Here is a 72,089-nt window from a genome sequence, read left to right on the forward strand (position 1 = left end):
AGGGGATATCTGCGAAATAGAACCAGTCAGACCTTGGTGAGATTTATTTTAGTTGCTTTGAGAAAACAATGATCAAAATCTGTGTCTAAAATAGCTTTGATATTTTTGTTCTGTAAATAGAAAATTAATAAACAGTGTTTGCAAAAGGACTTTGAGCTGTGATTTTTGTGATTATGGTTTAAACAGTAAGAAAAATCTAGGTTAGAGTAGAACAAGTGAATGTTGTGTTTTAAAATGCTATTTGGAAAGCAGCAAATCCTGAAACAGAGTCTCCCCAGCTCTCACTAAAAGATGGATGAAGACAAAAGAGAAAATGAGAACTCTGAAGAACACTGCAAATTTAGAGCAAACATAACCTGTACTCTGAATCTTAGATGATCCTCCTGTAATGTGAATAAAACTGGGCTAGCTTGTAACCTGTCTTGAAACAGTATCATGTTCAAAAGAGAACCAGTCAGATACACAATAAAAGAATCAAATAGCAACTTAAACGTTTACTGTTGCTCTGCAGAGAAGTGCAAAACGAAACCGCAAATCATAACTCACACAAAATGACCTAAAATCATCTTTATTCACCTGAATCTCTCTGAATCCTCACAGAAGCTGTTCATGAGTCTCTCCTATATATCTTTCATCCTCCGAAAACCTTCAGTCCACTCAGCCCAGGAAAACCTATACTCTCATTTTTACCTTCCAGACATGGTCTATCTGACTGCCCTTAGATTTGGGGCTGATTCAAATTCAATCTGGTCTCTCTTGGTATTTTAAAGTTTGTCCTCTGCCTAATAACCTCCATTCAAGCAAGGACTAGGAATTAAACAAATAAACAGAACCATAGTTCATAGGAAGGCAGGGAGAGATATATTTCTATTCTTATACAATTTCATTGAGCATAATTGGGCTGAGAAATTTCAATGACCTGCCCACTAACCTCCTGACACAGACAAACTGCACTCACCTGCAAGGAGAAAATAAAAGCAAACAAAATATAATGTTATTTAGCAAGTAAAGCACTAAAGTCCCCCTTTCTTTTTGCATCTTCTAGAATTTTATTCATGTAAAATAATGAAGCATATCTTATGGTATACAACGTATATCTCAATAAATCATCGCCATTAGCCAAAAGTTGTAATATAGCTTTAAATTATTGATTTTGTGTGTGTGTCTCAATGAAACTACGTAAGTGAAAGGACAATGGGGTGTCATTTTTTAAATGCTGAAAGAAAAAACTCAAACCAGAATTCTATATCCAGCAAACACACATTTTAGAAATGAAAGGAGAATAGAAACTTTACAACACATCAAAATTAGAGATAATTAATACTAGTAGACTTTTATTAGAAGAATTGGTAAAAAGGTCTTGAGACTGAAGACATATGAGTACATGAATTACAATAAAAGGTGGTAAGAATAAAAGTAATTATAAAACTCACTTTTTATTGTTTTTAATCAGTCTAAAAGATAAATGGCTTTCTAAAGCAAACATAGTATTAATGTATTTTTGGTTTCCACATATAAAATAAAATATATTAAAAAATGTGTAGAAAAAATAGCACAAAGATTAGAAAGAGGAATTGGGATGATATTTTAAATTTCATGCACTATATATGAAGCACCGTGATATTATTTGAAGGTAGATTGTGATTACTTATAGATTTATAACATAAACACTAGTATAATCATTAACCTTTTTAAAGAGCAGTGTGAGAAATAAGCCATAAGTGAAGATAAAGTGGAGTAATTTTTTTAAAAATTATATGATTCTAAAGAAGGTAGAAAGGAAGAAAAGAAGAACAAATAGAAAATATTACCCAGCAACATGGCAGATTTTAATCCAAACATACTGACAATCTCATTAAATGTAAATGATTTAAATATACCAATTAAAAGGAGAGAAATAAGATTTGATAAAAAGTAAGAGGCTGCATGATCAGAGGCACTCACAAGTAGAATCGGCAACTTTGTACTGGGGGGCTTTGGGGAGAAGAAGAAAAAAGAAAAAGAAGAAGATCGGCAACAGGTGCCAGAAGAAGAGTGGCAAGAAGGTTAGCTCAGGTGCTAATTTAAAAAAAAAAAAGTAAGATGCAAATATATGTTTTTAATAAGAAACATACTTTAAGTAAATAAATACCTATTTAATATAGATAAAAATAATAGAATAGAGAAAGATATTCCATATAGACACCTAAGAAAGCTAGGTTATCTATACTAATATTAGAAAAGGTAGATTTATAATTAGCAATATTACAAAGAAGGACATTAAATAATGATAAACATGTCAACAAACATCCAATCTCCAATGCTGTATGTTTATTTATCGTTGTTTTTATCTTCTACTTATGAATGAGATCATATGGTATTTGACTTTCTCCCTCTGACTTATTTCACTCAGCATAATACCCTCAAGGTCCATCCATGTTGTCACAAATGGCCGGATTTCATCATTTCTTATGGCTGAGTGAGTAGTAGTCCATCGTGTATAAACATCTTCTTTATCCATTCGTCCCTTGACGGGCACCTGGGTTGCTTCCAAGTCTTGGCTATTGTGTATAATGCTGCAATGAACATAGGGGTGCAAGTATCTTTATGCCTTTGTGCTTTCAGGTTCTTTGGATAAATACCCAGCAGTGGGATAGCTGGATCATATGGTAGATCTATCCTTAATTTTCTGAGGACACTCCATACTGCTTTCCATAGTGGCTGCACCAGTTTGCACTCCCACCAGCAGTGAACAACGGTTCCCTTCTCTCCACATCTTTTCCAACACTTATTGTTTCCTGTCTTGTTAATTATAGCCATTCTGACCGGAGTGAGGTGATACCTCATTGTAGTTTTGATTTGCATTTCCCTGACAGCTAATGATGTTGAGCATCTTTTCATACTCCTGTTGGCCATCCGTATATCTTCTTTGGGGAAATCTCTGTTCAGATCTTTTGCCCATTTTCTAATTGGATTGTTGGTTTTTTTTGTTGTTGAGCTGTATTAGTTCTTTGTATATTTTGGATATTAACCCCTTATTTGATATATGGTTTGCAAATATCTTCTCCCAATTGTTAGGTTGTCTTTTCGTTTTGTTGATGGTTTCATTTGCTGTCATTAGCACTGTTTTAAAAGAAGCTAACCTAAACCTATTATTAGAAATGAGAGCAAACATTTATGGAATTATTTATAAAAATAAAACCTGACTATAAATAGTGAGTGAAGTAGTACCATGATTAAGATTTATTATATAGTTATCAAAATATCATGTTCACAAACATTACTTAATGTCAAAGGTTAATGTTTCTCAAAACCTGATCTGAAAACCCCTGAGGTGGGAGCAACAGACTATCAGGATACATAAAGTAGTCTTATAAATAAATAAGGAAAAGGTGGACAATCCAATAGAAAGATGGGAAAATTATTTTCATAATATATTAACGTATTTTCCTTTTCACTCTCATCCTCTCACTACTGTACAGAATACAAAATTTATTGAAACTATGATTGACTTTGCATTATTTATATATATATATATATATATATATATACATATCACAATTATCTGAAAAGGAAAGTAAAATACTACTGCCTTTTCCAAAAACATATCCGCATGAGGCCAGATTTTATTTATTATGTACGTAAACCAAAGCAACACATTGCAATACATTGAATACAGAAGCAGATATGAAAACCCAGCTGTCTTCTTTTAGGCCAAATATTAAATAAATTTGCAAAAAATGTAAAACAAAGCCCCCTTCTCACTAATATTTTGTTTTGGGAAACATAGTTAAATGTCAGAAAATATATAATTTTTTAACGTGTAATGTATTTATTGTTGTTATTTTTTAATGACTAAATACATATTTAAAATTTTTCTTAGTTTTAAATTCTAATATAGTAAAGTCAATTGCTATGTCTTACATAAATCAAAGTTCTTTTGGGACCTAATATGTTTTAATAAGGTTGTTCCAGAGACCAGAATGATTGAGAACTACTGACATAGGTGGTAAAAACATAAGAAATTAAGTAAAGACACAAATTTGCCACTTCCGTGGTAGTGAGCCAGCAAAGTTAACTTTTCTCTGACAGTTTTCATAGCTTTTAAGTGTGAAAAGTAATCATATCTATCTTGTCAGTTTATTGTGATGATGAAATGACCTTGACCTTGGCATATCATACGCCCTTATTTTGTGTCTTTAATAACAATTAATTGCTTTAACATTAGAAAATGTTTACAAGTTATTTTGCTTTATATATAAAGATCATTTTGTTAAAGTAAGAACTGTAAAAAAAACAGAGAGAGAGAAGGAGATGGAGAGAAAGATAAAGAGAGAGAGGGATTGTATTTGTCACAACTAAGAAATTAAACGCTTGGTTTCTACTCTTAAGATGATCACTAGGAATACACTAATTTATCTAATTTTGAATTGATCACCTTAATTGGAACATTTTGGTATCCTTAGAAGGAAGTCTCAGTGGGGTTTCTCTGTTGGTAATATGGAGATCCAACATAATTTTTCTTTACCCCAAATCCTACGTCATGTGACTACATTCAACCTCCAATATCACATTACTAACATAAACATCATAGTCAACTTGATACAGGTATTCTGGAAGAAATAAGGACTCTCACACAAAATGCCATGAGACAAACTTAAATACCTTAAGCAACAAAAGCAATAGTATTGTAACTGAATATCATATTTTCACCTTGATTGAAGAGTACTTTTCTCTACTCATTAATATTCTGACTGAATAAAGAGTATCCTTTCAGGTTCAAGTAGGACATTAATCAGACATCTGATTTTCATTTTACTTGGTGGTAGTCTCTAAAACTCAACTAATAATTCTCTTTTTAAAAATTTCTTCTATGCCCGAGTGCGGTCCCAGGTAATTCTTTAATACTCCTTGTTTTCCAGACCTATGATTCTTCTGCCCTGTGTTCCCTGAAATGAAAATAGATTTCTTTTTTTTTATCAACCCAAACTCTTTTGGCATCTTAGCTTTCATAACCTAATCCATTCAGCCAACATTCCTTTTCAATTATCCAATGGCTGCTAAGATGCCATGTACAATTTTTCATTTAATTTTGAAACTGCCATTGAACATATTTTATAATTATAATAAAGCAAAAACGTTATTAAAATTGAGTTGGAATTGTGTCTCCCTTGATGTGCTCCAGGTAATATTCTTTGAAACAGGCAGACTCAATAATATGTTCAAAGATAGAGTATGTCCAGTAAGCATCCTGGAAAAGTGACAGGTCTAAAACAGAGACAAGTATCCATGGGGAAGAAAAAGAAAAGAAAGGAGAGAGAGAGGAATTAAATGTGTTGTATGTTGTGGAAAGGGGAACCCAATAAGAAATTCAAATATATTCCGCCCAAATACTTTTGTGAAATGAAAATTGGTTTTGTGTGTGTTTTAAGTTTATAAGTTTATTTGCTAAGGAAAATGATGAGCAGTTTATGACAAACTGCTTTCTTCTTTGAACTTCACAGCAGCCCTGTGAGGGTCTTTGGATGGGAACTATGCGCACGTGAGGAAACAGGCAGAAAATTTAGTTAAATTGCCCTAATTCGTCCACATGGTAAATTGAGCCAGGTCTTATTTCTCTGAGTGTTATTTCCTTCCATCTCATTAGGATTTCTCCTTGTTTCCATAGGGAGAAAAAAATAAACAAGCTGTGATCCAGCCACAAGCTTGTCTGGACATACAGTAAGCTACATTTGTTGTAATTAAGTGTCCATATTATTCTTATCTGCTCAAATATATACTCCATCAGTGCTGGCATTGTAACAAAGGTAGAAATAGTTTTAGGGCTCTCTGATAAGATATTGCGCTACATTACAAAGTTTTACTGGGAAATCCTTGCACTTAGATAAGTTGGGTAAAATTTTCATATGTGATAGTTTTAAGCTTTTAGCAGTAATTTAATTTACAAATCCTCAAATTACATAAATACTTTAGATAGATGATATATATAGATATAGATATATAGCTGACACAGTGTTGTGTAATTGTGTACATTTGTATACAAGTGTAGTATGTGTGGGTTTATTCCACTTTTGTGCTGTCATTACAATAATATTTCCTGATTTCTGTTATTTTATTTTGATTTATTTGCTGAGGATGATTCGCTCTGAGCTAACATCCATGCCAATCTTCCTCTATTTTTGGGTACATGAGCTGCCAAAACAGCATGGCCGCTAACAGAGCAGTGCAGGTCCACGCCCAGGAATTGGGCCCAGGCTGCCAAAGCGAAACGCACTGAACTTAACCACTAGGCCACCAGGGCCAGCCCTGATTTGTATTATTTTTATTAATTCATACCACAGCCTGCTTCATAAAGAGTTTACCACAGATTACATAAATGCGTATGACACAACACAAAGTTATCAAACTTAAATCAGACTGATAGAGAGAGCAAGAAAGCAGGACGAAGGAACCCTGAGGGTAAGGAAGCCAAGATAAAGCTGCGGAAAATGTGTGCTGTTCTTCACCTGTCTGCGCTCTGTTCCTCCAAGTGCACCCACTGCTCCAGGCTTGCTAGGGGAGGGCTGGAAATTTGCTTTCAGATTTTGAGCGACTATAACCAAGTAAAATGAAGATCAGATGCCTGATTAACTGGTCTCTTTGTCTACACACTCACGGATAGTCAGGAGAAGCCCCATCCTGTTTAGAAGTGGAGGAGTCCCAGTCCCACACTTAGTCTTGGAGTGTTCACACCTCCTTCCATCCATGGCAGGCTTTGGGCATCAATCGTGCGCTCAAATCATCTTCCCTGCCCAGAATCAGCCCTTAAAAATAATTTCCAATATCTATTCCTAAACACTCATTTGTTCTTCGAGTCTATGTCAGCCTGCATGTCCGTTGGTGGAAAAAATGAGAAAAAGAAACAAACAATAACAGTGGCAGCAACAGTGAAACAAGCATCTGGCCAGCCCTTTCTTTTCTGTGTGTGCAGTCATTAATTTTTCTGTCACTCTTCTTATATCCAAAAGCCCAGGGAATAGCAGGATTCAGGGCTTATTTTCCATCTGCTGCTTCTTCTGCCTGTCGTGTACAGTGACTTCTCTGTCCATGTGTGAGATACATAGTTCTCGTGGTTCCACTGAGGGTGGGAGAGGAGAAAGAAGTGGATGGCAGGGGCCAGCCCGGTGTTTGTAGTGGTTGAGTGTGCTCGCTTTGCTTCAGTGGCCCCGGGTTCGCAGGTTCGGATCCCGGGCACGGACCTAGCACCGCTCATCAAGTCACTCTGTAGTCGCATCCTACATAAAATAGAGGAAGATCGTCACAGATGTTAGCTAAGTGACAATATTCCTCACACGCAAAAAAGAAGTGGATGGTAACCCCCATTGTGCTTCCCTCCAGCCCCTAGTCATGTGCGCTAAGTGAAATATTCTATGTTAACAGGAAAGGATATTTCTCTCTACCCAACTTGAACAATTTTACTCAACAATCACTAGCATCAAAAAAAAAAATCATTTTCATTTTAAAAGCATTAATAACCTGAAATTACCTGAAATTACCATGGTAACATGCTCCGAAGTAATATGCATTGCTTATATAACTGTAGAAACAGTACTAAAAAATGGAAATCACCTATAATTTATCTCAGTTTCTCACCATGACTATAATATAATGTGTATTTTCCACGAAACACATATTTTGGCTATAGTGACAATCAAGAAGTTATTCAAAAATTATTTAAAACTTTCTAAGAGGTATCCGTCACTGTTTGGTTGCTGAGAGTATTTCTTCCAAATAATTTTCTGGACATGATAACACATAACACTGAATTAAAATATAAGATTTAATACCAACTATACACAAAAAATAAAGTCTAGATCAAATTTTAAATGGCGGAAAACCAGTGACTTCTCAAAGTTACTGGCACAAAGAACACTCTGATCAACCAAAAGTTGGAAGAGTTGCCTGTGTTGACTCTAGTTATCCAGTTTCTCCTTCTTTGGATAATATTCCATTTTTCTTTTTCTCTATGTACGTTTGTAAATCTAAAGTTATGCCACATTTGTATTATGTATCCTATCAAATCAAAACTGGCCCATCAGACGACTGCCATACTTAGATGGACTGTGGGCACAGTGTGCTGGGGCCAGGTCCATGTACCTTTCTACCCAGCACCACCATTTGCAGGTCAGTGGACACTGGCAGGTTGTTCACTTTCCCTAATTCCACTGAGTCCTGAATAATATATTGGGCCTGTGAAATACCTGAATCTACCTGGTGCTTCAGGCTCAAAGCACATAAGCAGAGGGGCCAAGATATAAGTTCCCAAATGCCATCGTGGGATTCACAGCTACCCCTCCATTTATGTTGATGGTGTGGATTCTCTGATTGCTTATTTTTAGGGAGACTTTCAACAATGTCCTAGCACAAATAAAGACCCACAACCTTCCATTCAATAACATATTATTGATAATGAAATCCACTCAGCTAGTGCTTATAGATAGTAATTTTTAACACCTTCATCGAGATATCATTCACATGCTGTAAATTTCACTTACTGAAAGTATAGAATTCAATGTTTTTTAAATTTATTCACAGAGTTTTGCAACTGTGACAATATTTTAATTCTAGAACATTTTTATAGCCCTTAAAGTAAGCCCCTATCCATCAACAGTCACTAGGTATTCTTTTTTCCCACCCACGGGGTAGGCAACAACTAATCTGCTTTCTGAATTTGTATGTTGATAATTCATCACCATCCTAGTGATGAGGCAAATATGGAAAAATATTTGCAATTGGGGAATTTAAATAAATGGCGTGTGGAAGTTCTTTGAACCATTCTTGCAGCTTTTCTATAATTTCTAAACTATTTCAAAACAATGAAAAAAGCCTTTTCTTCATCCTTTCTTCTCTTCTCTTTCTTTTTCAAACGATATATTTCCAGTGACATATTATGCAACAGGGATTATTTTTAAATTTATATACATATATATATAATATACTTAATATATTATAAATAAGCCATGTAGTCATTAATAGATATTGTGGAGCAAATAAGGCCACAATTTTCTGGACAAATCCTTTTAACAGGTGGGGTCTATGTCACTGCCCATTAGATCTGGCCTGGCCTTGTGATTTGCTTTGGCCAACAGAATGAAGCAGAAGTTAAATTATGGAAATTGCAGGTCTAAGCCTCAAAAACCTTGAGGGTTTGGTCTTCAATCTCTGTTGCTGCTCCTGCTGCCATGTAAGGAAGCCTGGCCTTCACTACTGAGTAATCGCAGAGAGAGAGAGAGAAAGAGAGAGAGAGAGTTTCAGGCTACATCCAGCTCCCACAGCATGTCCCTGGATCTGAGAACCCCGTCCACAGCTCAACTGCCAGCTGATGAAGCCACATGAGTGAGCCCAGCAAGACCAGCAGAGAAATCATTGTTGTTTTGAGCCAGTATGATTTGGAGTGGTTCTTCACATAGCAGTAGAAAATGGATATACTATTGTTGTCTGCTTGTATATGTATACACATATTTCTCAGCTGGTCTTCTCACTATTCATGCTTTTTTGGACACTTACAATTTCTAGTGAACCACTGACAATACCATCATTGATTGCCTTTTCAAACCCTCTTTGTGACATCAGTCAAATGAAGAAAGAGGATCTTAGACTGGTTTTGTGACAAACAAAAACATTAGGGAAAAGCGATCCCAATTTTAACGAATACTGATATATTGTACCAAAACAGTTTTGAAAGTCTAAAAGAGGGCTATGTTTTAGCAGAGCCTGTGCCCCAAACTCACTGGTTTCTCATATTTCAGTTGGTCCTTAGGGGCAAATTTTTCCTGCAGATTTAACCCTGAAATCCATTGATCTTCAGCACCTAAATAGTCCCTGATTCATTGTAAGTTGTCGTTAAATATTTGTCAATACATGACCCCACAGCATTAGCTAAACCTTTGGATGGGTGAGACCTTCCAGATCTGAAGTCTGATTCTGAATCTGTGTCTCACCAAGGCTCTGGCTTTTAAGAGCTGGCCCTTGGGCTGTTTTTCATATATTTACATCATAATGTGTGTGTGTGTGCATATATATGTATATATATTCAAAATTAAGAAGGCTTTATATAAACCTATAAATGCAGAGAACAACATAACACTTTACCTTTAAACTTTTGTTTCAACATGATTGAACACTTTTTCTATAACAAAAATAAAAAATGCAACAAAAGACTGGAGTTGGTGTGGCACTTTGCTTATGGATTACCAATGAAGAGAGTAGACAGAGGAAAATTACACAAATAATTGCGGCAGGGGAGTGGTACCCAAATCAACTGTTCTTTCTTCTTATTGCAGGATCTGCGTGCATGCCACCTCTGCCTGCTGACAGACTACGACCAGCCCCTATTGTGTAATGAAACTGAATTGTCTGCTAATTTTAGGAACCAAAAATTTAAATATTGCATTTTCCTTTTTTTGTGTGTCAGGCTAAGTATTATACAGTTTGTCAGTTGATTTAGGCAAAAAAAACAAACAGAAAATAAATCCTTTTAACAGGCTCATTCTAGAGTTCCCCTGCTGCCCCACAGCAGTGGGTTGGGCTTGCCAGCTGCCACACTGAAACCCCAGACCACCCATGGGGATCAGGAAGCCCTCTGAGTCTCTGTTATTTTTTAGGATAAATCCTATGCAAAAATAGAGACAAAGAGAAGTTCCATCCTGCACGCATTTAATGCTCTTTATTTCTTCATAAACAAGAGCAAAGAAACAGCTCCAACTAGAAGTGGAGAAGAGGGATATTAAGAAAAAAATTAAGCACCAAGCCAGTACCCATAGTACCTGCCCTAAATACAGACTTTTCCTTTTCTGGACATAATGCTGAAATCGTTATTATAGGGCTGAAAAGGCAACACAGCCAAAAAGGATATTAAGAATGCTCTATCTTTTCCTCTAATCCCCGTACTTACCATGGTGCCAGGAAATTAAGGGATCCTCAGTAAATATTTATTGATTGAATACGTGTAGATAATTCGGTAACTTATTAAAAGAATAGAGCTTTAAGAGAGCATGCTGAATGACAATGACAGTCCCTCATATGATTGGCTAATCAATCACAATTGTTTTGTGCCATTAACTCATAAATTTTAGACAATTTCCAAAGACCCCGAAACTCAAGTATCTTCAGCCCCAGGGATTTTTTTTTTTTTTCTGAGATCCAGCCTGTGCGTCAGCCCATCTTTACATTTTGGGTTTGCATTACTGTGAGTGGTTGTTTGCCACATAACGTCAGTGAGTGCTTACTCTGCATCAATAACCGCATTCAGTGCAAATAACTGAAATAAAACACTTATTAGAAGGTTCCACAGCAGAACGGAGGAGTGCCTTAGTAGGCTTGGGCTGCAGTAACAAATACCACAGATGGGGAGGCTTAAACAACAGGAATTCATTACTCACCATTCTGGAGGATGGAAAGTCTAAGATCAAGATTCCACCTGATTTAGTTTCTTGGGAGGCCTCTCTCTACTCCTTGCAGACAGCTGCCTCCTAAATTTTCCAAATTTAATGAAACTGTAAACCCACAGTTCTGAGAGGTTAAAAAAACCCAAAGCACAAAAAGCATAAAAGAAATTCCACCAACAAACATCAGAATCCAATTGCTTAAAAGCAGCCAGATCAACCTGACATCAGATTATACATTTGTATGTTTGTTTATTATCTGACTCTGCCTCCAGTGTACAAGCGTGTGAGTTATCCATCGCTATATAGAAAAATTCCCCAAAGTCTTCGACCTTACATGGCAACATGTGTTATCTCAAGTTACAGCGTATCAGGGATCTGGTAGCAGCTTAACTAGAGCTTCTGGCTTTGGGTTTCTCACAGGCTGCAATAAAGTCTTTGGCCAATGCTGCAGCCACCTCATGCTCAGCTGGGGGAGTCCTTCGCCCACGTCCACTCATCAGCTGTTGGTCCTCCATGACCCCTTGCTGGGGACATCCGTTTCTTCCCATGTGGGATTTTGTTAGGCAGCCCATAATATGGCAGGTGTCTTCTCACACAGCAAGTGAGAGAAAGAATGAGAAAAGGCACCCCAAGTGGAAGCCACAGTCTCCTTGTACCTAATCTTGGAAGTGACATCCCATCACTTCACCAATTTCTATTTGTTAGAAAAGAGTCATTAGCTCCATTCTATGCCAAAGAAGTAGGAGATCACATAAGAACCAGAGTACCAAGAGGCGAGTATCATTAGGGACCATTTTTAGTGGCTGCTTATCCCAGTAATTTTGATGGGACTAATACTTTACCTGGTTTACTACTGAATTCCCTGTTCCTAAATGACAGCCAGCACAAAGTAGACACTGAAGCATTTGTGGGATGGGTGAACTGACAAAGGAATAGTCTGGTAACTTGGAAAACTTACCACATAGTTATGCATACTAAAACAACTACTTTGACATTATGATCCAATGTCATCACTACTGATAATCAATAACTTGGAATTAATGATACAAGTTGCTACAGTAACCTTTAATTTTCAGAAACCAAAGTTATACCAGCTGAATTAATGAGTGGATGTGCTGACTTTTATTTATTTCACTTTTTAAACAAAGTAATTAAATACATTTTTTTTTCACTAAAATCATTTACACAGTGGCTTGTGCATTTCTAAGAAAGAAACGACAGGAAAATTCCTTTCGTAAGTCCTGGAACAGGAGATTTAACTTTGATAATCCTCCAGCATTTTATAAACTGCTTGTATTTATGTAGTAATGAAAAAATATAAATCCACACATATTTCACTGCCGGGAAAATAAATGAAGCCCAGTCCTGGGAGGCCTGTCTTTAATCATGAAATGTGCAACATTTGGCTGTACTGAATTAGCCATTTGTCTCACTAATGTAAATCCTGAAGAGCATGATGGCCCAGCAGAAAAAGCCACAAGTTGCTTACATGCCCTCCTGGGGCCTGGGCATGAGTTAAGTGCAGAGACAAAAGGATTCCAGCATGTCGATCCCAGATCATATTTCTGTCAGGGAAGTCCTAGCTCGCCATGATTCTCTTTATCCCAAAAAGCTCCCATGAACATATCCATCAGAAACACTGCACATTTTCAGCCATAGAACACAATAAGCTTTCATCTTCTTATGATTCATCTTCAGATTCTGTTGGAGGCATTTCAATGGAGGCACTTTCTTGGTTTCAGAGACCCATGTGGTTCTTAGCCTGCATCTGTCTTTAGGTTTCCTCACATTGGGTGTTACTGTCTAAGACAACAGGAGAAAAAAAGAAAATAGCAGACTATTCACAAGTGCAAACAATTAAACACCCTTGGGGGTTATTTCTGTCATAAATGTTGCCATTTTGATTAACTTGGTCCACCTGTTCTTATTGCAAACTATTCATCAAAGCAGGTCAGTCCTACATAAATGCCATTAATAGCTGAGACAGCCTAGCTGAAGAGACAGCAGTAACATTAATCTTTCCAGCTGTGCGTTACTCATGCTAGTTTACTATTCTAATCTTGTAGGTCTTTAGAAAAAATCACAGCCTCCCCAGATAGCATAGTATTTTGAGATCAATTTAACCAGATTTACTCGCTGATCTCATCACCCAGCTGATACAGATAGGGGATGGTTACCGGCAGTACTAAATCCCAAGTACTTTTAATCTTGTTTCTCCAAAAGAATTGGATATCTTTCATCTGTTTTATTTACATTTCAAAATGATGCCATTATTTAAAATATCACCCCATTTAAAAAATTGCAAGAGCAGAGCCATGTTTAAAGGAATTCACTTAAGGATTTTAAGTACAATTACACAGAGATGAGAGTGTGGATTCACCCTCTTTGTTAATTTTGATATTGTAGAAATGAAAAATGATCTTAGAGTTTCACCTCATAAGAAACACTGGCATTCTAATACATTAAGTATTTGCAATAAAAAAACAAAAACCAGAGGATGAAAATAAAAGTCTAGGAGAATCTGTATCTGATCGTAAAATCAAAGTCAGTTTCCAAACTGGAATCAATAAAAAATACTAGGGAAGAAAATAAACCATAAATATGAATTTGAATTTAAAGATGTTGAAATAAGCACAAAATTAAATTAAAAAATTGCAAATGAGGAAACTATGACAAATATAACAGAGAAGGGATAATAAATTATTGTAGACAGAGCTCATGTAAGTAGATAAGAAAACCACCAAAATTTGATAGAAAAACAATACATGATTACTAAAGAAGAGGAATTAGGATGATGAACAAAACTATTAAAAATGTTCCGTGTAAGTACAAATGAAAGGCACATTAAAACAAAAATATAACTTTCTTGCTTGAGAGATTAATATAATTTTTGAGTGGTGATAGTCAATTTTGGAAAGGTTTGAGTAAAATGAGCTTTCTCATATGCTTTTTGAAATTCAGCCATTTGGAGGAATGACAATTTAGCGCTGTCTCTTTCTTAAAAAGTTCATTGCCTCTTAGGAAATAATCTAAGGAAAATTTGATGTAGGCGAAGATTGTAAGGGTTATATATAACACTAAAAGCCGAAGAACAAAGTAAAATATCCATGGGCAGTCAAATTATTAAATTATCAAATATTTACTCCATATCAAGATTACCAAATTCTGAAATATCAAAAGTACCCTAAATTATGTTTTCCAAGATTAATTACATGTGAAACTGACTACGGTATATTTAAAAAGAGCATGATAACAGTATCCATTTTTGCAGATTCATCCACATTTTATGTGTGTATATACATAACTCAATATATGTCTATAGATATAATATTTATATTACTTTATAATACACATATGTAATATTATATATTAATTTTATATGCATATGTATAAAGTTAATATGTACTGGAAAGAAATGAATTAAATTTTAACCATGATTAATAAATTTGAGAATGATTTTACATTTTATTGCTTATTTACTTTTTTAAGTTGTTCTACAATTAATAATTTTGTGTAAAAACATTAAAGAAAAAGATATATAAATTAAAAAGAAACAAGTATGCTTTACAAAGACACTAACTGTTTTCCTATATTTCCTTTGGTTTTTCATTTTATGTTTGTTTATACGGCCCCTTCTGACAACGGGGCAGGTCACATCTCTAACAATGTGGTCCGGGAGTCTGAGCCTATCACCTTAACAAAAGACAAGAGAAACTAGAAGAGGGGAATGTGCAAATGGTACTGAATTAAGGAGCTGGCTATAAGTGGTGCCAGCTCTTCCTTAAGCTTCATGCTTTCTGTATGACATTACACACTCACATACACCTCACAAACACACACACACATACATTCAAATTTTTTTAGCAGCAGCAAACCAATTTCTTTTTCAAATTGTAAGCCACTCTCAATATTCTTAGCAGCTGTCTATTGGAATGTTGCCTACAAGCTAAATGGTTTCAGATGCCATGTTTGGATCAGGGTAGACCTCATCTGTAGTACACGTCACAGAATATACCCCAGGAGGCAAGCTGCACTCAAAAATTTGAATAAAAGTAAAAGCAGTGATAATTTTTCTGAATAAATCGGGGCACTCAGGAATTGCTGCACATTGTATTTGCAAATTGGTGGCTGGGCATATGTTGCTTGGGGACAGAAAGCATTGTTTTGAAAAGTATCAGTAAGTCCTATGGATGTTGTGAGCTATTTCTAACAGAATTTTAGTTCTTCCCGTTAAATATGGACTGTCTGCCCCTTGAGTGAATGACAGTGGGCAAAAGTCACTCAGAACTTTCTGCAGGAATAGAAAATATGGTTGAATGTTTTAAGCAGCTCAAAATCTAGGAAGATAGACAAGTCAGAAGTATACCCAAATTCAAAACTCCTTTCTCTTAGCTAGGCATCCATGTCCTTATGATAGAAACCAAACAAACTGGCTAGTTGGGGCTGGAGTTATCGGCAAGAGGTGGTTAGGCTTCCCGACCTCCAGTGCCCAACTTCCTTGTGTAAATGTGCTGACTCCCACGGTGTCCTGTCAATCCTCATCTGTCTTAGGATGTTTCCAGGGAAGTAGTGATATTCAACTGCATAGACTACACTAAGGCACAGGCCCAGGTGTCCACGGAGAGATAAATACAATTTGTCAAACATTCTCTGCCTCTAAGAGTTTATAATCTTATTGGAAGAGCAGTGAAAAGTAAATAACTTTATGACTTTTACTTTATTTCTGCTTCCAGCTTGTTCTTACAAAGCAGGACATTACCTGATGCTGGATTGTTTAATGTTGCACCTGGAAGAGTAATTATTAGTAATTTTCTTGTTTCACGACAGATTTATTAATCTTATGAAGTTACTAAAGTAAATATTTTGAGACATTAAGAAGTTGCCATTTATCTACACACGTGCATGCTACTTGTACAGCTAATAACTTGAAACTTAAGTTAGACACTTAAGAAATTTCTCCAAACATGGAAACATTGATTGGAAATGTAAATATTTCTATATATCCCATTTGTAGGTAATCTAATAAATCACAGTCTTTTAAGTATTTATAATCTGCAAGAGCCAGAACAAAAAATGTTAAAATGATTTCACAAGTAAACATTAAATTTATCTTAAAATAAGTTATAAAGAATATTGATCTCATGAGATTATATTGTTACTTATTCCTATTCTTTCCTAATGTAATTTCTACACTTCCCTGAGGTCTCAGTACTCTTGCGATGCCCCAAAGAAATGAAAATAGCTTTTCGTGCCACTCTGGTTGCAAGATCTGGGTTATCAATGGAACATTTTTGGTAGGAAAATAGGACCTGCTTATGCAACCCATGCACAAGCGTGAACAACGAAAAGTTTCCGTGTCACCTCATGGAATCTCTCACAACCTTGTGCTTTTTTCCCCGGAATTTGATTTTGAGAGACTTGGCATCTTTCTCAAAGACATGTTTTACGTAAAGTGTCATTATGAACACACATTCCAATTTCACTACGATAGCAGACCTAGTCTGTTCAAGTATTTAAACACAGATTTTAATCTATTAAAATGACTTATCTATAGTTTTCATCATTTAGAATCATTTCATCATTTAGTATCATTTAGAAACATACCTTCCTACTAATAACATGACCCTCGTAGCTGATTAGATCTTCAGTCTTTTTCCAGGATTTTTGCCTTACTCAAAGTTTGCGATTTGCGTGCATGGTAGAAACAAGCAAATATCTATGTTTTGTGAGAAGATATGTAATTGTTAGGAAAAAACTACTTAGATGGCACTTTGTACTTTCAAAATTTAGTAATGATTTCAACTTATACTGTTATATTTACTTTTTCAATGTTGCGTTTATCTTTTTATTAACTTTGTATTTTGTCTTCTGAATGTAATTATAAACCTATGGCTTGATGCAGGCTCAGCTTGTCCTAATTTCCTATAACATCATCATCAATGTTTTGAAGATCAAATTATTGTGACTTAGCAAGTAGGAGCCCTTTTCACTTGGCTCCTTGTTTTTCCTTTTGATATTATTTCCAGCATTCACGAAACTTCTCTTGCTTTCTGTGTATGATCGGAAGTTTCGGAATCAGCCTGATGTTTTCCTACCCAAGATGTAGAATCAAGTATATTTAGAAGGTCCTTGCGTCCGTGAAAATTGGTAGAGGGCAAAGTTCTGTTTCTGCTTTTGTACCACTTTTAACAGGGATGGGACTGGAAAACATGCTTTGATTGGGTCAGTTTTTTACAGTGTTCTCAAACTTTTATGAAGGGAAGAATTTTCAGAGATCCTTACTCTGTCATTCCTGCTGATATCACTCCTAAATTTCCTATTGTAGATTTCACTGTCCAAGCTTTTTCTCTACACTTAAATTATGAGTGACATAAAATATATTTCTAAATATAGGGACGCTTGTATTAAGAACAAGTAAATAAATAAAATCTGATTATTACTAGAAAATGAGATGTTACATGAAGGCGCAGTGAAGCAGGTGATCAGAAGTGTTGAATGCCGTGCACAGATCTTTGGTTTTCCCCTCATTCTAAGACATTCCAATGCGTGCTTTGAATATAGTGTCATGTTCCATATCAGAAGATATTTATGTAAGGCAGTCATCATTGTAGGTTTGTCCTCCATGCTGCCTCTTTTTATCAGGGGAATCAGATTCTGTGAGGCAGGTTCTTAAGGCCTGAGGGATCCTGTAAGCTCACAATGTAGAGAAACAGTAATGTCAAGCAAGAAGTAACTATCATGACTGCAGGACAGACTAGGCACCGTCACAGATGTTCACAGGGATTGTTTCCTTTAATATAAGCTCCTAAGATTACTATCATAATCTCCTTTTAACAAACGATAAAGGTGGAGCTCAGAGCAGGTAGATAATTTGCCGAATGTCACACAGCTGGGAAGTGGACGGAGTGACTTCAAGGACTGAGAGCTTTCACTTGGCTGTTTGGGTTCTCAGGGGACGTCATTGGGTTGTATAGTTAGAAAATTTGGATTTTAAAATTATGTCTGTCACACACTAACTGCATGACCATGAAAAAAATCATTTTCTTTGACATTTTTCTCCTCAATTATGAATTACACCAGATATTACATGTATGTCTAAGGGAGATTAATAGAAATGAAGAAATGGATATGTTAGCATCTACTTCAAAGCTATTCTTGATATAAATCAATCAAACACATCTCCCAGGGGCTGTAGGGAAACCTGGGTAAAAGGCAGTATACTGGGAATTTTTCCATTTGCTACAATCATTTAAATTTACTTTGTATATGTTATAGCTCAAGATGGCGTTAATTAATGGACATAAATGTAATCACTAATATCACGAAGCAATATATTAAACTTGCTATTATATTAAAATGTTCTCAGATCATGCTACTCCCAGAATCTGAAATCTGGCTGAAGTTGAAGGTTTGTATAATTTCAGGACCTATCCCTCTGTGACTCCTAATGAGAATCTATCATTATTCTTCTCCTTAGAGTATATGTAAAATGGAAAACAACGAAAAAACACCCTCCTCTCCGCCACATACACACACACTCAGATGTCATTTTGTCAGTTCCTCCCCTGGCTTAGCCGCTCCTTCCCTCGTTTTGGCTTTGAGCAGCTCCCTGTGCTTCCTGGAGGCCTTGCTCTGGGAGGAGCTCTGACTGCCGCCTGCTCTCAGAGGCACGCCTCACCGGTCACTCTTGGATCATGATTCAGCCTGGGAGGTTAGCTCAGCCAGGGTCACCCCTGAGACTGTGGGGTCACTCCTGGAAGCATCCAAAATTAAGCAACAAGAACCCCAGCCATCTTCAATGCCTCTCCATGTGTGTCTATGTTAGAGTTCAGGCGAATATGCTGAAATGAAACTCAAAAGGTACAAACACTCTCTATTGTTGTGGAAGATAAATCCTCCATTTGTGATGCTTGGTTAGGTATTCATACTTGTCTCTGAGAACCATCTGGCCTTTTGTGGGTTTTTCCTCATCACTGTTGGAATAGTTTCGTCCTCCCCCAGCGAGTGTACTCCCCAGTCTGGCATCAGCCCTCAGGTTGGGCACTGAATTGCTGCCACTGGAGACAGAAAGGAGATGTTGGGATGAGCTTTGGACTCACACTAATGAGATGTGTGGCCTTAATCAACTCACTCAACACCCCTAACACCTCTTTATTCTCCAGACTGGGCCAACTGGACAAGATCATTGGGTTTCAGAAATCAATTAATTGAATAAAATTGCATGTGAATCTCTGATACAGGTACTGCATACTTAGCTCTGGTTAGGGGTTCCTGGCACTGAGTGCTAATTGCACTCATGAGATATAAGCTAGAGAGTGCCTGTCAATATCCCATTTTCCTCTCTCCTATTTTTCTGCTCCTCCCTTGCAGTTCAGCTGTGACAGGAGACCAGAATCTGGCCGGGTTCAGACACTCAGATGCGTTCCTCATGGAGTAAAAGCCAGAAGTGAGGGCTGCAGACAGAGGCAGCAACCACGGTCTCTGGGCACCAGGGTACCAATGGCAGAAGGCCAGTGGGGGAGAGAGATTTCCAGGCTGAGAGCAGGACAGAGGCCAGGTGGTCACAGATATCTTCAGGATGTGGCTTGCTGTCCTTGTTGGATGGCTCAGGGAACAGCAATTTTGCTGCCTGGTCCTGCCCATTTTACAATCCTGAATTTCAAGTCTTTCTTAGAATTCTGTAACCTATCCTTCCAAAAATATTATTTTCTATTTAAATCCATCAGAGTCGGGCTCTACTTCTTACCAAAAAAAGAAAAAGAAAAAAGGCATAATGAAGAGAATGTCAGTGATAGAAACATCATTCAGGACACAAGCAAACAAACATGAGGCTTGATGATTCCACTCAGGCTGCAGAAACCTCTATTCTTACTGGGGGCAAGGGGAAGGCAAGCTCTTAAACTTTCATGCTAAATGACAGCATTATAATACTCAATGCTCCTAAGGCCAATGGCTGTGTTTATGGGCAGATCACAGTCAAACTGCTCCTGTCAAAGAGACAGAAAGGGCAGGGGCAGGGCCAGCCATGAAGTGACTCTTTAGAACCCCAACTCTCCTTAAGGCACAGTTTTCAAGCCACTGAATAGTCTCTGAAGTCTATTTCAACTTCAAAATTCTATGATTCTAGACATATTTATGAGGCCTTGATCAGAAATTCTAGCATGAGCACTTAACAGCCTTAACAGAGTAGCATTGATCTCTTTCTCCTTTCCCCAGCAGTAGTGCTGTTTCCAGCCCACAAGGTAATGTTCCTAGCTATGTTGTTAATTCTTTAAGGGTCAAAACTGTGTCTTATTCTTGTCATATTTCCTTCTGTGCCTATATCAGCTTCCAAGGGCCACTGTAACAAAATGCCACAGTTTGGGGGGTTAAAACAACAGAAATGTATTCCATCACAGTGCCAGAGGTCAGAAGTCACAGATTAAGTGTTTGGCAGGGCCACATTCCCTCTGAGACTGGATGGAATCTTTTCTGGCCTTTTCCTAGCTGCTGATGGTGGCTGCAGTCTTTGGCTTACAGCTGCATCCCTCTCATCTCTGCCTCATCGTCACATGACATTCCACATCTGTGTTTTTCTGTTTCTCTTCTCCTCTTCTTTAAGGACACCAGGCATATTGTGTTAGGGCCCACCTTACCCCTGCAGGACCTCATCCTAACTTGGCTACATGTGCAAAGACCCTATCTCCAAATAAGGTCATGTTCCCTGGTGCTAGAGATTAGAACTTCAGCATATTTTTTGTTGGGGGGATACGCAGTGCATATCAACCCACAATTCAACCCATGCCACACATAACCCAGCAAAGTGAAGACAAATACACTGTTTTGAGACGTATTAAATGTGTCTCGTCTCTCAATTTCCCTTCACTCATAAAGAAATCAGCATCTTGGGATTTCTTTCTTCTCCTACTTTCTTCAGTTGTATGATTTCAACCTCTTTGTCTATTTAACTTGGGAATTCAAATACTCTTCCCACCTGCAATAATCTCATCTTGCTTGTACTTAAGCAAAAGCTGAAGGGGGTTTTTGCCGCCAGTTGTGTTTCTCTGCCTCCTCCACCACCATGATGGAACACTAGATCTCTGATCTTGGCACCATTTTTCGATTCAGGCCTCCTCCCCCTCAAGATCTAGAAATAGAACTGCACAAAGCAAGGGACCTACATATCGTGCGTCTCATGAGAATGTCTCCTGGATGAGCTGATTGGTTTCTTTCTCTCCTGTCTAGCTCATCTAAATCCATCACCTCCCCTGCGTGGTAGAGAGAAAACATCTGGAGAGGAGTCAGAAAGAGTGTAGAGATGGGAAGAGAAAAATGATGCTTTAATTCTGCTGCAAATGAATCCTGGTTCCTGTAACGAATCCCTCTCTTAGTCAAGAATTAACGTGAAGCTCCTGGACAGATGAATTCACAGAAGCAAACTCACGGGTCTATGATTCAGACTGCAGACAAGAGATGTGTTTGATTTGTGTGTTTGCTGAAGCTAAATAACAGGCAGAATCTTTCCTCTACCCTCTGAATAGACACAGAGGAATCCGCTAACTTACAGAAAGAGAAAAATCCACCCCATTTACAAATTTGGTTTTTCTTCACACCCCTCCTGTTTTTTCAGCCTCAGAGGTGCTATTTGGAAGGGCATATAGATTATCAGCTGGGAAGCTTTCCAAACTGCCTACGAAAAGAAAAGAAAGAAGAAAGGATAACAAGCCATATTAGGCTGGCCATATTAACAGGCAAACTGCTTTTCTTCCCGTTAACCACATAGCGCCTGCAGTGAAGAGGGATCAGGCAGTATTTTCCAGGGTTTCTCACAGAGGATTAGCTTTCTAGTCTGTGCGTTTTCCTGGATCTAATCACTCATCAGTTCCCATCACTGGCTGTGTGTTTAGCCAAAGATCTAAGCAATTTGCTGCGCTAACAGAGAGTGAACATGAATGACAGCAAGGTCTCCCCAGATGCCATGCATTTCTGCTTGTTAGACAGAGCTTATTTACTCCAAGTGAAAATGCATGGCCATCTCCACTCTCCACGCTCAATAGTAGCCAAGGACCCATTTCGTGGATCAGCCCCATTCCTAAATGCGGTGATAAATAACTGTACAAGTAACTAATTAAAATGTCTTTGGGAAAGTTTCATGAACAGAATCTCTGTAAACTATTGCTATAAATGTCATGTCAGATTCCTTTCATGCAGAGGGTACTCTGTGCCAGGAAGGATGTAAGAAATTGACAGGCATTTCCTCATTTGATCTTCACCAAATGCCCATAAATGTGGGACTGTTATCTCTGATAAGAAACTGAAAACTAGAAAGATTAAGCAATTTTCTCAAAATCACAGAGCTAAGATATGGGAAAACTGAGATTTGAAACCAAGACTTCAGATTCAAAAATCCTTATTTTTAATACTGTGTCATACCAGAGAATCTAAGGGGCAGAAAAACTGAAATATGGAATGGAAAGGCAGGAAAAAGCAAAAACTTGAGTATGAGTTAGTGACAGACTCAGAACAAGAAAAACAAATTCTGGTATGCAAATCAAATGATCAAAATTGGAAAGAACTAATGGACAAAAGTTACATAGAAGAAGTAAATTCTGAGCTGAATTTGGAGGTGGGAAAGACATATTTAATAGCGAAAACCATCCTGTATTTCTTTATGTGCACTTCCTGTTTTAGAAATACTGTGTTTCTTGGAGAAGCCCACAGAGATATAGAGACAATGTGGACTTGGATAGGTCATTCCGTAACTTGTAGGGGTAGCGACGATGGAGGGGCTGAGAAGAGGAAAATGCAGTCTTAGCTGAATGGCAGGTCCATTTATTTTGTCGGTTACAAATAGATGTTCAGTTGGCTTTCCATAATTGACATCCCTCAGAACAAAACCCAGAAGAAATAGCCTATTCCACAAATTAGGTCTATGGTTCATTGCCCGAACTTTTTTAATGGATACAAAGAAGAGTTTGGGATGATCTGAAGACCACTTTTGTTGTGTGTTTGAAATTAAGATGTGATCTCCGTCTAGAGCTGAAAGTGTGGAAATCACATCTGCTGGCTGGATGGTTGTAGAACAAGACAGGATGATGACTGAAGCATCGTCCTCGAGCGTGGGAAGCAGTCACTATGGGCTACAAAACCTGTACTTTGAAAGCTTGACTGTTTTTATGTTTCCTGTCTTTTATTTGCTGTTTCCCCTTTATCCTCTCTCTTGGAGTTACTTAAAGATCTTTTGGAAAATTCTAACCTGTCTCAACCATTCTAAAGGGAACTGTTAAAGACAATGTGTGCCTATATTTGGGAAGGATTTTTTTGTTTTAAACAACTGTAGTATTGTGGGGGGTTTTTTTGTAAAGTAACTAGTATTTTCCTTACTATGATGTAATATGTATGTTTTGCAGGCAAAAAAAAAAAAAAAAGGAAAAAAACAAGATGAAAGTAATATATATAATCATTCCATTCTGGAAAAGCCTTTGTTAGTATTGTGATAGATTTCCTTCCAGGATCCTGTGTGTATGTGTGTCCTTGATTATGAAAATAGATAGGTAGACTGATAACATATTGTATCAAATTGCACAACTTTTCGTGACCATTTTTTTCATGAATTGGTTTCATAAGATTAATTTCAATGGCCACAGAAAGGTTAATCCTGTGAATATATCTATTTTATTTAGCTGACCCATCAAACTTTCCAAATATAACTTGTAAGGAATTGTAAGGAACATAGATACATTTCTGCATATATTTCTTCTGTATTCTAAATTTATTATTAAAATATTTTCCTGAACATCCTAGCATTCTCATTATTGTGATGCATAAGAAAACGTCTCTTCAGAATGTGTGTTATTTTGTCATTATATTCTCAACATTCCCCTTTCTCCACAGATAGTGGCAAATTAAGTTATCTCATTAGATGCCTTGTTTGGTGCAGTGATTAACACGTCTATTAACGTGGTAAGAGTTGAAGAAAATTGTCAGAGACTTGAAAAGTGTAGTAACTGTTAATAGTCACCAACTGTTCATAATGCATTTAGCTTAATTTGTAGGGGAACACAGTGTGTGCAACAGCACTTGCCGATGTGAAATTTTGCCAACAGTAACGATCTTTTTGCCTCAAGATGTATAATTGATCTCCACCTTGGGAAAGAAGAGATTTCTCCCTGGGCTTTAGTTTTTTGTGGCTAGCTCCATCCTGGGGACTTTCTGCTTTCCTCTGGAACATCTGGCACTAGCTACTGTCACATGCAGAGCTCCTGACTCAATGGACCATTAGTTCTTGTGCAGAAATACGTGTAAATTGAGAAAAGGCAGTCATGAGTGTCTATAATGGAGGCCATGTGTTATCAATTGGAGAGAGGGGAGAAATTGGTTTTGCTCAGATCATTAGAATTCTCACGTGGAAACCTCTGTCCTCAAATAAACCAAGCACATACTGGGTCTATGTGCCTAAGGGATCACCAGAGATTTCTATCAGATTCCCCTGAAGTGGATGTCATCCATATGCACTTGGCATCATCGGGTGAAGATCCCCCGTTCCTCAGGCATTCCACAAACCCTGAGGAATCACCTTTGCCAACAGCAGAGAAAGCAGCTGTTCTTGCCGCAGTTTTAGGAGTGCTGAGAAACTTCTTATGACCCCGATAATCCCTCCTTACTACCTTTAGCAACTCATTCCCAGTGTCAAATTATTTTTCAACTTCAATAGTCCTTTCCTTATGCATTAGAGTAGTAACAACCTTGGGAAAAGTCACTTCTAACCTAATGATGACTACTTATCCTGAATAAAACTAGTTTGTGAGATTTCTTGTGAAATGACAGCTATATGTGTGTGGCAGAGAGTTTATGAAAATAGGAGGAAGTTCATTACACTTTGATAAGATGGTTGAAATGGGAGTGGAGCAGCTGCAGTAAAGAACATGTCCTCCAGCTCAGGAAGCTGGAATGGTTTGGTCACTGGATGGAGAATGTAGGGGCCAGGGGGGCCAGGGTCAAGGCAGCTTGACTCCTGAAGAACAACCTTTTCAACTTAGTAATTGTTTTTCTGTGGAAATTTCCTCTTGATTCCCAACTTCACCCTCCCTAGAAGAGCTAGCCTTCCTTCCAAATTGCTGCTCAGCACGTCCCTCCATTATAACATATTACACCGTCCTGAGTTTATCTACTTCCACGTCTAGGTTTCCATGGTTCCACTGTCCTTAAAGGAAAAGGCTGTTTGTTTTTGTCTTCATATTCTCAGTGCCCTTAATAGTAATTAACTCATGGTAGGAGTTTCATACTTAGTTTTCAAAAAGGGAAGGAAGGATTTTTAAAGTAGTGTGTGCTGGTTTGCTACTTAAAACACTGTCTCTATACACACACACATAGTTTTTCAGCAAAAACATAGTACAGGTGAACTGACAATAACGCATGTATTGTTTGGGGAAAGAATGGGAGTCCTGGAATTTCAGAAGCACGTGACAGAGATTCCTTGAGCCTGTTGACTATTATGTGATGAAACCCCAAATTAACAGAACAATAGGGATGGAAGAGAGTGGTCTATTTTCCTCCCTTCCCATGGATCAATGACTCAACAGGGCTGGGCATTGTGCTACAAATATTCCTTGAGCCCGTGGTAAGAGCTGGCGCCACTGTTCCCCATGCTGGGGTTACAGCACTGAACAAAACTAAGTGTCAGGCTTCCTGGAGCTTCATTCCCACAGAAAATAAACAACCTTATGAATAAAATACAGTCTGTCAGATAGCTTTAAGGCTGTAGAGAAAAATACGCAGGGAATGAAAAGAGGATACTCTAGGGTGGGGGTCAGGGAGTAGTTATTTAATGTGGGGTTGTAAGAAAAGGCACGTGGAAGCACAGCCTATCTGTAAGACAGGAAGGATAGAGGATGTCAACTGCACCAGCACCTTAGATGATGTTATAAACCATGGTTGTGAAACTACATCTTGAGCAGATAAGACTAGCATCTTGAATACAAAGGCGGTAAGCCCACCCTATCTCATTGTTCTAGATGGCCTCAAGATAGCTACCATCAGGTTTAGAGACAGAAGACTTGGCAGAAAAGAGAACCAGGGGAAGAAGACCTGAGTCTTCAGGTTTAGCAGAATGTACAAGTAAAAACTTTGGGTGTGAATACCCACATGAGGTATTGACTGAAAGCAAGTATATGAGACACCTGTTAATTTTTTAGAAGGAATTGCTTTGCCAAATAAATCACACACCTGGACTCCAATAACTTGTATCAGTTAACCTCTGAAAACTTCTAGAGCTCGGAATCTTGAACCTGCACCAGCAAGTAGGAAGATGAAGTCTGTACAGATCCCCAGTAGAGTGGACTCCTCAAAGCTCCCCTCAGGGGTAGCCATGGAGAATAATGGATGAGGAAAAACATTCTAGAGAATGCAATCAGGAGGAGAGCAAGACGAGGAGGAAAGGGCTGCTCCAGGACAGCAGAAGCAGGGACAAAGCAAAGAATTGAATCCACTGTGAGGCAGGGGCTTACATATCCCCTGACCTTCAGGATCTGAAATTGAGGTAGCCTGTGACTAACGTATGTGTTCCATTGCCTCGTTTTGTGAATACAGATTTTTCTATACTTATCTTCTTTCCTGCTCCCCTTTCATATTGGGTATGTGTGGACTATTTAAATATTTTAATCATATAGACACCATGCCATAGGGAGTCATATTAAGACCTGATGAAGAGGATTGCACATATTCTTAGACATCCTGGAACTTAAATAATATGCAGAGTAATTGGGTGGCACCCTGGGGTTGTGTCTTTTGGGGAGACAGTATGTACAAGAGATATACACAAGGGTATCCTAGTGGACAAAGAGGAAGGAAGACTACATGTGAAGCTGTACTTTGTGCCACGAATAACTACAATTTCTTCTTCTGCAGGGATAGAACCTCCGAATTTTAGCTGGTCACAAGATTTCCTTGAATAAATATCACATTCCCTAGAATTTCTTGCAGTAAGATGTAGCCCTGTGATCAAGTTCTGGCTAATAAGATGAGAATAGTATTGTGTCTTAAAGATGAATGTTTTAGGTCCTTCCGGCTTTTATGAGAAGAGATTTATTGAGAGACTGCTACAGGCTCCTCTCTGTTTCCTTGAGAGGTGGGGAGGGTTAATTGCTTGGTATGTTTGGAAAGAATAACTGCATGCTTGGCTCCATCATTCTAACTTTTTGGAAGAAGATGCTCACAGGGATAATGACAACTTCTCATCTATGGGAATCTGCCTCTTGGGGTTAAGGGTCAGTCCTATCCATGACCCCCTGACCAAAAGATATACAACCAGGCTTTTCTATGCCATTAAAGTTATATTTGAGCTTCAATTTGCAACTCCTTTGATTTCTATCTCAAATTATTCAGAACTTTGTTATGGAATAATGTATTAGGGTTTTCTCAGAGACCTCCAAAGCATGAGAAACTTCTGGCATATGTCCTTAAAGTCCAAGAGGAGAATTTGTACATTTCTTCCTCTTTTATTTTTTCCTTCCAAAGGCTAGAATGCTGATTGGATGGCTGGAGTTCATTAAACTGTTTTGGTCCATGAGGCGATGGCCACATTTTGAACCTTGAGGAGAAACAAGGTGGAGGGGGCAAAACAAGATGGAAGGGTTCATAAGGTGGAAAGGGTAGCAAGGTGAAGAGAGAAACATGGTGGAGGGAGCAACATGGTGGGGGGAGCAACATGGTAAAGAGAGCAACATGGCGGAGGGGGCAATACGGTGGAAGGTTTATTGTGGAGCAGCCATGTCAGCCCTGGACTCCACATGTTTTCATGAGGCAGAAAAGCTTTTATTTTGTTTAAGCTGCTTTTTTGTTTCTTCTCTCATTCAGAAGTGAAATCAAGTCTGAAACAAAAGAAAAACTCAGTTTAATTTTGGACAAATTAATATTGAGATGCCTATTATAAACCAAAAAGAGATATTGAATAGAGAGCTGGAAATAGAAGTAGGAAATTCAAGGGAGATTTCTGGGCTGGAGTATACATTTGGGCTTTATAGCACATAGATGGTACTTAAAACCCTGAGATTGAGTGTTATCACCTAGGGAGTGAGTACAGAGAGAGAAGAAGCCTGAGATGAACCCTGCGGTGCTCTAATTTTTAAATATATGAGCAATGGAGAGAGACCACAAAAAGTGGATGAAGACATGCCTTGTTTATGAAAATAGCAAAGGCATGGTATTTTACCTTTTTCGTAAATTCATTTTTAGCTACCCTTGCTGTCTACAATACTTTTTTGTGTTGTTTTACTTAACCTAATTTTTTAAATTCACACTTATATTTATTTCCTATTCCAAATAGAGGAGGATAATTGCCTTTATTTATTAACAAACCCACCTTATATTTGAAAAGTTTGTTGATTTGTTGGTTAGCCTGGTATTCTTTTGGCGCGTGAAGCCACTTCAGAGAGCAGGCTGTGCGTAGTTCAGTAAAGGCATATGGCCCAGCCAAAGCGATTTTGTATATGTCATCCTCCCCCAAAGATTCTCATGGGTTTAGAAATAGACATGAGGGTGCTTATCGCAGCATTGTTTGTGATGCAGAGAAATGTCAGGCAATCTGGGTTTTCAGAGCCGAGGATGGGGTATGTAAATGTGGGTACATATTGTGGTGTACTATGTGAGAGTTAAAATCAAAAGACTAAATGTACACACTACATCATGGATAGAAAATACAATAGTCATGGTAGTTACCAATCTAAAAATAATAACTGGCCTCAAAATATATAACTGCAGCAGAACACAAACTTATTTCTTGCTCAACTAACACTGTTGAGTGGTACCAAGCCCGGGGTTGGGGAAAGGAAGAGGGCAGGAGAAGTTTTGTTCCACATAGACATTTCAGGAATTCAGATGCATGGAAGCTCTGCCGTTTTTGACATGTGGCTTCCAAGGTCAATGTGTTTTTCTCCATCCTGTCTACAGAAAGAGCAAAGCATGGGCTATTTCAAATTTAAAATGTGTACAGGAAAGACTCAGGTAGAAGAGGAAATGAGTGTGATATAAAGATCTGCCACAGCCTGATTTCTTGCCACTAAATATCAGTTTCAACTTTTCTCCCCACAAATAGAATATAATCACTTTTCCCTGAAGGGAGACAAGCAAGGTTCTCGTCCAATTCCTGTATCCTGGTCAAAGTCTAAGACTCTTCAGACGTTGTGTATTTCTCTTCTTGTTCAAGATGTGGTTCCTTTTGGTTTAGTAACCTACCCATCCCTATCCTGTGTAGAGAGGTGAAGCAGTGAAAAGAGAATCTCCGCTGTTCAAAAGAGAAGTCATTACTGGATCCCGGTTGAATGAAATATTTGCTAGGAAGGTATTATGAAGAGCCCTTACTTGAATGTAAGGGAAATTTCTTGATGAGGCTCCAAATCTGCTCCCTGGACTATGCTTCCTTGTCATTGTTTCCCATGGCTTTTGGCAGGGGTTCTTTCTTGTGTGTCTTCCTCCATGGCCATCTTTGACATGGGGATTGAAGAGCGTGCCTTCCTTGGGTACAGCCCAGTTTCACAGATTGCTCCCTAATTGTGTAAGTTTTGATAAGGGTTATTATTAGCCTAAAGAAACAGTTACAGGCTTTTAAAAAATTAGTCTCATGATTTCTTTGACAACAAAATTCGCTCAAAATCTTTTTAATCTTCTGATCTGTTTACTTCCTATCCATTCTTTTACCAGTAAACACAAAACAGAATATGTCCTTTCCTTGACATGTTCTGAGGACTGCTTTGCTAATTGCTTTCTTGCCTCCATGCTTCTCTCTCACTCTACTTAAGATGATCTTGAGAAGGTCTGAATAAATAGATATAAGTGGGAAGTTACCTCCTTAACTACCTTTGCTGCAAATCTCTTTTAACTGAGATGTTTTTGTGAGCTCCCTACTTTCTTTTGTTAGATATTTCAATATTTTATCTTCTTTCTTATATATTGATACTATATTAGGGTATGAATTTGCCTGTGAAAAAATACATTCTTATTTGTGTCTCCATCTTTTTTGATGAAGTTTTTTTCATGCTCATTGTTTTTGGAAGTTTTAAAATTTGACTTGTTTTTCCTTTTTTACCAGAAGTTATTTTAGAGAGCTTTTTCATTAATCTCTGTTTGATGTCCTGTGATCAGCAGAGTGAAGGTGTGATGACCTGGAACAAAGGGAGAGGATTGCTGGAGGTCCGTCCTTGAATCTTCTTAGAAGGTGTTGTTTCCTGAGGATCTGTCTCTTGTTGCTCCATGCTGACGACCTTCTGTGCTATCCTTTTCTGTTTCACTCAGAAACCACTTCCTGTTTGAATGGGATTCCCTCCAGGGAGTGAATATTTACTGCCAGTTTCTGATACCTGACACAATATTCCCCCTGTATACCTCACCATAGCAACGTATCTTTAAAACTTCCCCCACAGTTTTGGCTGTTCGCACTTTCTATGGAGACACTTCGGTAAAATTTGGGGTTTGCATGTTTGCTAAAAATTTTCCTGAAGATTTGAGGGGTTTTTTAAAATTGTTGTTCAACTTATTCTTCTAAAGGATGTCAGGAGAAGACAAAGAAAAATCCAGAACTCAACTGACACCATATTCCTGTGAGAGGTAGAAGCTGTATATATAACCTTTCATTCATTTATAAACCATTTATGGGAGCACATACCAGGCTGCACTGCTCTCAAGTGGTTTAAAAACAGTTCAGGAGATAGATAGCCAAAGATATGTTTACAAAAAAGTGTGATGAGAAATCTTGGTGGGAGAAATAACAGCCATGTTAAGAGAATTAGGAAGCAGAAGAGGAAGTTTCTTAACATAACTGCTTTTTAGAGATCCCCCAGATAATAAAGCTACACATATCTGCCCTTTTTCTTTTACAGCTGAGATACTTATGAGGAAATGAGACATGAAACTAATTCAGATTTGGTAATAGAGAGGTTGGAGGCTTACAACTTTGTTTTATGTTTTAACCAAGACACAATTGCATCAAGAGGTTTAATACAACCTTCAATAATCCCTGGAGATGGGACTGGAGAGCCAGTAGGAGTCAAGGCCATCTCTGGCCTCACAGGTTTTCTCAATGTCTCTTTCTGGTTATCCATCTTCCTTTCATATAAAGGAGCAGTATCTGATGAGATCGGCTCATTGAGAACACGTGCCAAGCTTTGAACAAGTGATATCTGTGCATAAGTAGAGGGACTGGCTTTAGATTAAGGAGCATAGATTATTTATCTATAGACACAGTCTGGGAAGCACACATTGAGTGAGATTCTATCTAGGTGAGTAGATGTGGTAGGTAAAGACCATGGAAACTCTCTTCTGATTGCTTAGAGAAAAAGGAACTCGTACCATCAGCTGAGAGTAAGGGTGAAGGGCAAGCTAAGGAAGCTGAAAATCAAGTTGATTTTCTCTATGCAGTTGTATTTCCAAGTGGTCTATTGAGAATGTTAGAAATTGGAAGCATAAGCCGCCTGACCTTGTTCTAGGTACGTAGTAGTGGCATCATCTTCTAAGCTATGGTTCAGAGGCAGAGATTAAGTATCTGACTACCAATGGGATGGCACCTCCCTAGCTATTGGGTGTAGTTGTGCAAGTTCTTGACTACAGGGCTCCGTTCTCATTGTGCTCTAATTTGTACCCTGTCCTCGAAGGTTGTATAATCTAATCTGGACTCCATGTGTGGCTCTGTATCCTACCTTCAGACAGATTTAAGAAGCAGTGGGGGAAAGGATGGAGCCGAGGGTGTTCAGCAACTTTCCACAAACTCCTCAATCAGGTGAATATGAAATATTTCCGACTTCGTTTTGGTTTTCAATCAACTTTTCCTTCTCACCTACAAAACAAGCCACATTTCAGGTTTTCTACGTATTTGGAACATGCAAGCAAGAATTTCCATTTTTGTGCTTTGATTTGTTTTCCTAATTTCTGTATTCTGGAGGGAGGATGTTAGACTTGATAAATTGAGGCTGTCTGGTCTAGACCTGCAATGACGTCTCGCTCTAGCAGTCATATCTCTTCTACGGCCTTGGGAAAATTATTTCTTCATCTGTAAAATGGGTACACAAAATCCACCTTGCAGAGATATTTTGAATCTAGAATATAATGTATATAAAGTATAAAAGTACAGCATAAAAGTGGTACTAAATAAAATGTAGGTGAATAAAATGATCACTTACTGAGTGCTTACTATATGGCAGTTACTGTGCTAAATAACTCACATGTATTAACTCACTTATTCCTCACAATAGGCCTCTTACATAGGTACTATCATAATTGTCATTTTACAGAAAAGGAAACTGAGACTTAGAGAGGAAATGTGACCTCTCTGTAAATAAATACACTATTAAGGTAGTAAAACTGACTTTCAAACTTGGGCAGTCTGACCTGGGGGTCCTTGAAAACTAGCCATACTGGTTGGTAGTAGAGACCCCTTGGCTTCTACCAATGGTACTTATGCCTGCCTTGATTTCCTATTGCTGTAATCTAAAAGTCAGCAAGAAGATAATGAGAAGAATTTACGTTTCTTCTCATGGGAAAAAAAAAGACTTTGAAGAATGCCAATGTGTTTTTGTAACATGAGAAATTCAGTGAGATGCAATATACTTGTAGTTTGAAAACTGCAAATTTTATTTTAAATTGTGAAACTGCTACATTTTAAAATTTCAAACTTGGAAAATGAAGCTCTGAAACAGGAAAATTGTTCCTGTGTCCAGAGATGAAAATGAATCAAAGTGAGTTAAGTAAAGCCATGAGAAACTGAAAATGCTATTCTTAATGTTTGTGGAAGTAATCCTTAGTCTTTATGTTGTAAATACATGCACGGAAAGGAAATCAGAATTACGGAAGTATGAAAGAAAGTTTAGTAACTTTAGTAAAAAATAATCAGGAACTATGTAAGTTTCATGGACCAACACAGAATTTCCGGAGGGTTCTTGAATTTTTAAAGATGTTTACAAAGTGGAGCTAAAAGGTCTAAAAGCTGTATCCTCTTTATATTCCACTGAGGCTGTGGGTGCATTAAATTAATGAGTTATAAGTTTGAAGAAACCACTTTGTGGCAATTATGAAGCATAAAGCATATTTAATTAAATTAAGTATCACTATTTAGATGAAAATAAATCATTTTAGTGCTATTTTTGATGATTCAGGCTGTCATTCAAAAAGGGAAATAACACATTTTATTAATAAATGATTCTAAAACACAATAATTAATAAAAGACAACACAAAATGTGTCAGAAAAAGGAGGAAACAAATTTTAAGGATATAAGCATTTTTGAAAGTATGAAAATGTCTTTAGACTATTTAAAAAATTATACTTATTTAATCCATACATAGGTAAACTTTTATAAGAACATTAATAAAAACCTGAAGACATCTTTACTAAAGCGCTCTATCATTTTGAGGTAACCAGCTCTCTCTTTCGGCTTTTAATAGTACCAATTGCACCGCAGAGGATTCTGGAGAGATGGTGCAGTAAGAAGTACCAGCCAACTAAATAGCAATTGCACTGGCAGAATCTGACTGATGCAACTATTTTGGAACTCTAGAGACTGTTGAAGGCTTGCAACTTCCAAGGGAAGACTTGGACAGTAAATTGCCATTAGTTCGGTGAATTTTAACTCTTAGCACAGTAGCAGCTATCCATCTCCCACCCTTCCTTACCCATTCTCCATCTAGGCTGCGTAAAAGGACACTACCCTCCAAATTTCGTGGATCTGTGCTTTGAGAACTGATGGCTGCCTCTCGTCACAGAGATGGGTGGCCATTGTTGTTGCACCTGCCGGGCATTGTTGTAAGCTCCTCCCGCTCTGGCTGAAGTGACTTTGATGGGAGGTAAAGGGCCAGTGCCCTTTTTTCCTCCCATCGCTTTTCTCTTTTTCCTCTTTTAGTAGCCAAAAATAAAAGAGTAGGACATTCAAAGGCCACTGCATATACAAGGAAAATTAGAAAGTGACCATGACTTCTCAGGGAAAGGCATGGGCTCAGAAAAAACCTGAGAAAACCTTAAGTTGGCATCTCATGTTGATCCTTGGCACATAGAAAGCCTAAACAAATTTATAAAAACAAAAACAATGAAAAATAACAAAATACAGTGAATCCTGGGGAAAGGGGAGAATTTGATTTCCAGAGTTACCACATTGTTAGATTCAAATGTCTAGTTTTCAACAAGAAGTCAAGGCATAATAGAGAAACAAGAAAGTGTGTCTTATTCAAAGGAAAAATAAATAAATCAACAGAAATTAACCTTGAAAATAACCTGATGGCAGATATACCAAAGACTTTAAAACAACTGTCTTAAAGATGATCAAAGAACTAAACGAAGATGTGGGGAAAGTTAAGAAGACAATATATTAATAAAGTGTAAATATCAATTCAGGAGCTGAAAAGTACAATAACTGAAATAATTTCACTAAAGGGGTCAAAGGCAAATTTAAGCAGAAATAAGAAAGAATTACTGAACTTGAAGATAGGACTCTGAAAATTATTGACTTCGAGTAACAGAAAGGAAAGAGAATTAAAGAAAAATGACCAAAGTCTAAGGAACCTGTGAGACACCATCAAATGGACCAGCACATGCATTGTGGGAGTTCTAAAAGGAAAGGAATATTAGAAGAAATAACAGCTGAAAACTTCCAAACTATAATGAAAGACATGAATATAAACATCCAAGAAGCTCAAAGAAATGCAAGTAAAATGAACTCTCCTTTCTTGAACTCAATGGCAGCCTTAAAAACCAGTAGCCTACTGTTATGCTGAAAATCAGCAGCCTAGCAGCCTCTAGAAGGTGCAGGAGGTGGCTGGAGCTCCTGCAAAATGTAGTTCTTATAAACCGTCATTATTTGACCTGATATTTCCCTGGAAAATGACACTCACAAGGCTTGTCTTTATTTGACCTGACTTAGAGCTCACTCTCTAGGAATCGCTTTTTCCCTGGGGGTGTTTGCTGGAAAAAAGTCAGCAGCAATCAACCAAGATTGCAACTGCCTGAGTGGCTGATAACACTTAAGGGAAACAATGATGTGAAAAAAAAAAAAAACTTAAGAAAACAGTGGAGAATGAGGTGTCCATAGGGAACTTTAAAAAGCTCCAAAATATTCTTGGGAATCTAGAAGGCTACACTCACGCATTGAGCCTTGGACATTCCCAGAGCTGTGCACATTCTTAGTAAAGGCCTATGAAAGGCCTAAGGTCTTACTTCTGGCTGACCTTGAGGCTCTGTGCAAGGAGGAAGTGAAAGTTAAGGCAGAATTCTAAACTACAGATCTGAGAATGGAAGGTGTACCCCAACAGTTGCACAGAGACCTTCAACAAAAGCTGGGTCTAGGCATTGAAGGAAATCTTTGTTTAATCAGTTGCCCACTAAGCTAACTGAATAGAGACTTCAGTGACTACATCTTATGAAGAATTCATACTACAGAATTAGTTAAAACAAACAACAGTAAGAGAAACAACTATAGCAACAACAACAAACTCTATGTTGGGGAAGTTGATATGATTCCTAGAGTTGCTATATTATTTAAAAAGTCCACCTTTCAAAATAAGCTTATGAGATATGCAAAGAAACAGGAAAGTGCAGTCCATACACAGGGAAAAAAATCAATAGAAACTATCCTTGAAGAAACCCAAGCTTTGGATTTTTTACATAAAAAATTTTACATAATATGTTTTAAATATTTTTTTAAACAAGAGACAACTTTACTAAAGAAGTAGTGAAAGTTAAAGAATGATGTCTGATCAAATAGAGAATATCCAAAAAGATAGAAATTGTAAAAAAGAATCAAGTAGTAATTTTTCCATTGAAAATTATAATAAATGAAACAAAATTTGAGTATAGGAGCACAAGAGTAGATTTGAGCTGGTAAGAAACTGTTTTTTTTTTTTAGGTTGGAATGTTAATTATAATCTACAGGACAACACCAAAAAAGCCCTTTCAAAAATATAGTAAAACAAATGATTAAGGAATAAAAATAATGCAATAGAAAGTATCTACATTACACAAAAGAAGGCAGTAAAAGAGAAATAGGAGAAAAAAGAAAACATAAGACATACAGAAAATAAATAGCAATATGGAATTCATATAGCTAATATTATCAGTAAGTATACATTAAATGTAAATGGATTAGACACTTCAATCGAAAGACAGAGATTATGAAAATGAATTTGAAGAAAATATTTAAGTATATGTTGTCTGCAAGAGACATAGTCTAAATTCAATTACACAAGTATTTGGAAAGGAAAAGAATTGAAAGAGATGCACACTGTGAAGAGTAACCAAAGAAAGCTGTGGGGCTATACTATTATCAGATAAAATAGGCTTTAAATTAAGAAAAAAAATTATTGCTAAAGACAAAGAAGGATATTTTATAAAGATAAAAGAGTCAAGCCATCAATGATATACCATTTAAAAACATATATGCACCTTACAGCAGAGACCCAAAATGCAAGAAAAAAATTGACAGAATTGAACGGAGAACAAACTCTTCAACAGTAAGTGCTAGAGACTTCAATGCTCTACTTCTATGATGGATAGAAAGATCAAAACAGAAATAGATGAAATGAAAAATGCTATATACCACTAGAACTGTAGAACATTCAATCCCCAAATAAAGGAGTACACATTATCTTCAAGTGCACAATGAACATTCTCCAGAATAAATAATATATTAATCAAGAAAGCAAGTCACAAGAAATTTAAAAGGATTAAATTCATAAAAGGTGTATTCTCTGGCCACTATGTATTGTAATTAGACATGAAAAACAGAAGGAAATTTTGGAAATGTGCAGTACGTAGACAATAAAGAACACATTGCTAAATAACAAGTGGGACAAAGAGGAATATCAAGAGAGGTTAGAAAATACTTTTAAGTGAATAAAGATGAAAATACAAAATGCCAAATGCACATGATGCAGTTATAGTAGGGTTTATGTGGAAATATATAGTTGTAAATACTTCTATTAAAAAATGAGAAAAATCTTAAATCAATAACCTAACCTTGTATCAGAAGAAACAAGAAAAAGAAGAGCAAACTAAACCCAAAGACCAGAGAAGGAAGGAAATAATGAGTATGAGAGTGGAAATAATGTATATTAGAGTGGAAATAAATGAAGTTGAGAATAGAAATCAATAGAGAAAGTCAATGAACCCAAAAGTTGGTTCTTTGAAAAGATCAATAAAACTGACTAACCTTTATCTTGAAAGATCAAAGAAAAAAAAGGGCTCAAATTACTAAAAACAGGGAATAAAAGAAGGGCAATTACCATCAACCTTATAAAAATCCAAACATGTATATGGTAATATTGTGAGCAGTTGTTTACCAACAAATTAGATAATTCAAAGAAGTGGAAATATTCCTAGAAAGATGCAATCAACTGAAATGGATTAAAAAAAGAAGTAGAAAATTTCAATATACTTATAAGAAGGAAAGAGACTGATTAATAATTAAATCTTCTCTCTCTCTCACACACACACACAGGCACTCACAGCCCAGAGCCAGTTGGCTTCACTGGTCAGAGGAATTAACATTAATCTCTCCAAAAATTTCCAAAAAATATCAGATGAAAAAACTCAACTTATTTATGAGGCCAATATTATCACCGTATCAAAGTCAGAAAAAGACATCACAAAAAAAGAATCTATAGACCGACATAATTTATGAAGCCCAAAAATCCTCAAGAAAATGCCACCAAACTGAATCCAGTGACACATAAAATGGATTCTACACCATGACTGGGTGGGACCATCCCAAGAATGCAGAGTAGAATGAACATATAAAAATCAATCAATGCAATTCTCCCTATTAATACAATAAAGTACAAAAACTATATGATTATCTCAATAGATGTAAAAAAGTGTTAGCTAAAACACACCACCTGTTCACGATTTGAAGCAAATGTTGGTATTATTATTTTGAACACACTGTTAGGTGTTAGATCAATTTAAGGATAAGAAAAATAAAAGAGATTTTATTTTACTTTCATTTATTCCTTCTCCAATGCACTTCCTTTCTGGATGTAGATCTGATTTTCTAAGCCATCTTATATTCCTTCTCTCTGAAGATCTTTTTAAATATTTCTTACAAGACTGATCTATTAACAACAAATCTTTTCAATTTCTGTTTTTCTAAGACAGTTTTTATTTTTGCTTCACTTTTGATGGATAATTTCAGTAGCTACGTAATTCTACATTGGTGGTTTTATCTTTCAACACTTTAAATATTTTATTTCACTCTCTTTTTGCTTGCCTTCAGGCTAGGGGAAGGTCTGATGTAATTTGTGTATTTGATCTTCTATATAGAAGAAAAAAAATATATGTATATATATTTGTTCTTCTGGCTTTCAATATTTTCTCTTTTTTTTGTGATTCTCTGTAGTGTGTGTACAATATGCCTAGGTGTAGATTTATTGATTTGTTTATCCTTATTGGTGTTCTCTGAGTTTCATGGATGTGTGATTTGCTGACTGTCACTAATTTCGGATAATTCTTAGTCACTATTCCTGCAAGTATTTCTTCTGTTCTTTTCTTTCTTCTCCTTAGTGATATTTGCATTATGCATGTTACATCATTTGTAATTGTCTCAAAGTTCTTGAATATTCTGTTCCGTCTTTTAAACTATTTTCTATTTACCTTTCAGTTTTGAAAGATTCTATTGACATATCTTCAAGCTCACTAATTTTTTCCTTGAGTAAATCCAATCTATTACTGCTCAGTCCATCAAAGGCATTCTTCATTTTCCGTTATAGTGTTTTTTATTTCTAGCATTTCTTTTTGATTCTTTTTTATAGTTTCTATCTTTCTACTTACATTTCCCATCCCTTCTTGCATGTTATTCACTTTTCCATTAGAGCTTTTAGCATATTAATCATAATTCTTTTAAACTCCTGGTTGAGAATTCTAAAGTCTCTGCCATATCTGAGTCTGGTAGTAAGTTTTGCTCTGTGGTTTTTGTCTTTTGGTATGCTTCGTAGTTTTTTGTTGAAAGCCAGACATGACGATGGCTAGATTATAGGAACCGAAGTAAGTAGGCCTTTAGGTTAAGGTTTTGTGCTTATCTGGCTATTACTTGGAGAGTGCTTACTGTTTGCTATAGTGCCATAAGCCAAAATTGCCTTGCTTTTGTCTCCTCTGTCATCTTTGAATTACCCTAGAGACTTCTTAATTAAGACCTGAGACATATAGTTCATTCCATTGTATTCCTCCAGATCCTACCTCCAGTGGCAGTTTCTGCTTCCGGGCTTCTTCAGTAAGCTGTGATTCTCTGTCTGCTGTCTCTCCACTTTTGGGGAAAACAGTTTTTCATGTGACCTCAGTTCTCTGATAGATACAAAGAGAGTTGTTGACTTTCAGTTTGCTCAGCTTTTTTGTTGTGAGGATGAAAGCGATGACTTCCAAGCTCTTTACATGCTCAATCAGAGTATGAACAGTTTTGGAATACTCTCCAGCAAAGAGTGTTCAAGGATTTATGAATCTCATATTTGAATCATATCTAAAAATCTTAAAGACTTTAAATCAAATTTTCTAAGTAGTGATTAGAGAACCTTCCCTTTTAGTGTACCATGTAGTTATTTAAAGAGGGGGAGAAATGCAATAATTGAATAATTTTTACTATAATTCAACTTCTTGGTGTATTCATATCAGCTTTTATTAATTTTTTATAACATAGTCAAGTATTCTGTTTCCACATTATTCTCATTGTATATTCAGTCTTTTAATAAGTATAGGAAAAACAGAAGATGGGGTATAATTTGTTGAGTTAACATTTTTACACAGAGGTCCATACTGTTGCTGTGTAATGATTTTATAATCTTTTACACCTTCAAATCCATATCTGAATGATGAAACATTCCAACCACAAATGCACAATGACAAACATTTCCATGACAAAAGTGATAAAAATTGGAAGATAAAACTACCCTTGAGTTTAGGTTGATAAGCATCTGTAATATGTGAGACAGTTTAGGGGGACTTTTCAGGGTACCTTAATGAAAATTGCAAACTCATCCAAAAATATTTCATGGGTCAAAAAATGACAGTTGTTTTAGTATATATGTCTAGATTCTGGCAGTTACAGGTCAACGAGTGCATACATCTTGTCTCTTAAAACATCATGTTCAGATGTTATTTTGCAATAAAAGCAAATTTTTGACAAAATTCTGTTAACAACAAAAACAGATATTATCAAGCAAATTAAAAAGGGTTACATAGAATGTAGAGCCCTACTCTCTGACTTAGGCTCCTCCAACTATCGCCATGCATGAAGGAATATCTTGGAAGCCTGCAATAATGTTTTGGCTTCTCTATCAGAGAACAGAGAACTCTGTGAAGTGAGAGGTGCAAACAAGTGGGCCTTGAGTGCTGGGCCATTGCTTTTTGGTCCCATTACTGGATGCTTAAACCTCAATCATGTATTGAATCTGGATAATGTTAATAAATGCTTGCTCATCTTTAATATTTTTAATATTCTCATCTTTACTGTAAAATTTATTTCAGATATTATTTATGATAGTTACAATTATTTTTTATTTTTACAGTGGACTATAAATACTAAATATCATTCTGATTCAGTTGATTTCTGATTAGAGTATTTTAAAACCTTGGCCAATGGCCCTTTGGAATAGACTAAATTTGAACACAAACATCACAATGTTTATAATGAGGTATTTGGTAACCAGTTACTTCACAGATGATATAAAGGCAGGGGAATTTGGAATGAGTAAGGATGATAGATAAATTACAGTGAGAAGGCACCAATAACAAACCAAATGGTGTTGCCTAGGGCATGCCCTGAAGTGATGGAATGACATCTCTTACTGTCATTGCTGCCAGTGATTCAATATGGTCATCAGTCCTGCTGGCATAATGTCCCAGGCTGGCCCTAGGAATCTTATTGTCATTCAGTGAGGTGTCATCACTAAGCAAGGACATGTCATCAGCAGTCTTATCTACCCTCTGGCTGTCTCTAGTGTCCATAAATGTTGTCTGACCTCATTTATTCATCTTTCCACGAAGAGCAATAATGAAAAGTATGATGCTAACAGTAGCTCTTATGGTAGGATGTTGGTTATTCTTAGAGAAAAGGAAAGATAAAGATTTGGGAGTGGGTAAGATAAAGACTATTTGGACAAAATCTTCTTTCATTTTCTTCCCCAAATGGTATTTTCAGATAAGTAAAGTGGAATTCAGATACGAGCTCTTGTAATTATTTAGCAAATGGTAAATGGAAAAAAATATTTTCAAAGCAAAATTGGCATATAGAACCAAATCCATATTAAAAAGGATTATTTCTTTGGATCCTCTTTATACATTATTCAATTATAAATTTCTGCTCTCCCAAACTGTGGGACACAATGAATCACAGCTTAAAAAAATTTTATTGCACAACAGTTTATTTTTTGAATGATATTTAGATGCAGCTAATAAAAATCATGTAGCTTGTGGATAAATTGGGTTATATTATTACATGTAATATTTGTTATGATTAAGAATAAAAGTTGATACCATATATATAAATTAAATTAAATATTGCATTATATCCTCATTTTCAATATTGTAACATACTTATTTGCATAATATTGTTTTTAACTTATGATTCATATTTCTCTGAGGAAAAAATTACGAAAGTATTCTTTTTGGAAAATGTTAAAATTTTACAGAAAATTGCGTACCTTGAGTCCCAAAAATTCATCTTACTTTTAAGTAGATTATATTAACTATTTAAAATAAAATTGAATCAAAATCTGGTTTAAATATTTCAAAATCTATTAAAAATATTGCATATTCTTTTAGTGATGGAGAAATTGTTTTTTAATCTCATAATAAAATAAAAATGTAATTCGTACTTGCTATTATAAAGTTTGGAATACACATACACACACACACACAAAGACAGGGAGACAAAGAGAGACATAAAGAGAGATAGAGATAGTTTCTGAGTTACCAAATTTTAAGGAATATTTTAGCATAAAAGTAAATAAAATGATAAAAGAACTTTCACTGCTATTATAGGATGCTATAGGTAAAAGCAAGTTACCACTCCTGTTTTAATAATTGGAAAAGATGGGGCCGGCTCCGTGGCTGAGTGGTTAAGTTCGCATGCTCCGCTGCGGAGGCCCAGGGTTCGGATCCTGGGCGCCGTCATGGCACCGCTGGTCAGGCCACATTGAGGCGGCGTCCCACATCCCACAACTAGAAGGACCTGCAACTAAAAATATACAACTATGTACGGGGCGGGTATGGGAAGATAAAGGAGAAAAAAAAAAAAAAGATTGGCAACTGTTGCTAGCTCAGGTGCCAATCTTTAAGGAAAAAAAAAAAGACAAACCAGTAAAATGTGAAAAAAAAAAAATTGGAGAAGTTAACACAGTTGAAAAAAGAAAGAGAATTCAAAAGATACATGAGGTCTAATTAAGCCAAAAGAACCAGAAAGACTACAATTCCAGGATGAGAAATGTTCTTTCTCAGTATGATGAAATCCCTGGAAAATATTTTTCTTTCAGAGAATTTGTTGAATTAGGGAACAGGCTGAGAGTCATGTTTGCCATAGACAGAAGATCCCTAAAGAAAGCAACAAAATTTTGGTGGCCGTCAGGACTGACATAATAAATTGACGTTAGGGGAATTTCCAAATACATGTCCTTTTTTCTTTAAGGAATATTTGATATGTGCTGAGGCATAGAGGAATCTTGAGAATGGACTGAAAAGTCAGATTAAATCATATGTAGGTTCACAGCACTTGGGAAACAAAGTCTTAATAAAGAGACTCAAGAGAGCTCTCATCAAGATGGATTAATGCTTACCATAGGAGAAGGGAGAGGGAAGGTGAAAGGGGTGATGAGGCACACGTGTGTGGTGATGGATTCTAATTAGTCTTTGGGTGGTGAGCATGATGTAATCTACACAGAATTCAAAATATATTGTCATGTACACCTGAAATTTATATAATGTTATAAGCCAGTGTTACTGAAATTAAAAAATAAGAGAACTTAAAGATATGTGAAATAAAATGTGGCTGAACCTAATTAAAACTAAAATTCAACCTAGACACAACAGAATTCATACTGTATTTAGTTGATCAGCCCCTCATCGAATCTGCCTAATGAAAGAATGAAAAAATCATATCTCTGGAGAAATAACATTGATTTTCTCCTCTACAGTCTACTGAAACATAAAGTCCAACTTAAATTAATGACAGGAAATGAAAGATGTAGGAAAAAACATATAACTAAGCAAAAAAGTGATAGGAGCCAAGACACAGTTGACTTAGAAGTTAGCGGGCAGTAACGTTAAAATAGCTAATGTAAATTTGTTAAAATACGTAGACAAATACAGAAAATAGATTAAAAGTAGAGAATTTAGCAAGGTGTTGGAATCTATAAAAAGGGACCAAAATAATACACTAGAACTAAATAATAAAACATGTAAGATTAAGAACTCATTGGATGGTTTTAACAGCAGCCTGGACACAATTTTAAACAAAATTAGTAAACTGAAAGACTGCTCAATGTAAAATATACAAATTAAAGCACCAAAAGAAAAAATAAAGTAAAAATTAAAAGTAGAAGTATAGGACATTAATAGGACATAGTCAAATGGTCTCATATATGTACAATTGAAGGCTGAGAACTCAAATTCTCAGAATTGGACAATAACACAAAAGCGAAAACTGAATACCTGATAGTTGCGAACTTTCCAATATTGATAAAATATGTTAATGCTAAACCCAAGCAGAATAAATATGAAGGAAACCACATCTAGGTACAGCATGGTCAAATTGCTGAACATCAAAGACAAATTCGAGAAGAAAGAAAGACTGGAGAAAATAAACTTGTGGATAAATATTAAAGAAGATTGACTGTTTAAACAAAAAATAGCAACTATATCTATTTGCATTTGTAACAGCTGTAGACATAAAACTGCCAACATTAACACAAAGATCCAAATGAGGTGGAAAAGATTTAACCTGCTGTAAGACACTTGTACTATTCCAAATAGCAATTTAAGAAATAATCTAACAAGTTAAAGCATAGATGTTAGTATTCACACTTTTAATTAGAAAAGAATAAAAAAAGTTATGAAAACAACACAAATGGAAAAGATATAATTAAATGATTAAAAATACTTGATTATTCCAAAAAATGGAAAAGGAGGAATAAAGAAATGCAAAATGGATAGGACAAATGTAAAACAAATAGTGAGATGAAAAACTCAAAGGCGACAATAATATTAAACAAAAATGAACTAAGTACTTCACACTGGAAGACTAAGCATTGTTCTTCTAGTTGATAAACCTATTTAGAAGTCTGCAGAATTGCTGGTTAAAATTAGAATGGTGGTAAACTTTAGAACAGAGGTTTGGTGAACTCCAACCTTTTGAGATTATCCAAAGAAGAAGCCATCAAAGGAGGATGAGAAGGAGGAATCTGGAAGATTGGGAAGAAGTAGGATAATGTAGTGTCATGAAAGTCAGCAAAGGAGAGAGTTTAAGGAAGGAGAGTTCAGAAAGTGCTGAATTCTGCTGAGAGATGGACAGGAAAAGGACAGGACAGGGTCTCTTAGATTTAAAATTATGGTCTGTCCTTTCAAATCCTTATAAAAGATATTCTTTTTAGACTGTGGGAGAAAAACATATGAGTAGAGTGGCATATCATGGGAATTTTATTTATCTATCCATATGCTAATATGTTACTCTCTTAATGACTCTAGCTGCGCAAGTTTTCACCTCTAGATCTTTGTGTAAGATGTCTAACTTTATTCTTATCTTGGACCTTTGCATTCCCATAAAAATGTTGTAATCAGCTTGTCAATTTCCACAGTCTGCTTGGCAAACTCTGCTGGGATTTTTTCTAGAATTGCTTTGAAACTATAGATCATTTTGGAAGCAATTACATCTTTACAGCATTGAACCCTTAATGCATAAACTGGTATATCACTTCATATATCGAAGTCTTCTTTAATTATTCTGAGTGACGTTTTGTAAACTTCAGAGTAAAAGCTATGTACATTGTTGGTAGATTCATTGTGACATTTTAGATTTTTGTGATACTGTAAACGGTATTACTTTTAAATTTATTTTATTCACATTTAATTTGTCAATTTAATTATATTTATATTTATTTGCTCCTTGCTACTATATAGAAGTATAATTGGTTTTTGTATTGAACTCATCTCCATTGACATTGTTAAATTCACATATGAATTATCATAATTTATCTGCAGATTCTTTTGATTTCTAGGTACACAAATATTTCATGTGCAAATAATGACAATTTTCTTTTTTCACCTTCCTGTATCTTACCATGTTGTTATTTTCTTCAATATTGCATTTAATTTTCTTTCAGCTAGCAGGAATTGAGACATTTTGAGTTCAAATTTCAGACATTGTGAGTACTGTCTATTGAGTGATGGTTCTGCTGAGTAGTATATTCTCAATAAAGAAAGGAGAAGTCATCAACTGAAAGTGGGAGGCCACAGAAGTGGATAGAAGATAAAGCAAGGGTTCAAGAGAGTTTGAACAGAAAGAATAATGTTGAGAACCAGTAACCTTCAAAAATCTGAAAGTGCACTTAATAGAAAAGGCTCGTGAATTGCCGGGCAGGTTACGTAATTTTTCTGTAAGGCAACTTTCTCACCTGTTTTATTTATCCAGCCCATCTTGCAGGCTTGATATAGGCTCTTAAGAAATAAAAGCTATAAAATGTCTTTAGAAGCTACAAAACATTATAAAAATACATTAAGGTACAAATAAAAAATAGTGATTAGTAAAAGAAGAAATAGGATTTGGGAAATGTCAAAGAAAGTAGAGGAGTGAGAAATACCGAAATTCTTGCACTTGGCCCTGGGGGAAATAGGGAAAGCTGATTCAATTTTGTCTTGGAGGGGCCCACACTCCTGTGTTCAGTGAGGAGGAAGCGGAGGTGAGGTGCTTACCTTGGGAGTCAAATGTGAGAGCCCTGCTAGTGTACCAGGAAAGGAGTTTTGAACCCTGCACACTTAGGTGCAATTTTAGGAGATTGTTATTAATTTATTTTTGGTAATTAGAACATCTGAGCATTCTGCATCTCTGCAGCAAAGACAAGATGGAAAAACAAGAGTTAAGATTCATTATTGTTATTATTGTTATTGTATGTTTTAATAAATGCAGACTCTCAACCTACTGTCCCCAAAGGGGTTTTGCAATCACTAGGCATTCAGCCAAACAGTCATGCATTATTCATGAGGCTAGCCTGTTTACTTTAAAAGATATTTAAGAGCTGTTCCAACTGCATACCACACCCAACCTCTGTACAGCATCTGTGAGCTTTCAATTTTACTTGGGCAACCCTTTTCATCTTGAAGGCTTAAGATACATGTTCCTTACTCTCATTGTGAGTCTTTGATTCCTGCATCTCATTTATATATGTCTTCACTGCATTGTGTCATAATAAAGAATGTTAACAACCAGTAAAATCACATTGTTGAATAGCAACCTTGCGTGGAGCTCCCTGTGCATAACTTGACGATTGTGTACATCACAGGAGGCCTGTCTCTCCATGTAGTTTCTGTGCTTCTTGAGGACATGATCTGTAGCTGGAGCTATGGAAGGATTCAGGGTTTTCTGAAGGTTACTGGTTATGTCCCAGGTATCCAGGCAATAGGATTAGTTAGCACTTTCAACAGTGCATTTGTTTGAGGAAAATTTGGTTGAAGGAATGATTGTTTCATCTGTTGGTAATGTATGAACTAGCATTTGTTTAGACAGTGTTTATTGACCGCCTATGATCTGCAATGGTTTGTGCTTCTATTAAACTTCTATGAAGTCAATGGAGTATAAAGTATGGTCCTTCTCTATCAGTAATTTTTAATTAGCCAAAGAGACAAACCGTATACACATAAAGCAGTTTTAATAACAATAACTTACATTGCAGAGAATTTAATAGTTTTAATAGTTTACAAAAAACTTCAATGACATTCATAAAACTCTTATAGGAAGATTAAAGCAATTTCTATAGTGTCCACTTTAAGTATATTAGAAGCTGAGTTTCAGAACTGCACATACTCATAAATGGCAGAGAAGGAGCTTGAGTTTTACATGAATGATACCCCACCCCCAGACTTGTGCAGTGGCGAGGCCCTGTCAGTGCACGTCCAAAGCAGTACATGCAAGGACTAGGTTGCGGGATTAAGCATGGTATGGCTGAGGAACTATAATCCCACGTGGCTGAAAGCAATGGAACCTTGTAAAGTGACCTTGGGCCTGAACACAGAAAGGGGGTGTGGCCTCTCAAGAAACGGAAGTTGGAGAGGACATTCTAATCCAGAATAGTGTCAGCCTAACTTTCACTCAAGATTGAGTATGACATATTCCATTGACAGTCCAGGGTTCTACCCAACTGAAGCAGAAGTCTCGGTTTTGGGTGTAGTAGATACAAAATTGGGTAAGAAAATAGGGAGTGAATGGAGATGAGCAGACAATGGGAGCCATTGCTGAATTGAATTAGGGAATTGACGCTGTCAAAGAGTTTTAGTTCTACTTATTGAAAGGCTTATTTTATGTAAACCTGTGGCAAAAGGGTGGTTGAGTTTATGGTGTCTTACACAGATCATGATACATTATTTTTATAAAGTTTAAAAAAATCTCTTTAATCATCACCGTAAGAGAGTTGTAACTTTACTCAGCTCTAAAACGATTGCACCCCTATCTATGTATATATTTAGATTAGAAAGATGCAGCTGGGCTTTGACATTGCCCCCATGCATTTTCCCTTCCGTAATTTGGCAAACCTATAGCAACCTTTTCTCAAGCCTTGGCCTCTTTCCTTGTTTCAGCATAAGGAAAGCTTTCACAGCTCTTCCAAAAGGCTTATTCACAATTATGCAGCCCTTTATGGAAGCTTCCTACAGAAAGCCACACAGAGGGATGCAAGAACCTGGTTTGTCTGGGATCCTGCCGAGAGGTACCAATTTAATGAAAACGAGGAAGCCAGACCACATCGTGAGTAAGATTTTAATGTGTGAGCCCAGCATGCTAAAATGTTAACAACCCTGCTCATATTGTCCACATTAATAAAAATGCAGTTAGTCTAGCATCCTAAATGCACTTAATTTTAAAAGCACTCTTCAGTCACATAACAACCAGATTATGTACTATTTTTATCTTTTTTTTTTTGCTTGAACCTAAGATGATGGGTCAGAGAGAAATATGCTTCCTGTGTTTATACTAAAAAAAAGAGAGAATTCTTGCAAATAGCAATGAGATATCATATTTCCACTCTAAAAGATTTAACATTATTCAGAGGAATATATTTAAATGAGACTAGAAACGAAGCATAAAATAGTTTCCCCATGCAGCAGTGTTCACTCTCTTTCATTGTTTTGCTAACATCCTACTAGAAGCTGCATTGAGATGAAAAGTTCAACGCGGTTAGATTTGCTAGCTGTTTACTTTAATATATTTCAATAATTATGAAATTAGCTCATCATCTCTTCCACATTCGGTCTTTCCCTCCTAGCTACTTGCTTTGTTTACTTTAGGGACTTTTTGAAGTTCTGTGTATGGAATTAATAAGTGGAATAATTTATCTCTTCACCCTTTGCAAAGAATCATTCTGGTTTGGAGCAGCTTTATCCACACACAGTCCGGGACCCTCTGAGGATGCCACACTTCTTGGTTATTACTGATTCCAGGAATCAATTTAAAATATAGTTCACTCTTTATTCTGTTACATTTTGATTTTTTAACCTGTAGATCTTGTATTTGAAGTCCTTTTTTTTCTTTTTTTCTGGGGAAGGTTAACATCTACTGCCAATCCTCCTCTTTTTGCTGAGGAAGACTGGCCCTGAGATAACATCCGTGCCCATCTTCCTCTATTTTATATTTGGGATGCCTGCCACAGCATGGTTTGATAAGCGGTGTGTAGGTCTGCACCCGGAATCCCAACAGCGAATCCCGGGCTGCCCAAGCAGAGTGCAAACTTAACCACTGCCGCGTCCGGTTGGCCCCTGAAGTCATTTTTAAAGAAACTTCAAGTCAAGGATATTAAATAACTAATCAAAGAGTCATAACACATAAAATATGGAACTGGGATAGATTTGGGACTGAGAAAAAACAAGAGGGCACTAATGACATTTTGCCTGGAGAGATAGGACAAAAGTAAATAGAGTTTAAAAATTTTGAATGAAAATGGATGACAATTTTCTTTTTCTCTCTTTCCTTCCTTGCCTTTGAAAAATCTATTTAGAGGCTAGGAAGCTAAGCAGGAATGGCTACTGCAGAAAGATTTCCAGAGACATAGGAGGGAGGGAGCAACTCCGGTTGATTAAAGAAGAGAGATAAAGACAGGTGGGTACTTTCTTTGAGTGAGACAAGGATATCAACAGAAAAAATTTCCTAGAGATGAGAGGAGAGAAGGCCCTTAGCAAATGTACCCAGCACTGAGGCTGTAGGCGATAAGATATTATTAAGATTGAATTAGCAGCTGGCCCTGTGGCCAAGTGGTTAAGTTCATGGGCTTTGCTTTGGTGGCCCAGGGTTTCACCGCTTTGGATCCTGGGCACGGACATGGTACCGCTCATCAAGGCACGCTGAGGTGGTGTCTCACATAGCACAATTAGAATATACAACTATGTACTGGGGGGCTTTGGGGAGAAGAAAAAAAAAGAAGATTGGGAACAGGTGTTCTCTCAGGTGCCAATCTTAAAAAAAAAAAGATTGAATTATAAAATCTACCAAAGAAATTACTGGAAAAAAAATGCATGTAGATTCACTGGAATTTTCCCCAAATCTGAGAAGTCAAACTAAGGAAGTACTGCGTGGTATAAATTAAATTGAAATGGGTTTCAGGTTAATTAAAAGAACTTCCAAACCATCAAAATTGTTATGAAAATGTAATGTGCTGCCTCAGCAAGCGACACACTTTTCATGAATTGAGATGTTAAACACAATTTATCATCATTTGCTGGGTTCATTTCTGGACAGACTCAGATATGATTACACAGAATTACTTAAAAGTTCTGTTTTAACATTTCATCCAAGATGCTAAGCTTTTTTTCTTTTTACACTTATTTTTTAGCTGTAAAGATAAGCAGATAGTATCTTTGCTAGTTTTATAAGAAGGATGAAAGGGTGGTATCTGATTTCACTTCAGCGAAGCACTTCATAGCTCAGAACATGACCTTTTTGGCCATGCTGATCTGGCTCAACGAAAAAAAGTAAAGAGGCCAGTTTGGAAAAGCACATTTATGTCCATAATTGCTGAAAATGAAGGCATAACAACTTTGTCAACATTTAATTTCCAAACTTGAGCAGATAACATTAACATATTTTTTAATACCTATAGTGAATATATCCTGATATGCTGATAAAAATAGGATGAGGAGGCTAAAATCAAGACAAGACCAAGATAGAACTAATAAATAAATGGAGCAATTAAATGAAAAAAGTCCATAAAAATTCTTGTTCAATGACTCTGTATCTCATTATTATTTTTACATTAATTTAATTATGACCTCTCCGCAGACAAACTTCTTAATATAAAGAGGAAAATACCAGTTGGCAGCCTGTTGTATTTTCATTTCCCTTCAGTTATACATATTATCTTATTTTCTTTGAGGTTTTCATTTTGATCTGTGGCTTATTTACAAGTGTATGTTTAATTTCCAAGTGTCTGAAGAGTTTCATATTGTCTATTATTGATTTCTAATCTGATTCCATTATGATCAGAAAACATACTCTGTGCGACAATTTCTTTTAAATGTGTTGAGGTTTGTTTTAATAAACCAGAATATGATCTGTCACTGTGAATGTTCCAAAGATGCTTGAAAGAAAAGGTGTTTTCTGCTGCTTTTGGGTGGAGTGTGCTTTAAAGGTCAATTAGATCCCGTCGATTGAGGGTTATTCACAAACTATTGAAAAGCTCCTCTTTAGATGTTTTGTTATATGTTAGAAAAATATTTTAGATAAGACCCATTTTTTAAACTTCCTTTTAAAGAACTGCAAGATGCATTGCATTCTGTGTATAAGTCTGATATAGTCTTAATTATAGTGTAGATTCCCACACAGGTTTCCCTCAGAACACTGTTTCAAAGGATTTTAACACTTGCTTAAAGGATTTCAGTGTTATAAACAAAAGATTCCATTATAAAATGGTAAAATAAACCTAGAATTAGGCAATGTTAACACACTTCCTTGTTACAGTAACTTCAGAGCCATTTATATGGTAATGATAACATTAAGTTGAAGAAGTCCACCAAGGCTGTGTGTCTTCTTTTGTGGTGGCCACCGTAAGGTTAGTAACTTATCTCTTCCTTCAGAAGGGGTATTCTCTATGTCCAGTCCAATCAATATCTAGAAATGGCATCAATGGACAGGTTCCTTTGAAGTTTTGAGGGGAGAAGGTGTGGAGCGGATCTGGAAGACCAAACAGATGACCATGATGTCTATGCTGGGTGAAGGATGTGGTGAATTTCTGCATATCATTGTTCCTTGATAAGAAAACCTGGGTGTGTTAAATTTTTGTGGATCCTACTTTATGTTGGATCACTTCTATGAGCAGTGTTGCCATTCAGATTCTGTGAGGAGTGTCTTGTCTTATCAGCCTAAGACTTCAAGGTGGCTTTCTCCCGTCCTGCCATCCAGAAGGTTTTCCTTGCTTTGTCAGTTTCCAGGGGGAGAAAAGCCAAACAGCAAGTCATATGTTCTTCCTCCATCCTTTGCTTTGTTTGCTTCAGATCTGACAAGTGGGAGACAAGGGAAGGAATGAAACCATGAGTGGGGTTTCTCACCTAGGACTGAGAATGGCTGCTGCTCTCCATAGACCTATACTGTATAAAGCTTTCTACATTTTGAACACATCTGATGCATTTCCCAAGGTATTAGTCAGCAACTGCCACAGTGCTACCTCATTACTGTTGACCTTCAACAAATAGACAGCCAGTTATTTCTCCAGCAAAAATAGGTTTATTTGGGATCAGCAAAGAATTGCAACTTGGAGTCTGCAATTATGGTGAGCCATGTTCAAGTCCCAAGCAGCAAGGGGAGGAGAAACTTATTTACAGTGGGGAAGAGGAATATAGGAGTGCTATTGTGAGCAGAGTCCATTGGAGGAAACTGGGGTTCGAGCTGTAGCAGCTTTTCTCTGGTTGAGTTGTGGCGGTCTCTCACTGGCTGAGCTGTTGCGGGGCAAGGAGAGGAAGTCTTTTTTTCTTCCTGTTGGGCTCTACAATCATTGTAGAGTGTGAGAGCTCCTCCTCCTGGCCCCCTGGATCCATTTGTAATGAAGTTTCTGTTTGTTAACTTTCACATTTCTCCCTTTTGATGGGCATCTTTCCCTGGAGGCATCGCTGATCAAGAGTCAGGTTTTTCTGATTTCATCAGCTTTTTGTCCCTTCATGCCAGCAAAGAACTTTCCTGGGTGTCATGTCCCATGTCAGAGGGAAAGTGCACAGGGTGGAAACCTATTGGGGTCACATTTGACTAACAAGGAGAGGTAGGAGGGACAACTCTCCTGCTTTTTGTTTTCCCCTAAAGTCCAAATGTTATCGAGACCATGGCATTGAAGATCATCCGAAACTTTATGCCATCATCAAAGATTTGGCAGACAAACTTGCAACAGGCCTGGCTCAGACATCTTGGGAAAGATGTTTCATCAGATGTCATCTGCTTCAATTCTGGGAAATTTTTCCTTTTAAGTCACCAGATGATGTGCAGGTCCAGGTAGGGTTTTGCGCTCTCTTTAGGTGTGTCACGCAGATCTAAGAGTTCTGTGGCACAAGGGGCAGTTAACAGTACCTGAGGGGCCCTTTCCATTGAGGTTAAAGAGACCCCTCCTGGAGATGTCTTTTCCAATGGAAAAAATCTCCCGATTGCAAAGTGTGATGCTTATGGTCTGGAGTGCACTATGAAAGATTCCTCTACCAAGACATGGATGTTTTTAATAGGAGCAATTAGGCCTTTGCAGTCTTGGCGTGGATCTCCTTTTATCTACTGTGGGTCAAAAGAAGCAGCAGCCAACTGGTTTGGGCATCTGTGACTATCTCCAAGTTTGAGAGTATATGAGTTCCAAAGGGGATGGATCTGAGTTTTAGAAGGACCACTTGCAACCCTTTGACTCAGATAGTTGTAGATTCTCTACAGATTTTGCCAATTGAGTCTTCAAAATGCCATTAGTGCATTCAACTAAACCAGAGGATTGAGGGTGGTAAGTTCAGTCACAGTGTTGTTAACTGGCCAAACAGTGCAGACTTGTCAAAGTACCTAACCAGTAAAATGAGTTCTTCCGTCACAATGACGTGTGAGAGGAGTACACCGGGTAGGGGTAATCTTTCCCAAAAGGACTTTAGTCACAGAAGAGGCAGTAGCCTGTGAAAAAACATACAGACCATGACTAAAAACATATTTATATCCATGAGACAGCGGAAGTTGTAAGAAATTCATTTGTCAAAACTTGACTGGCCTATTAGGTAGTTTAAAATGCCCGGGGATAGTACAAATAGGCCTCCTTGGATTTTATTTTAGAAAAGTGGGACAAGTGAGGTTAGTACTTTTTGTGACCTTGCTAATATGTCCCCACCAATACTGATTCATGAATATTATCATTTTGTCAGTAGATCAATGGCTTAATGCATGTACCATGGTTAGGAGTGGGAATTTTAGAGTCTCAAGTAGGACTGGGTTGTTAATTGGTCCAAAGCAGAGCTTTCTCTTTTTATCAAACCAACAATTGTTGAAATTTCAATCTTGTTTTTCCTTTTCTGAAACAAATTGTTGCTTCTAAGTTATAATTTGGTGAAATATCCTTTTGGATCATGACAGAGGTTTGGCTCTTGTTGTTTCATTTAAGGGTTGCATTCCTTGCAGAAGTACCAGCAAGGTGATTTCCTTTAGCTTCCGGAGAGTTAAGTTTAGAATGCCCCGGGATTTGAATAACAGCTAAAGTGTCAGGTAAAAGCACAGTACCTAATAATTCTTGAACATCGGGACCATTTTTAATTTTATTTCTGGTGGAAGTAAGGAAGCCACATTGCTTCCACAACATTCCCAAATTATGAGCTACTCCAAAAGCATTAATTTTCACATAACAGAGTATCTCCAAAACTCAGTCCCTTATAAATATATGCACTTCTTCTCATGTTTGTAAATGTGCAGACAAGTGTCATTTGGCTGATGGAGGAAGTGCTTGACTGGCTAGCCGTACTTCAGGTTGTCAGTTTCCTACACTTGGTTCCAGCTGTAACTGGCTCAGGTGTTCTATCCAGGTGTTTGCTATCGGGCCAGGGCTGAAGATGCATCAGCTCCCTGGAGTGTGTTTTCCCATTTTAAATCACTGTAGCACAACAGTAGAGCCATACTGCACAGCCTCTTAGGGTCTCTGCTCACATCATGTCCCTCTAACATCCCATTGGCCAAAGCGGGTGATACGGCCAAGCACCATATCACATGGTTCAGAAGACCTCTGCTTTCACTGATTGATGGGGGAGAAGGTAGCAAATATCTACTGAACAATTATTCACACTATTACATAAATCCAGAGCTTCCGTCCCTCTTCTCAATACACTTCTAATCGAACTTTTCTCATCAGGCACAAACAACATGTTTAAGGGAGACCATAGAGAAGGAGATATTATAATTAAGTAAAGAGAGAAAGGAGATCACATAAATTTTCCTATGATGAATATTGATTTAAAGCAGAGAAAAACAAATTCAAGATAAATGATGGACGAAGTGAGAACAATAGTTGGGTAAAAAATTGGGGCAATAGTATTCTTCCAAGATAAATAAACAGGAGGGAGTGGCTAATCTGTTTTTCCTTTGGTTTAATTTGTCTTTTATGAAACTGACAAGATTAGATTGCTTGACAATAGGAAAGCATAATTACGTAGTAATAAAAATGCCTCATATCAAACTCTCATGTACCTGTCTTGTTCTCCCCTGAAATGTAATTTGATGGAATTCTTTTTTTAAAAAGGGCCTTTATTTATTTCTTACATTGAAATTTATTCCTTGTGTGTTCAGTATTAGACTGGATTTACTGCTTGAGGAAAAATAGATTATAAAAATAACACCTAGGTTGTAACACTTTTAAATTGTGGAAAGCAGTTCATTTTTTCCATAGAAAGTAATATATAGATTGACGAAGGGGATGACTGAGCCCATGAATCTACAACTCTCTCCCATATATAGTCTCTAGATATGTGTGGAGGGGCATTTTTAGAAAGATTAAGTCCAAAGAAACAAGAAACAATAAAGTGCCATCAGCGAACCTAAAATTATAAGTAATTTCTTAAAGGTAAAAGGCAGCCAAAAAGTGCTTCAGGAAATACCTGAAGCAGATTTGGCACAGCTATTAGGCTGTTAGGTGGGACCTGTGAAAAACTGCAGGGCTCCACTGGGCAGGATCCAAATTATGTAGCATTTGAAAATGATAGGATATATATATGTGTGTGTGTGTGTGTATAAAATGAGAGCTAATAAATATGTATAATAATGCATATGTTATTTTAATTGCTTTGTAATTTTATGTCTACATATATAGGAATATTTCTAAGAGATTATATTAAGAAAACATAAAACAAGTTTTAGAGCAATAAGTTTAGTAGGAACTCATTTATTTTATTTTTTTAGTTTTTTGTGGAAGATTAACCCTGAGCTGACATTTGCCACCCATTCTCCTCTTTTTGCTTAGGAAGATTGTCTGTGACCTAAGATCTGTGCCCATCTTCCTCTATTTTATGTGTGAGATGCCTATCACAGCATGGCTTGATGAGTGGTGTGTAGGTCTGCACCTGGGATCCAAACCAGTGACCCCTGGGCCACCAAAGCAGAGTGCATGAACCTAACCACTGCACCACCTGGCCAACCCCTCATTCAGTACTTTTTTAAATCACATCAATTATGTTTTTATTTGAATATAAAATTGAAAGTAGATGAATGGAGAAAAAATCTGGAGGGTAAGATTTCTTGAATGAGTGAACTCAGACTTGAGAAATCTAGATTCCAGAAACAATTTCACTTCATCTATATCATGTGAGTTGCTAATGATGAGATTGTCTTTATCTATAATGTATGTATGTAATTAAGAACAAATAAAAGAGTAAAAAATAAAAATACAGATCATTAGAAAAATACTTAGCAAATGTGGAAAAGGAAAAAGAAAATCATCTAAATATCTCCATTGCTGAAAAAGAATACTATAATATTTTGGTACAATTCCTTACTTATTTGCAGATTTTACATTATTTTATTTTATGTAAAGCAGAGGTTTCTTTTTTTTTTTTTTTACCATTTGCTCAACCTGTCATGCATATTATTATATTTGCATCTATTATTTATTCAACTCTTTCTGTTTGGCATGCCCTTTCCTACATTCTATGCCTAATTCCAAATTTTGCCTATTAAAAATTTATGTTTCACCCAGCAATGGTTATACTTAACCCACAATTTTTCTTAAAAAACAACCTATAATACATGAATTTGTTAGCAATTAACTTATGTACCAGTTATCTTGTCATTTAGTTATATTCTCTTTTGTGAAGTTTTGGGCATGTGGATTGTGTGTGTGTGTGTGTGTGTCCTCTTCAAATAGAAAACCCCTTGAGGGCAATACTCTTCTCAGGACTTTTTTTTCAGTATAGCACCTGGGGCCCACACAATAGACCATTCTTGATGAAAGCATGGGAGGAAGGGAAGGAGCGGGACATACCGGAAGGAGAGATGGAGAGAGAGAAATTTTCTTAATATGATAATTCAGTTGACAGGGCTGTTCATGAAAGTCTGAGGACAGTAGTCTCAAAAAGCACCTGGAGAATATATATTTTTTTGATTTTTTTTTTTGAGGATGATTAGCCCTGAGCTAACATCTGCTGCCAATTCTCCTCTTTTTGCTGAGGAAGACTGGCCCTGCGCTACATCTGTGCCCATCTTCCTCTACTTTATATGTGGGACACCTACGACAGCATGGCTTGCTACATGGTGCCAGGTCCACACCCAGGATCCGAATTGGTGAACCCCAGGCCGCCGGAGTGAAAGGCGTGCACTTGACCACTGAGCCACCAGGCTGGCCCCCTGGAGAATATTTTTAAGATAAGTCCTTCCATCCCTCTCTGAACCATGGAATCAAGGGATACATAACCGTGCACATTTTAGGTAAAGCTCTGGAGATATTCCCAGAGTCAGTGTCACTCCTCTCTCCATCTTCCTTCCCTGTCTTTTGAGGACCACTATTTTAATGAGATAGTCATACAAAGGAATACCTGATATATAGGGGCTGAAAGGACACAATAAAGAGACAGGATTGCATTATTCCTTTCCCCTGCTGACAGAAGAAATAATAAGCAAGAAAAAAACAAACAAAAATCTCCCAAGTTTGCTCATGGCCTACAGGAACAACCACGTTAATTTTTTAATATCATATAAAGTATTTTTCAGTCCTAAATGAAACTACATGAAAAATCAATAATAAAAATGTATCTAGATAATCTATATATAATTGCAAACTCTACAGCTCAATTCTAAATAGCTCAGAGGTCAAATAAGGAATTAGAAAGGAAATTTGAAAAAATATTTTGATTGAAAATGAAAATATAATCTATCAAAAATATTAGGAATGTAAGAGCGGATATCATGCCTTGTGAGGATACAATGAAAGACCTGTGACCCAGAAGAAGGCTCTCACCCTACCACGCTGGCCCACTGAACTTGGACTTCCAGCCTCCAGAACTGTGGGAAATAAATGTCTGTTGTTCATCAGCTACTCAGTCTGTGTCACTTCATTATAATAGCCTGAATGGACTAAGACAATGAAGATATGTCAATGCAGGTTTGTCAATTGTAACAAATGTACCACTCCAGGGGGGCATATTGATAATGGGGAGGTTGTGCATGTGTGGGGACAGGGGTATAGGAGAAATCTCTGTCCCTTCCTCTCAATTTTATTGTAAGCCTAAAATTTCTCTAGATAATAGTCTTAAGAAAACCCCAGAACAAACAGAAAATTAAATCAATATAGTTGAACTTATTACAGGACTAAAAGAAGAAAAAGACGTAATGTGATCTTACTATATGCAGGTAAAACATTTGACAAAATTACACAGCAATTTATGATAAAAACTCTGAGCACAGAAGGAAGGGAATTTTTTCATCTTATAAGGAACACCTATTTAGCAAAAAGAAATGACAATGTAAATCTACTCAAAGAACTTTTCATAGAATTATATTCATAATGGCCAAAAACTTGAAGAGGCCTAAACTTCCATCAACAGGCAACTTTGGGATATCCATACCATGGACTACTGCTAAGCAGTAAAAAGAAATGTACTATTGATATGTGCACGGTTGTGATAAGTACTGTCTGGGAAATTCATAATGTGTACAGCACAAAATGTACAGTAATGATAATGCCACTCAGCCTGGAACTGGTATCCACAACGGCTTTGCAAAGACACTTAGCCCAAGTCCCGGGGGAAGAACGGGAGTTAATCGCATGAAAATCAGGCAAATGTTTTGGTGAGAGTTCTTTAGGGTCATTGCAACTGCAAGGATCACGATGTGGGGAGGAGGTCCACGCATTTAAGGAACTGAGAAAGGATCAAAGTAGCAAGAGCAGAGATTAGAAAGCTATGCATGGACCAAAACAAGCTACATTCGAAAAATTCTTTTTCCTTTTCCTTTAATAGTAATTAAAATACCATTTTTGGGCCGGCCAGGTGGCGGGTGCAGCGGTTAAGTGCGCACGTTCCACTTCTCAGTGGCCCGGGATTCACTGGTTCCGATCCCGGGTGCGGACATGGCACCGCTTGGCACGCCATGCTGTGGTAGGCATCCCACATATACAGTAGAGGAAGATGGGCAGGGATGTTAGCTCAGGGCCAGTCTTCCTCAGCAGAAAGAGGAGGATTGGCAGTAGTTATCTCAGGGCTAATCTTCCTCGAAAAAGAAAAAAAAAACATACTAATTTTTTCTTTACTGTCTTAATTGGTGAATGATATAGAATGAGTTCTAAGTGTTAAACCCTGAATTTCTGGGATAAACCTCACTTTGTCAAGATATTGTATCCTTTTTATATAGGGTTTGATTAAATCTGATAATATTTTGTCAATCATTTTCGCAATTACTTTCATAAGGGCTATTGATATGTAACTTTCTTTTCCTGTAATGTCTTTATCATGTTTTGAAATTAAGGTTATGTTGGCATCATAAAATGTGTCAGAAAGTGTTTCCTCCTCCTTTATATTCTGAAAGAGATTTGTAAGATAGTTTTAATTCATCTTTTAAGTATTTGAAAGAAGTCACTGAAGCCATTTGGTCTTGATTTTCTTTACAGTAAAATTTTTGAATTTGTTAGGCCTTGTTTTGTCTTTCAGTTAGTTGATTGGATGGTTTTAACAGGAAAGTTTATTACTTGTTAATGCCTGCCTATCCCACTCCTGGGTCCTGTACAAAATTAGTAAATATAGTTTCCGGTCTCAGGAATTTACAGTTAAGATTTTTAGTAGAAAATTTAAATGCTTAATGATTTAGCACTATTCAAATTTTCTGTTTGATTTTGTGTCTGTTTTGGTAATTTGCATTTTCCATATAATTTGTTTTATCTATGTTCTTGAATATGTTTGCATAAAGTTATTCATAATAATCTCTTTTTATTCTTTTGATGCATATAGTAAATCTTTGACTCCTAATATTTTCATTTTAGGTACCTCTTTTTATCTTGTTTGGTTTGGAATTACCAATTTTGTTGATCTTTCCAAAGATCCAACTTTTGCCTCTGGTATTTTCTTCTCTCTTTTTTCTGTTTCCTATGTCTTTGATTTCTATTCTCATCTTCAGTATTTTATTCCTTCTACTTAGGTTAGTTTCTTCTTTCTTGTTATGTAAGGTTGCTGTGCTTTTCTTACTTCTTCAGGTAGAAATTTAGATCATTGAATTTAGACATTTATCCTTCTCAGATATATGCATTTAATGGTCTATGTTTCCCTGTTAGTGCTCCTTTAGTTATTTCCCACATTTGTGATATGTTGTATTTTCATTTCAATTTTATTTGAAATATTTTCTGTAATCTTTCATGACTTCTTCTTTGACTCATGTATTATTTAGAAGTATGTAGTTTAATTTCCAAATATTTTTACTTTTATTGATTTTTCAATTAATTACATTGTAGTGAAAGAAAATAGTCTGTATGACAGAAACCTGTTAAATTTATTGAGACACACTTTATGGCGAAGGATGATCCATCTTGGTGAAAATACCATGAGCATTTGAAAAGAATATGTGTTCTGCAGTTGTTGGATATAGTGTTCCATAAATAACAATTAAGTCAATACAGTTGATAGTATTGTTCAAATTATATATGCCTTTACTATTTATTTTCTCTAGTTTTCTATCAATTTCTGAGAAAGGAAAATATTAACTTTTCACTGGAGAACATTGATAATCTATGACTATGTAATCATATCTATTTACCTCTTGTTATGTATTTTGTATTGCCTTAAATATATACACATATATTTATTTGAGGCAATATCTGTACATAAAATATATAAAACGGTATATATAAAGCACACATACATATATATAGCTGTAGGTATAGGTATGGTTAATGCATGTAATTTAGGTAATATTCATTACAAAATTATTAGAATCATTTTTTAATTTTTCTTTCTCAGTTATATACTCTTTTGGAAAATGTAGCTAGTTAGTCATGCAACCAAGGATTCCAACTAACTAGATGGTAGTCACCTGTATTCTATACTCTCTCTATTAAGAAATGATTAACTTGTGTAAGATCAACAGAGCCAAACCAAATCCTAGCAATGCTAAAAAAAGACATTCTTTATTAATTTCCCTCTCAAGTGGATAAGTTTCCACACTTTTTAACAAACAAATATTCCATCCCAAAGGTCTTCATTGCGGCTCAAGTATAACTGCCAATATATGTATTACTCAGGACCTCTTTTTTATTTTTTAAAACTCAAGTCAGAATACTCTGGATGTCTTTTATGTGCTGTGATAGATTTTGTGCAATTCAAAGTGTTATATTTTCTTATTAATAAATACTAAGAAATAAAAGAAATTTGATGTTCTCCTTCTAACGGAACATTTTGTCTCCTTAAAGATATTTATTTATACCGATTAATTAGATAGTTTATAAAAAGGACAATCTAGGAGAGCATTCCAATGCATTTTTCTCTTCCTCTTTTACTTTTGATGGTAAAGGTAGAAGGCTAGTTTGGAAATTCTGCGTGCAATCCCGCTTTTGTTTCAGTCTTGTTGCATTGTTGTTATGTATTAGCTGTGTTTAGTTTGTGTCTCTCTGGCAATGATGCAGCTCGGCGGTGCTTGGCTTCTGGGTAAGTTAACCCCGGCTACCATTGGGGCGGACGACTACTTCAATTATTACATTATATTTCACAAGATGCCGTATACTGAAATACTTCCCATTTATCAACCTAATAGCTCAGTGAGTATCTCCTGTAGTCTTTATGGTCTGGGTCAGTTAGCTCTGGAGGTCAGGGTGGTGATTATGAGGCCAAGGTTGGTGGTTTTAATCCTTGTATGGGCCAGTTACCTTCTCAGTTAGAAAAATCCTCATACACAGCCATGACCTGTACTTCTAACCTTGCTGTCTTGTAGTTGCCCATTACGGATTATAAAGGTGATATGTCTGAGAATGTAGATGACATGGTGCAATTCATCATCACTATTAGGAAAAAAAATTCAAAGCAAATATTCCCTTGACTAGGTATTTATTCCATCCTAAAATGGGGAAGCATATATATTGATTTGAAAGTATATATGCTTGCATCTAATTGAATCTTTTTTGATTAAATCGAATATAAAATCAGTAGCTTCATTGAATTTGGAATATTGAAGAATAAAGCAGATTAGCGCTTGAATTTCGGAATCCTTTTAAAGCTCACAACGTGCCATATCCAAACCTCCCAGAGGCGCATCCTACTAGGCTCATGAATCCCTTCAGGCTAATTTGGAACTGTTATTTTTCTTCTAGAATCATCATATTTGCTCTTTTTCACCGAGGTGCATTTATTTTCTAACCTTGTTTGGATCGTCAACCCAGTCTGTACCTGTGCAGGTGGCCAGGTCCTAGTGTATTCTCCAGTCAGTCTTCCATCTTTTTAGTAATTGTACTTTGCCTAGTGTAAGCCATGCTTCTGGAACACTCTTCTTGCCAGCACCACCTTTCGACTCCACTATCAATACAGAGAGTTTGGGCTCTTAGCTCAACATCTTTCTCCACCCCAAATATTTACTGACCTCTGCTTTCTTCAAACTGAATTATAATGTAGAGAAAACAGCAATGAATTGCTTTGAGAAACTTCATGTTAGGCTATAGGAAAAAAGAAGGGACATAATTTCAGTTCAAGAAAGACCATCGTTTCATGAAACAGAGGGTATGGTAAGTGTGTAACCAATGCTGAGGGAATCCTTCAAATATTGAACTGTGCTAAATGTTGAGTTCATTGCTTTGAATTTCATTCTTCTCAGTATACTTAGCAGAAAGAATATAGAATTAGGAAGCCAGTATAGTTATATTTAATTTATCCTAGCATCTCTATTTATTTGACCTCAGGTAAATAGTTTAGCTGTCTGAATGTTAATTTCCCCACCCATAAAGGGAGAATGATAACACATATATTTTAGAGATTTTTGTGTGAACTATCAATAATATATTTGAAAATAAGCACATTTTCTGTTACAAAAGTAGATGTTCAGAAAGTGTTGAATAAACAGATTGATAGATGGATTAAGGCTTTCTTCTAAAGTAAACCGTATTTCTTTAAAAGAATGATACAATGGTGAAATTATTATATCCTTGAAATTTTTTCCTAAAGCACGCATTTTCTTGCGTTCCACCTCATACTGCCTCAGTTTAGGTCTTTACTACCTCATGAATGGAGCACTAGAATAACACCCTTACTGGTCACCTCTTTTTACAAAACAAAACAAGCTGAAAAACAATGAACACAATCTATTTATTTGCAGTGTATGCTAAATAAACTCACACATTGCAAATGTATACAGAGGGAGTCAAAATACCAATATCTGTTAATTTTGTCATCAGAATTTGTGTTTTTTTCCAGCTATATAGATATAATCGACATATAACTGTGTAAGTTTAAGGTGTTCAATGTAATGATTTGATATATGTATATTTTGCAAAATGATTGACACATTAATGTTAGATAATGTATCCATCACCTCACATAGTTAAGGACTTTTTTTTGCTGAGGAAAATTCGTCCTGAGCTAACATCTGTGCCCATCTTCCTCTATTTTGTACTTACGTTGCCGACACAGCAGGACCACCCATGAGTGGTGTAGGTCTGCGTCCAGGAACTGAACCCTGGCCACCAAAGCAGAGCATACTGAATCCAACCACAAGGCCATGGGGCCAGCCCCAAGTTAATGGCTTTTTAATTTTTTTGCTGAGAGCTTTTAAAATCTACTCTCATAGCAACTTTCAAATATACCACAGTATTCTTAACTGTAGGCACTATGCTATACATTACATCCCCAGAATTTATTCATCTTATAACTGGAAGCTTTTGCCTTTTGACCACCTTCACCCATTTCCCCCATTCCCTGCCTCAGACCCAGGGAAATCATCAGTCTACTCTCTGTTTCTACCAGTTTGGTTTTTTAGATTCCACATGATAAGCGAGGTAATTCAGTGTTTGTCTTTCTCCATCTGACTTACTTCACTTAACATAATGTCCTCAAGTTTCATCCATGTTGTTGCAAATGGCAAGATTTCCTTTGTTCTGTGGTGAATAATATTCCATTGTGTGTGTATGTGTGTATCTTCTTTTCCATTCATCTGTTGATGGACATTTAGGTTGTTTCCATGTCTTGCCTATTGTAAATAACACTGTTCTTAACATGGGGGTGTAGCTATCTCTTCAAATACCGATTTCATTTCCTTTGAATACATACTCAGAAGTTGAATTGCTGGATCATATGGTAGGTCTATTTTTACCTCCTTGCTTAAATTTATTCCTAAGTATTTAACACTTTGATACTATTGTAAATGAGATTGTTTTCTTTATTTCCTTTTCAGATAATTTGCCATTAGTCATAGAAACACAACTGATTTTTGTATGTTGATATTGTATCCTGAAACTTTACTAAATTTGTTTATTAATTCTAACAAATTTTTTGGTAGAATCTTTAGGATTTTCTATATATAAGATCATATCATCTGCAAACAAAGACAGTTTTGCTTATTCCTTTCTGATTTGGATGCCTTTTATTTCTTTTTCTTGCCTAATTACTCTGGCTAGGACTTCTAGTGCTAAAATAGGAGTGGTGAGAGTGGGCAACCTTGTCTTATTCCTGATCCTAGAGGAAAAGCTTTCAACCTTTCACCATTGAGTTTGGTGTTAGCTGTGTGATGTTGTCATCTATGGCCTTTATTATGTCAAGGGGACCGAAGTCAGGAATGACCTATGTTGCCATCTTGATGACATCACTCCCCAGCATCTGTTTTTATCATTTGCTGAAGTCTGCCAATATTTTTTCCATGCATAAAATATCCGTATTTTTTATTTATTTTTATTTTAAAAAAATTTAAGATGGAATCCATTTTCTTTCAGCCTTACTTTTCTGCTCCAAAAATATATTTCAATTTCTTAAAATATATATGTATATAAAATACATATACATATATATTTTTTTCCAATGATACTTCTTATATAGAGGGTTAAAAGTTTAAAAGAATAGCTGTTTGTTTTGACATAGTTTTTCCGCAGGACATTTTCAGCACTTAAATTCAGGTCATAAAGATAGGTTAAAATGCCATTTTCAGAAGACAGGAGGGTGACAGCTGCAGTGTTTTATTTCTATGCTCTTCACTTTATTTGTGCAACACTGCAGCATACATACAACAGCATCAGAAGACCACTGCGCAATGAAGGGTGACATTAGGGAAAGGAATCTCATCACATTAATGGGAGCTGTGTCTCTATCTCCCTGTGTGCTTTACTGAATGCCACTCCGACCTCTTCGGTCCCTTTAAAAGAGAAAAGCACATCTGCTTTGTCCACTTTTCTCTTCATGCTGCTTGCAATTTTGACCTCTGCTGAGATGTCCATGCATCTTGGCTCTGTGTCACAGTCACTGTACTTTACGGTATAAATGCTAAGGGCACAGAAAGAATTAATCTTGGGAAAATGACTGAAGTTGAACAATTTTCCATGAAAAAGAAGAGTTTATTAATGTACTCAGAGAAAGAAAATAAATGCTATATGTGATCGCATGGAATGTAATATAGTTTTTATTGCCAGGAGTTGGGAATAATCACATTACTCATCTGTGTCACAGATATGAGTGAGTTAGGAAGGTTTTCTTTATCAAATAGCTATAAAAGCTTTCTTCAGGACTATTCCACACCATCCCAATTTTTATTTCTGACAGTTGTTGTCTGTAGTTTGTTTGGATTTTCTCTTTATTGTTCCCTTTTTGAAGCTGGTGAATAAAACAATTTATATGCTTTCCCTTGATGATATGATAAAGAGTATATAATTAATTTGGAGATCCTAGAGTTTGAGATTGTTTCATATAGTAAGAGTTTATACAGTATAATGGAAACACAAGAGAGAAGAATAAATCTTTAAGGGCACAGGGATTGACTGAGTACTGATCTTTCTATGATACTTAAGAAATACATGAAGCCACTGTAAAAACCAAACAAATTTCCAACTGCACTACCATCAATCACCATTCTGTAGGGAGAGTGTGTCTTTGTTGATCTAGGAGGGGTATTGGTCAGGCATGGTTTCTTGACAAAATGATACTGAATCCTCAAAAAAGAGGCATAGCAATAGAGAAATATTTTTAAAAAAATAAAGATTAGTAGAAGATAAGGCTCTTATTCTACCAGATAGAGAAAAATATGATAAAGTTATAATGATTAGGAGTGGAATGCTATACAGCTTGTTTCTGGTCATGATGGATTGGATTTGAACTCCTGTCTTGAACAAAATACAAAAAGTTTTTTAAATTGTTTCAGATATTGGAAATAGGTGGCATAATATAGTTATCCCTGGAGGAAGGGAGATGAATGAGACGAATCCTGGAGTTGACTCAGCTGTCTGCCTAGAGGGAATTTCCAGGTTGCAGTACAGGGAATGGGAACCCATTGCAGGGTCTGCTTGTCTCCCTGAGTTGAGGCATTATAATTCAGAATAACTGAGAATTTATATTTCTGAGAGGATAGGCAGCTACACATCAGGAAGCCAATTACTAGAGAAGGGATAGCAATATACAGAGGTCTGAAGCTTAGAAGAGGGGTCTCCTTGAGACTCAAACTGAGACCTGAACAGTACACAAGCCTGGAAAAAAACAACCAGAAATGAGCCAGTGGAGTTATCCCAAAATCTCACATTAGGTTAAGAATAGTGTTTGTTCTCATCAGACAGAGTGGGAAGATGTGCCAACACATGCTAGCTTGAATAGAATACTCCAAAGGCTCTTGCCTCAGTGCTTTGGCCAAATTAGCTCTAGATTAGAGGCTGTTCTGTTGCTACTTAAGAATGTTTAAAGACAAGCCTAGAAGGATCACCTGATTTCAAGTAACTTAACAGAATCCTAGAAAACAGCTCAAATATAGTGAAAGATATATGGGGGAAAACTACCACTCAACAAGGTAAAAATCACAATGTGCCTGTCAGGCTTTTGAACAAAGCAAGAAAAAGGACCCATGATAGGGAGAATAATCAATCAACAGAAACAGCCCATGAGTGGCACAGGAAATAGAATTAGTAGACAAGGACATTATATTTTGAGCATGTTCTATGTGTTGAGGAAAGTAGAGGAAACTATGAGCATGTTGAGGATAGACTGACGTGCATAATATACTATCAAAATTCTAGAGCTGAAATATGCAATGTTTCATAATATATATATAAAGGGGGGATTAATAGTATTCTTGACATGGCTGAAGAAAGATTAATGAATTTTAATTCATCATAATTAAAAGACATAGCAGAAAATAACTATCCAAAAGGAAACACAATGAAATAGATACGTGAAGAGATAAACAGAGAATCAGTAAGCTGTGAGACACCAAGAGGCCTAATATACGTATAATTGGAATCCTAGAAAAGGAGAATGCAGAAAAAGATCTGAAGAAATATGGCCAATTGTTTTCCTAAATTTAATAAAAACTGTAAATAAATAAACCCAAGAAATTCAACAAACTTCTTAATGAATAAGCAGCAGAAGTATGAAGAAAAGTATAAGGATAATCATAATCAAATTGTTTAAAGTCAGAGGGAAAAACTATCTAAAACAACCATCCAAAAATACTCATTATGCAAAAAGGGAAAGGAAAAATAGTACAGCAGACTTCTCATCTTATCAAATAAAAAATATATAATACTAGTTAGAAGACTGTGGATGAGCACATTTACAGTAATATAAGGAGAAAAAAATTAGAATTCTATATGCAGTTATTTTTTTAAATAAAGATGAAATTAATTTTTTTTATATACAAAAGCTAAACAAATTTATCCCCACCAACCAAAGTAATACTAAAGAAAGTCTTTCAGTCAAAGGAAAATTATACCAGATAGAAATATGGGCCTATACAAAGGAATTGAGAGAGCCTAAAGTGGTAAGTGTGAGAAATAACGCTTCATTCCTTATTTTAAAATTCATTGTAAAGATAATGGAAGTGTCTCAAACGAATAATCTAAGCTCTCACTTCAAGAAACTAGAAAGTGGATAACAAAATAAACCCAAAACAAATAGAAAGAAGGGAATAATTACGATAGAGCAGAAATCAATTGTTGAAAACATAAAAATAATAGAAAAACCAATCAAACCAAATGCTGCAGTTTTAAAAATAGCAACAAAATTGATAAACTTTTAGCAAAACTGTCAAAGAAAAAAGAGCGGAGACACAAATGGAGAAGATCGAGAATCGTGTGGAAGTGATATCATCAGAGACCCCAGAGCCTTTTAAAGAATCCTAAGGGAAAATTAGAAATACCTATCCACACATCAGTTTGACACCTTGGAAAAAATGGACCAATTCCTGGACAACTACACATTGCCAACCCCCCTCCCAAGAAGACTTAATCCTAGCAAACATTGAAAGAAGAAATAACAACAGTTCTACACAATCTCTACCAGAGATAGAATAGGAATGAACGCTTGTCATCTAATTTTAAGACACCAGCTTTACCCTGACTCTAAAAACACGCAAAGACCGTACAAAAAAGAAAACGGCAGAAACAATATCCTGCAAGAACAAAGACCCAAAAATCCTCAGCAAAATATTAGCACGTCAAATCCAGTTATATATTTATAGATGGATAGTTATAGATTTATATTCATATACATTGGATGGATAGATGATAGAACGATCGATCAATGTATTGGTCAACTGATCTATCTGAAGAATAATACACCACCAACAAGTCAGGTTGCTTTCCAAATGCTAAACTTGTTCGATATTCAAAAATCAATCAATATAATCCATTATATTAACAGTTTAAAGAAAAAACTCACATGATTGTATCAATAAATACAGAAAAAGCATTTGACAAACTAGCCTCATTCTTAAGACTTTTCAGTGGCTTCTGATTGCCCTTAGACCAAAGAATAAATTCTGTCAAGTGTCCTGCAGCTCTGTCTGAGCTGGCTGCGTAGGATCTCTCTGGGACCGCTCTCTCCAGCTCGTTATTCCAGCCATGCTGACCTTCTCAGGGTACACTAAGCTCTGTACTTCAGGTTATTCTCAATCAAAATTGTCTCTGCTTCTCCACCTCTTTCCTCTCTGCATCGCTAGATATAAGTCTGTGTGTAATTTGATCAGGGAGACTTTCCTAGAAAAGGCCAATATAAGTGAATTCTCATCGTGTTACAACTCATCCTCCCAATTCATATTTGTGACTGTGGTCATATGGTAAAGTTTATATACACATTTGTGATTGCTTACCACTGTAACTCTTTCATCTAACTCATAATGGGTACTAGCAAATATTTATTGACTGAGTGAGTGACTCACTTCACAATGGCTTCAGCGTTAGAAGTATTTTATTAACGGGCCTTTCATTCTTATTAGGCAGAGTAAATAGGAGAAAACACATGGTTGAAAGCAAGTATAAGTGGATCAAGATTTTACATTTAAGTAGGCCTGCTATTTTAACTTTATTGCTATATTAAATGTATTTATTAATTTTGTGGTTTATTTATGAAATGAAATTTATTGAATTTCTAACATGTGCCAGGCACAAAGGACACAGCAGTGAATAAGGCAGACAAAACTCTGAAATCTGTGAAGCATACAGGCTTGTGGGTCTTTTTGTTATTGTTTGTTTCTTTTAAGAAAGAGAATACAGTAAATGAAACAAATAGTAGTCAATAGTCTTCCTTCCCACATAACACTAGTTAATATAAAAGAGTGCCACTCACACATAGTTAAAATATTTAAACCATTTAGAAAGAAATGAAATGAAAAGCGAAAGCATCTATTGTCATCTCCAACCCTTATTTATCTCCCTAAAGGTGACCATTGTGTTAATTTTCTTATGACTTTTTATGGAGAAAAAAGAAAAAAAAAGCATATATTCTTCTTTACTTAGAGAAAATGGATAACAAGATATTATTCATCTTTGTTTTTCACTGAAATCATGGCTTGGAAATTTTTCATATCAGCGCATGCATATCTACCTTCATTTTATGGCTGTGCGATATTACAGATATAACATATTAAAGTTATTAATATAGCTATTAGTATTTCATAATATTAATATAACTATTCTCCTACCGAGTACTCTCTATGTTCTAGATTTTCTATTATAAAAGCATTTTGAGGCCCAGTGGCATAGTGGTTAAGTTCATGCACTCCACTTTGGAAGCCTGGGGTTTGGCAGTTTGGATCCCAGGTGCAGACCAATGCATGCTTATCAAGCCATGCTGTGGCAGGCACCCCAGATATAAAGTAGAGGAAGATGGGCACGGATGTTAACTCATGGCCAATCTTCCTCAGCAAAAAAGAGGAGGATTGGCAGCAGATGTTAGCTCTGGGCTAATCTTCCCCCCAAAAAATAAAAGGAAAAAGCATTTTGATAAATATGAAATATGCCGTAATAAATAAAATATTTCATCAGTGAGGAGTGTCATATAATGACAATTAGTTCATTCGAAAAATAAAATAATAGACTTTATAATATTAAATATTATTCTGATCCTATAACCTTCCTACAAAGTAAAGAAGCAGAGTCCAGTAGTTCAGTATCTATTACTTATCTATGTATTAAAGGATCAGAAAATCAGTCATAAGACAGGGAGTGAGTAGTTACTGAATCAATCAGTTTTTAACTATTTTCTCCTTTTTTGGAGCAGAGCTAAGAGCTTTTCCATAAGAATCTTCTTCTTCTTCATAAAAAGAGTCAATATTACAAAAGTATACATGTATGTAGGGAAAAATTCCTGCTATATGTTTTGATAAACTCATATAGGAGTAACGGCAATGCCTTTTGACCAACAATTTGGGCTAAAATTCAAAATTTTCTATTGTCACATCTCTGATGAGCTCCACATTTCTTCTGGAAGGCAGTTGATACAAGCATAGCAGTAGCTCTGCTAAAGGCAACATCCTCTGCTTTCAAGGAGCTGTGAGAAATCAAGACAGTCCACAAAATGCATCACACATAAGCACTTTGACAACGAAATGAGAGCGTTCATCTGAAACAACCCACCAGATGCTTGCATGATATCCTGTCAATATGGTTCACTTAATTCTGTCAAAGCCCTTCTGACAGTGTGGTTGTTTCGTCTTGTAACTGTCAAAGATACTTTTGTATTGGCAGGCCAAGCAGGTATCATTTTTGAGTTTCTTTTCTTCAAACTCACATGATCACACAGATGCAGTGAAGAACTGATCAATAAATTAGCATAAGGTTCTAATGAGGAAAATACATGTGTGAGCTAATCCATTTCATTGTTTAAAAAAATATGCTGGGGAGATGCTGTATACTCAAGAAATAGACAGTTCTCCTAACACATTGTTGCTGGCTCCACTTAGTCTCTGCTTTTTCATGGTGTTAGGAGTATGAGATACATGTTTTCCTTTTTATTTCTTTTAAGCTAGAGACTGTGTAACTAAATGTGTTATATTTGTTCCTTAAACCTGCAGGATTTCTGGCTGAACCTCTCTCTAAATGTTGAAAGCAGTGTTCTCTGAAGCTGAAAACTTTAAAGCTCAAACAAATCAATTTGTGGACAGAGCTGAACCAACCACGAGACTTAACTTGTGGAAGAGAAGTATCCAAGAAATATCAGGAATACAACAGTTCAACTGGATTTTGACTTAAAGAATTTTGGCTCAGAATATGGCAGAAAGTTTCTCAAAAATAAGGTTCACTCTCCAAGAGTTAGATTTTTAGAAACTTTTAATTTGAAATACTTAAATTCAAAAAAGTTGGAAAAATGGTAGCACTCCCCTATATCTTTCCTCCTGCTTTCTCCAATGATAGCATTGTAAGAAACCACAGTACATTATCAAAAGCAGAAGTTTGACATTAGTACACTACTAATATATAGCTACACACTTTACCAATCCTATTATCCTGGCAACTATGATATTGTCTCCATCACTGTGATTTTATTTCAAGAATGTTATAAAAATTAAATGATAAAGTGCATAAATTATTTTTAACAGCTTTACGAGTACAGAATTACACATAAAATTCATCCATTTGGAGTGTACAATTCAATGCAT

Source organism: Equus quagga, chromosome 8, assembly GCF_021613505.1.
Source record: "Equus quagga isolate Etosha38 chromosome 8, UCLA_HA_Equagga_1.0, whole genome shotgun sequence".
NCBI lineage: Eukaryota > Metazoa > Chordata > Mammalia > Perissodactyla > Equidae > Equus > Equus quagga.